Source organism: Dermacentor albipictus, chromosome 4, assembly GCF_038994185.2.
Source record: "Dermacentor albipictus isolate Rhodes 1998 colony chromosome 4, USDA_Dalb.pri_finalv2, whole genome shotgun sequence".
Lineage (NCBI taxonomy): Eukaryota > Metazoa > Arthropoda > Arachnida > Ixodida > Ixodidae > Dermacentor > Dermacentor albipictus.
In genome coordinates, this window is record NC_091824.1 from 155,091,880 (window position 1) to 155,163,968 (window position 72,089).

Genomic DNA, 72,089 nt, shown 5'->3' on the forward strand with positions numbered 1-72,089 from the left:
CTCTAAAATTATGTCAGGAAATTCTATGCCTAATCTCACCGAAAGCAGCCGAGGCTTCAATTCCTTTCCCTCCTTCTGAACAACGAACTTGAAACCATCGACTGACATAACGCCTGCATTAGCACGGCACTTAAGACAGTATCATCCTGACTCACTAACACCCTATTACGCTTGAACTGATATGTTTGAATTTTCTTTTTTTCCCCGAACTATAATGGACTGGAAAGATAGGTTACAGACACAGTGTGAATAAAACTTGTGTAAATTTGTACTTGCCTCTTCTGATCCGTTCACTATTGTATGTCGGTATTCTATTGCCACTCTGCTTAACACACACACACACACACACACACACACACACACACACACACACACACACACACACACACACACACACACACACACACACACACACACACACACACACACACACACACACACACACACACACACACACACACACACACACACACACACACACACACACACACACACACACACACACACACACACACACACACACACACACACACACACACACACACACACACACACACACACACACACACACACACACACACACACACACACACACACACACACACACACACACACACACACACACACACACACACACACACACACACACACACACACACACACACACACACACACACACACACACACACACACACACACACACACACACACACACACACACACACACACACACACACACACACACACACACACACACACACACACACACACACACACACACACACACACACACACACACACACACACACACACACACACACACACACACACACACACACACACACACACACACACACACACACACACACACACACACACACACACACACACACACACACACACACACACACACACACACACACACACACACACACACACACACACACACACACACACACACACACACACACACACACACACACACACACACACACACACACACACACACACACACACACACACACACACACACACACACACACACACACACACACACACACACACACACACACACACACACACACACACACACACACACACACACACACACACACACACACACACACACACACACACACACACACACACACACACACACACACACACACACACACACACACACACACACACACACACACACACACACACACACACACACACACACACACACACACACACACACACACACACACACACACACACACACACACACACACACACACACACACACACACACACACACACACACACACACACACACACACACACACACACACACACACACACACACACACACACACACACACACACACACACACACACACACACACACACACACACACACACACACACACACACACACACACACACACACACACACACACACACACACACACACACACACACACACACACACACACACACACAGCGTGGTTGTAATATCTTCAAGTCCTTTAATGGTTTCTAATCCTTGTAATTCCCATAATTATGCTAATTAACATTATCATTGTTTACTTTGCCGCACATATCTAAATCTACAAATCATAATAGGTGAGTTCGCAAGGCGTATCCACTTAGAACAAGTTCTCTGTACAACGCCAGTTCCAAGATAATAATTTTCAATGTCTCCGACAAAATGCATTGGCATTGCAGTTCGTTTTTAAGGAACCGCTGTTTTATGCATTGACGTACAAAAGTAAGCCGAACACCAATTCATTTCGACGGAAAACTTGAAAATTATTATCTCGGAACTGGCGCTGTCCAGAGAATTCGTTCCAAGTGGGTACGCCAAGCGAACTCAGCGACTATAAATTGTAGGATAAAGTATGTGGCGTAAAGTAATTATTAAAATGTATTTAGCGTAATTATCTTAATCATTTAACTCAATATCTTGATTTTTTGTAGAAGTAATGGCCACTTTATCGAGGTGAAGGGTTAGAATTGTGATATGTGCCATAGGCAATCATTCAAAAAAATTGGTGCGGCAAAAGGAAAACACCCCAGAGATACATATTTTGAAGGGGGAAATGTAAAGTCAAAAGGGACGGAGCTTTATGTAGATAGAACGGTTCTTTTTATTGCTCGTGACCTACTCCTGAGAGCGTACATTTCATTTTTCGTTATGTTGAGTGACGCGTGGCTAATGAGAAAACAAAGCTGTTTCTTGTATGACCGCACAGTTAACGCTCACTCAGCTGCACTCATGATATTGAGCTAGTCACGAAACCAAATTAAAACAAAGGAAGGGAAGCTAAATGATCTCCAACATCTGAAACAGAGACCCTCCGTTATATTGAACCGATGTTGCGCAAATGCCACTAAAAAAAGGTAAAGGTCGTCAGATGTTCTAATCTCTCACGCATATGCTGATTCCTATAGTGTACTGTCAACTTTTTATTGCAATTCAACGAATAAGCTTCAGTGTCCAACAAAATGAACTCAACCCGCCGTGGTTGGTTAGTGGCTATGGTGTTGGGCTACTAAGCACAAGGTCGCAGGATTAAATCCCGGCTACGGCGGCCGTATTTCGATGAGGGCGAAAAGCGAAAACACACGCGTACCGTTGATTTAAGTGCGGGTTAAAGAACCCCAGAAGAACGAAATTATTCCGCAGTCTCCAACTTCGGCGTGCCTCATAATCAGATCGTAGTTCTCGCACATAAAACCCCATGGCTTAATTTAATTATTTTAAATTTACCTCACTATAACACTAAAGCTGTATATTGTTAAAAGAAAAGCTAGGTTTCACCTATTTCATACACAAAAGTTTGAAGGCCTTTTCTTTTAACATAAGATTGTAAATATCAATAAGTCTAAAAAATTGTATCATGAAGCTTGCGACCCCGTAGCTCTGCCCAAAAATAGACATTTGAATTTTGTAAACTTCCTTTGTTAGAAAGTCTGAAGTGGACAACGTGATTCCTTAATTTGCAGGGCACCTAGAGTTATTACGGTGTTTACGGAGCGCTTGTAGAAGTCATACTTGCAAATTAATGATATATTTTATGGCGCTATATATTATATGAATTTCGCCCGCCTTTGGATGTAACAACAGCTACAGCTGACGAAATTGTGATATTGCTTCCGTTTGATCTTACAGAGCTGTAATTTTAATGATTCCTTCTTTTAGTTTTCGATATTCAACAACTTTTTGTAAAAAAATTTATTACCTAAATAACTATACTTCGAGCTGAATTCACACATATTTTCTTGCAAAACATTGTCTTATTGGCCAGCTCACTGCACTGGTAACGTGGTTCTTATGAGGAGTGGCTGGTGTCTTCCCTTAAAAATCAATGTGCATACAATGTGCACATTGTGCCCTTTGTGAATTCAGGTGTGGCTTTCTACCATTAGAAGATATGAACAATTTGCACAGATCTCGTCGACAGCGGTGAAACGAATGATGTGCAAGACCATTTATCCACTGCCCCCTACATATATGGGAGCTTCCGGGAAAAGCATCCCGTTAAGGCATGTGGCCGTAGACACTTGTTTATATTCGTAGATAAAAGGCACGTAGAGCCACTGGAGATTGTATAGTGTGAAAATAGGCCAGTTCTGGCGGCAATAGTGCCCAGAGAATTCACATTTGCACCTTCGGCCATATCTTTTTATGGTGGCATTACGCAATCTAGGGGCTACAACGCTGTCGATGAAGAAAACCGCCACGTGTGAATTCTTCATGTGGATAATACGGAAGCGCGTACGGTCCGAGCAGCGGCGTGTCAGTAACGCTCCTGGGACCAAAGTCCAGCCAGCGGCCGCTTCAAGTGAATGCCGTAGCCACCTGCAACGGTGACCTACACTTTCTTCAAAATGAACAGTACTACAATGAAAATGTTTCCTCGTTAACCCCCAGGAAGAGGCTTTTACACCATAGTTTGAAAGCTTCTTTTCTAAAATGCTCAACACACAATTGTGCCCACCTTTACGCCTCCGCCGTCGCTTCCAGTGTCCTGCAGCAGTCAGAGAGACGATAACAAAAACAAGTGCGACGACTGCCGTAACGAGAAAGCCCAAAACATGGCCTGGTAGCTTCACCGCGCTGGAGTCTGCAAAATAAAAAAGAATAGTGCAACCGAAAACAGAAATATAACAACTAAAACGCTGCCCGTAGGTTAAAACTTGTGAGAATACTGACATTTGATGGTGAACGTGTCATGTGCAGGAGCAACTAAAGCGTCCCTGGCTGCCTTGTTAGTGAGGCAGCTGCGGGCTCAATCGGCAGGAAAGTGTCGTCCGCAAGAGACATAACATAACGCAAACCTGGGTTTAAGTTTTGTTATGGTTTAAGCTTTGTTACTTGACGAAAGCAGATGCTGATTATCTTCATGTGAAGGTCATCAGAACTACTTAGTGTTTTGCACGGAGGAATTACCGGCCAACTTTAGGCAGCTCGTATGCTACTACAAGATCACAGACATGTTTGCAAAAACAAGAGTAGCGGATCAGGCAAACCTTTCTCCAATTAGTTTCTCCTGCGTGTGACAATAAAGCGCAGCATAAGTTGCCGTTAGATCAAAAGGCAGCATGACTTTAACCAAATGTCATAAAAGTCAGAGATGAAGAAAAGAACAAAAGTAGTGTTGGACGCGTTCATCTCCCGCAGTCGAGACAAACTTTCTTCACATGAGTAGAAGAAAAGGAAGACCGATAAGTGGAGCGGAATTCAAGGCAACGCTTCTTCTTTGTCGCACTTTTCTCTGCTCGAGTTTTTTCAGTAAGATGTGATTGCTAAAGCGCCTAATTACTTAGACTTTTCTTGTTTCTCACCGCCTAGAGCGTTGAGTTACTCGTAACCTTTCTTAACGCGCGCGTTAATGCAGCCGCACGTGGGGGCACAGATGGTGATGTCATGTCTATTTATATAGGCGAATAACACCTGTCAAGCTGCAGGGATTACGTGGACAGCTCTTTTTTAGGCGCTTCGTCGAACTCTTCGCAGGGCTATAGTTAGTGCCTTCGTTCGCCACGCAATCGCACAAACTAAGATGCAGCCTGCAGTACATCGATAGCTTTCCTTGTCTTTTTAAGCTATGTTTTACATGGTGTATTTAATCAATGATAAAACGCGCATTTCTTGCAAGACAACTTATCAAACACTTGCATGCGAGTTAGAATAGAGTAAGAAAGAAGGACTCTTGTAGTGATAGCCTATGGTCATTGTGTGAAAAATTGCTGTAATCCTGTCTAATGCACATGTCACAGCAGCTGTGCGCGCTTTGGCAATGTTTATGCCCGTTTCATCAGATATCTAGGCTGCATGGTCTTCGAGGTGTTTGCCAAGTGTTGTATCTTGACTGCTGTAGACGGCAGCGAAGATGACGCGTTCTCTTTTGTTCTTGTTTTGTCATTTTCTTTAAGAAAATATTATATTGGGCGGTTCATAGTGATAAAGTGGTTCATAGTTCCCAGTGATAAAGAGCAGATGTACCAGGAGGGTGAGCGATGCTCGCGGTCCACTGTAGTTCGTTTGTTATAAATTTCCTTTCCGAAGTGGGAACAAATCGTTATTGCTACATCTGTTTTACTATGAAAGTATGGTGAACGAGCCATTGTGGACACATCAATTCTTTAACTTCTGGCCGGTAAAGTCAAGTGCGCGTTACAATGGAAGGCACATTAGAATTGTGTAAATGTGGTATCCCGCCAACAGGAGGTATTAGGTTACATTTACAATACATTGTTTCCTTCGTTTCTTTCTTTCTTTTCTTTTTTTCATCCCGTATCTCTTATATGTCTGGACGGTTACGGTCAGCACAGCTGCACTCTTTTTACCTAGTTTGCTCGTTCCTAATAGTTATCTTCTGTTATTTTGGTTAAGAACCACTTAGAATTCGTTTTTTGCCCAAGGTGCTGGGTTGAAAGAGACGCTCTACTTAAAAAACTGGCAGACCTTGATTTTCCGGAAGAATCTGCAATAGCCCGCAAGGAAGCTTCACGCGTTCCTCTTACATTTCGAAGAGACAATGAACTGTCCGACGGATCGTGAATTCCACAGTGGCAATGTAAGAGACACTTAGGCGCTGCAATAACTGGCCTCGATCGCGAAGCTAAGCGCACCAGTAGCTGTAGTAGCAGTAGCTAAGCGCTTATACAAGCGTCGTCAACATCTCGTGACGACGATCGTATAAGCGAAACTCACCGATGGTGGTAGAGGGTTTGTGCAGTAGCGATAATCCGGCGGGAAGGTGCACCTCAGTCTGGGCGCTTCGGCCTTGCGAGTTGGCTGCGTAAACTCGGACCAGCAATGAGCCCTCCTTGGGCAACCCTGCGAAGTTGAACTCTGGCCGCCGGGAGTCGCTGGCGTTTTGCAACAGCGTAGGAGGCGACGTCGCCGCTCCTTCAATGAGCAGCTCGGCGAAGAAGGTCACCAGGAGACCGCCTGTGGGGCCTGGTGAACAGGTGACCGCCATGCCGTCTTGACTTTGAGCAGTCACCGTACAGTTGTGAGGACTTCCAGGAGGCGCTGTGCAAATCGCGACGAAGAAAGAAAGAAAGAAGGAAAGGAAAGAAGCAAGGAAGAAACGAAAGAAGCAAGCAAGAAAGAAATTGCATAAGGGATGGAGGAAGGAAAGGTGGTATGAGGGAAGGCAGCAAGGAAGGAATGAAAGAAAAAAGCAAGAAATATAAGCAATAAAATAAAGAAAGAAAAGGAAGTAAGGAAGCAGTAAAGGAAAGAAGCAAGAAATAAATGAAGGAAGGAAGGGAGAAAGAAAGGAAGAGGAAGCTAGGAAACACCTTCAAAAGCAGCAAATTCCTAAAAACAGCAGGCAATCAAAGTACGAATTAGATAGGCTTTAGGGCTGCTAAAGAGGATGCATGTGGGCACGACATTTCATTAAGTAAAAGGGCGATTCGAATCCTACAAAATTGGTACTTGATAAAGAGACACTGTAACGAATATCTGTGACATGTGTAAAACAGTGAAAATGGTTCCTATATATGCTTCCCCGTCGCTACGGGTAGGAATCGCAAATGAGCACAGGGAAACCCAGTTAGTCCGGCGCCATTGCACTGGCTAGTGCATGGCTAAAACGCCGCTGGCAAAAACGAAAGAAAGGAGAGCACACTCAGAAAGTGTTAATTCCAGCGTACTTGTTCACGTTTTCTTCTAACAGCCCAGACTGAATTTCGGCAATACTCAATCTTGCTTGAGCGCCGACACCCACCAGGCGGCACGATGCGGAAGATGCACGGATCCCGCTGCTTTCCCACGTTGTTTGATGCCCAGCAGAGCAGCAGGCCGTACTCCAGCTCCCTGCTGGCGACAGCCCGCGCGAGGGCCCGGGTTCCGTTCACCGCCAGGCTGTTGATGCGGCCCGCACGCTTCGTGGTGTTGGCCAGCCACTCGAAGTGCAGCTCGTCGCTTGGGTTGGCGCGAACCTCGCAAGCGACGCGGAGTTCGGGTGACGCCGCGTACTCTGCCCTTTGACCCTCGGCGCACTCGGGAGCGTCTGCTCGCGAGGTAAAGAGCGGGAGAAGAGGAACCGAACGGAAATGGAATAACACGAGGCGTAACTGAATAAATATTCTTTGTCATTTTAGCGGTGATTATCTGAAGCGTTTGTCGCCAGGCGTACCGCTTACAAAGACCTTAAAACACTAAACGAGTCTGCATTGGTGAAGTAGGTGGCATATCCGCCTATTAAGTATAGCTATTTCTTTACGCGCATGCAGTTAATGAACAAGAAAAACTTGAAGTAGACTACTGTTTCGGATCGAAAGGTCCTCAGAACGTTGGCAAAAATTCGTCGCTGTCGCATTAAATAGGGGGGCTCTAGAACTTCCTGAAGCTCAAAAGCGGAAACAAGAGAGTTATTAATGCCTCCTATTGAATATTTTTATGTCCGCTGTCACTCAGATTGGATGTATAAGCAATACCCGGGCCTTCTTTTTAAATTTCCGTTCTTCAGTACAGTTCCTCTAGCAAACTGAATGTGTTTCTGGCCAACATAATTTTCGCTCGAATTCTTTTTTATTATTTTGTCACGAAGAATTTTGAGCACTCTTCATTACCTGTTCTTACTTCAACTATAGACGCGGTTGTTACGAATATATTTGACCATGCATACGGCACTTACATTGCACGGAGAGCCGCAGTTGGTTGCTGAAACTTTCACCGAAACGGTTAGAGGCGAGACACTCATAGAGGCCGGAGTGAGCTCTGGTCACGTTGCTCAGGTGAAGCACTTCGTCTCGCCACTCCAGCAGCTGCCCGTCGCGACGCCACCAGACGGCGTTCACGGTGGGGTTGGCGCTCCAATCGCAGCGTAGCGTGGAGTTGTCACCCTCGTGCGGACGAAGGTCGGAAGCAGTGAGTGACAGCTGTGGTGGATCTGCAGCAAGCGACGGTAGAAACAATACGCCAGACTTCAGGCACTTATCGCAAAAGAAGAAGTCATGCTTTATCGACCGTTGCTCGGACTGGCCTTCACGAAATATTTCGGCTTTCGCATTTTAGGATAACCGACAACGCTACATGTTACGACTGTGGTTACGAGGAAACCCTAGAACGTGTTTTCTGTGAATGTCCTCGATGCAGTGCACACACAGAAAGAATTCCTGGCGATTGCGCTAGCTAAGGCTGGTCGCAGACCATTGTCAAAACAGATCGTTTTACCATGTGAACTACAAAAGCCATGGCTGAAGTGGGCAGCTAAGGCACTGCTTTCATTCTCGAGTGCTACAAACCTGCACAAATGTTTTCAGCCTCAAACGGTGCTTGTTGCGCTGCATGTGATCCTGTGCTGGGATTGCGTGTAGTGATCGAGACCAGCAGTTATCGTGCACTTGTTCTCCGTCTATCTGTATATTTTTGCTTCGTGTCTTTCTACTTACCCTCCTCTATTGTAGGGTCCAAAACTGAACTTACATCTGGCACGACGCGCTCTCTATCGCTTACACAACAGCTATGATAGGCAACCACTGAACTGTTCGTGACCATTACAAAGAAGATCGAATCGATATTGGGTAACTGATGTTCCTCTTGCATAACACCCGAGGAAAAACCAACCTTACAAAGCACTGCATTCATTCAGCTTAGTTGATATATTTTTGTGCGCTTGGCTGCTATTACAGATGGGCTGTGCTTCGCGCTTGCCGCACTTCCGCGCTAATTTGAAGGTGTTTTCCCGTGTCTCCCCGGGCGTATTTGCTTGTGCAGACGCAAATACATACCATACAAGTGCTTAAGTTAACTACCCTCCAACTCACTTTTGTCTTCATCTAACACTGTAAATGTTTCAATACTTGGGCACGTTACGTCACCGGCAAGTCCCACACTAACACTAACAGATCCACCTGCAGCCAACAATCTCTTGATGCTACGTCGCTTCTGCTGTTCGTTCTTTCGTATCGCTGTTATTTCAATAAATAACTAAATAAATAAATAAAAATTTATATATATATATATATATATATATATATATATATATATATAAAGAAGTAAGTAAATCTATAAATAAACACATAAATAAAGAATTCAGTAAATAAAACAAAACAAATAAATGAAACATGTGGTCGCATGATTAGTAAAACTATTTACGTCCATCGTTAACGTTTTTTACCAATGTGGGCGCCACAGTTTATGAGCCGCACATTGAGCACAACAGGTGCCTCGACATTGGAGTCTTAAATACTTCCTATAATATTAAGGATTGCACAATATGGCAAAGCTATAAATAATAAAACATATTTTTAAGTCGTATGACAGACCACGTCCTCGCTCTAAATACTCGCAGAGCTCATTGACTCGCTCTGAATTGAGGCAACACGCTCTCAATCCACAAATGCGTGGAACATAGTTCGACGCTGAGTTCATGTCAGCAAAATAGCATGAAGTAATTAAAGGATTCGTAATGAATAACCTATAATCAGTAACGGTCGGCATAGCTTTATACCATTTCTAGCGAAGGCAAAGTCGCTGGTTAACTACTAATAGCGCTTTTCTGTACTGTACTGTCTGCGAGGTTGGTTCTATATAGTAGCCGGAGAAACTTCTACAGGTCTCACAGCACACACAAAGATGTCAGTGTTGCACTAAGTTTCTTTGTTGTGTGGACATTTATATATGTATATACGATATCAAATATTCTGGAAACCTGTAGTATACTATTATTTTATAAGCAAATGATCGTGACGTGATCGCGGTGGCGGTGAGAAAAAGTACCTTTTACACATTATATTATTTGCCCTCTTCTCTCTCTTCCCAATTTTTGCCGCTATGATACATCACATAATAAAAGAGATGGCTTGTACAGAAGCTTAGTTCATCTACTTACACTGAACGTCAAGCACAAATGAATCGCTGATTTCGCTCCCTGGAAGGCTTGGGTTGTCTGCACGGCACGTAAGCTGCAAACCATGGTCCTGGGCGCGCACCACAAAGCTCACAGCGCTCAGCGTCAACCCTGGCTCGCGAGACAGCAGCCGGTCGTGCTGAAGCCGCTCGCTTCCCTTGAACCAGGCGACTTGCGCCACGGGCCGCGCGCCCCGCGCTTGGCAACGCGCCTCGGCCACCTCGCCGGCCACCAGGGTGGCGCCACCAGAAGGGGCCGAAAGTGCTGGCAACGACACCTTCACCTCCGTGGGTTTCACTGCTCCAGTGACATAGGACATAGACATGAAGGTTATCAATTGTGAGGCACTTGCAAAAGCGACATGACGTGAAAAGCCGCAGGACATGTATTAAAAGCATGTCTCTTCAAATGTTACTCTGACCGAGCAGGAAATAAATGTGTCGCCTCTTTCTGAATCTTGTCACTTGATAAGCACTATGAACTGAGATGGAAGATACGACCTGGAAAACATCGCCATTCAGCCTTGCTCAATAATCGATTGTCCTCAGATAAAGGGGAAATGAAGTTCCCATGCTTAGTTATGTGACCCTAAAAAGTTGATGTTTTGCTTGAACTGTAGATTTATGTGCCCATTAGCCAAAATGTGCGTTTCATTCTTCGCAGGAACCAGATAGCAACCTATTAAACTGTATGCATTTTGGGATACACCAGAAGCATATTTCGTAGCTTTTCTTTACGAACGTTTTATATACAGGATTGCCATACGCAGAGCTTCGCTTACATGAAAACAAATGTCATTTGCCGCTTTATGTCGTCACAGAGATCATACTGATACCATGCTGCTCATTATCATTAAATTGTGGCGTCCGAACGTCTACAAAAGAGGGAACAATTACATTACAGAAGCTTTATGAAAGTGGACCGCGTTGTCAATTTGATTACGTAAAAGGAGCCCTACGACGGCTTATAAAACTATCTTAGATATGGCAATCGTGTCTGTCAATTCAAACACATGACTGACCAGCTCGAGTGAAGAGATTCTGCCTTGTTGGTGCGATGTATTGCAAGTAGTAGCGCAAATGCAACATGGAGGAAAGAAGGAACGCGACACATGCGCTACGCGAGCACAACACGCGAGCTGACTCTGCAAACTCACGAGTGAGATCCAGCTTAAGCCGGGCTGTCAGCTCCTCCGTGAGGTTGTTATTCGAAGCAGTGCACTGAAGCGCGACGAGAAGATCTCGTCGTCGTAGCGGGCCCAGTCGCAGCTCGTTCCGCACGACCCCTTGCGGCCACAGCACAGAGAAGCTGGCGTCCAGCAATTCGTTGTCCTTATACCAAACAACTTCTGGTGGAGGATCCCCTGAAGTACAAGTTGAGAGCAGCTTGCAGAAATGTCACCGCGAATTCGTTCCTGTAGCCTTTCTTACTGGCAGATTTCTCTCTTTCCGTATAGAGGAATTTTTGCCGAATATTTATACGCTGATCGCACTTCTAATGTCAACAATGTTTGGAGACACCAATTTAAAGCCCTTTCAAGTAAGAATATAAAAACATACACACGCATGTGGACGCACGCACACACACACACCCATGCACCTAAGCGCTGTGCAAATAATCTCTATCGGTACATTAGCTCACACGTAAAACACAATGCCCTAATTTGCAGCAGAGCCATGTGGATTTGCATCTCTAGACACCAGCTAAAGTCAATGACAACAGTAGCAAAAAGTGAGTGATGCACGGCACACGTAGCACAGTTACAGCGTAAGCTGGAGGAGCGACTCCATAGGAGCTCCATTTTCGGCAGCACACGCTAGAGGGTCTTCATGGCGAGGTCTCTTTGCATCGTTTCCACGAGAACGACCTGAACTGTCTGCCTGGCGCTAACGGCGAGCTGCAACTTGTGCTGCTCTCTGCACAGCGGTCTGTTCAGTCAGACGTTGCCTGGTTGCAGCTGCGCGCGCAGCTCTATATTTGCTTCTTCGGCAGCGGTCCTTACGAGGAGGCACCAAAACGTGTACCGAAGAGTAAACACAGGTATCGATAACACGCGGCACACATGACACATCTCTTGACACGTAGCATGATACTATGCAACTGTTACATGTCATGACGCCTGGTGAAAGACCAACGCAACATCAATACCAGGGTTGGACGTATCGACGCTACGCGGCTCGTATCGCATGCAAAGTGGCACGATACAATGCTCTTGCTGCTACGGCTGATGATGATAATGATGATGATGTTGATTTTTTAGCATCCCCTTTGAAACGGAGCATTGACAGTCGCCTAACCTACTTGGTTTATTCAGCTATGCTATACATGTTTTTCATTCTAGCATTATTTCTATACATCTCCTTAATCTTCGTTTCCTTCCTCGAAACTTCTTTATCTACCTTGAGCCGCTATCTATGCGACTGCTACATGTTGTGAGGCCTGGCAGAATACAACGAAACTGCAGTGCAAAGCTTGCACGTTTCGGCGCTACGCGGCGCTTATCTCACATCGTGTGACTTCTCGCGCGCTAGGACGTGCGTACAGGGTGCTTCCGCAGGCGCTAGCAAGCGCTTGTGTTTGTTTGCCCTATTTCTGAGTTTTCATTGAACTGCATAGCATGTGTGCATGTGTTTCTCGTGTGCGTCTAACGTAACTAATGTTCGTGTAATATAACTAATTTTCGTATGACATTACTCATAATTCAATGCAAGAAAGAAGGAAATGTGCTGGCGTGTGGCGCAGTGGTAGAGTAACTGGTTCCCGCGGCGAGGGCCCGGGTACGATCCCGGCGGGAATTGGCCATCTTTTCTCATTCCTTGCGATAGCTGCGATGGAAACCAACAGCGGCTGCGGACAACGTCGCCAACAGCGCCTCCTTGAGAATTAACCCATAACAGCTTCCAATGTAAAAGCGGTAGGTAATGTAAAACTGGAAATGCGTTAGCGTTGTACAAAATTATTGATATTAACGACCTCACACAAAGATCAGGCTGCCGCCCTTGTTCGAAGTCAAGAAGATAGTGTTGGTCACGTAAAAAAAATTGCAAATACTGGCTCGCGATATTTTAATATGCGTGTCCACTTCATTCATGAAAAAAAGAAAAAAAAAGAAATTTCTGACAGAACTGAACAAACAGACATTTTTCTGTGAGCCAGCGCTCAGCCCATTCTATATCTTGAGTTGAACTAACGTCCATGACCTCAACTAGTCGTCAAGGTGGTGTGCAGGCGCTATTGATTGAGAAAATATTTTTTCAGTGGTTTGTACTAGCAAAAAGGACGCTGTGTCCGTGCAGAATCATGTACTAGATCGAGCCAGCTCTCTCTGTTCAATCTCGACAGGCATGGGGGCGTGATCTTTATTGAATGCGTTCGTCCCACGCTTTTCAAAGGGCCATACCTCTACGGGCAAAAAACAGTCTTTCAAGAGCTCTATACTTAGCTGAAAAAAGGGGGAAAATAGTTTGTCCTCCGTTTTATCCAGAATAAGCGAATATATTCGCCCAGTATAGCAGACGTTATACGAGTGTCTTGACACATTTATAAGGCTGCTAGATAACCGGTTCTCTGTATGTCCTCGGCATTGGTAAAATATGTAAAGAAATATATCTTAGAGTGGCCGTTCATGATTTTTCTTCCATGATCACGTGGAAAGAAACGGAAAATGTTGAAATGTTGCAATATCTTAAACAAAAGAGGCCTACCTTTCAACGTATCACATTGCATAATCTCTCTCTCCGCCTATTCAAACAGCGAGTCCTCGGGTACTAGCGACTCCGTGGAATTCATCGCTCGTTTCTTACGCCGACACCTTCTGAAGAACAAAGAGACGCCGCGGCGACATTCCGACGCCATCCTAGACTAGACACATGAATGCCATGAATAATATATCTAGACTCTATTGAGAACGTTTAGCACAGCCCATAAAAAGAAAAGATTGACGAATGAATTCGACCTCCATAATGACATCTCCACATGGTTGTACAGCACAAAGAGGACAGTCGCATTGCAAAAGAGGTGGAAGACATGATGCAGACACTCGTACAGTAACACTGTGTGTTGCAAGCCGAAGTATATTTATGGTTTATTCGTTCCATTGTCTCTCTCTGTCTCCCTCTCTTTCTGTTTTTTTATGGGTGACATACCGTCTACCATGCGAGCCCGTTTTTGTTCTATAGATCCAGACAGTAGGCGTCCCTGCCGTCGAATGCCCTTTCCCACTTACAGCATTCCAATAACTTTGTTTCGAGCGTAATTTGGTTATTGAAGTAAAATATTCTCCTTTTCGATGGAATGCCGGCACCAGAATGCTACTCACCTCTTTATTTTTTCTTCTTTCTTTCAAACTTTCTGTTGTTGCGCAAGCTAGAGCACCCTGGAAACTGCGCCAACCTTTCGAAAGACTGACACGAGCAAGAGTTGTTGCAAGAAGGCAAATTAGAAGACAGCCGCGATGATTGCACGCTTAGCCTTTATCTAGCACTCTCTTCTATTTTTCGTTTTTTGACGTAGGTGCCATGTCTGTAGTCATCCATTACAATGCATCCACAATCATTCATAAATTGGAATATGTGCCACAAAGTCCTGTTTGCTACCCTACACTGGGGATGGGAGACAAATTTTCTCAGATGTAGGATCCTGATACATAAAGATATGCGTGTCTTTTCAGCTGTAGGTACAACGTTTTTATGATATCTGCTGGACGAAGTTCACCAACACCTTCTACAATGCAGCATGCTGGCTGTTCTTTTGAGTTGAACTTATTTTAAGCCGTAGGTGCCATTCAGCACTGACCACCTTTATATTTCAAGTTTGACAGAGATAGGCGGAAAGCGCTAGCGAGCAGTAACTGGTCATATCAAGCAGATTCTTTGGCGTCTCACTACTACGTGACAATGCTTATAAATGGTGCGCTGGTACATTTAATGTAAGGTCCACTTTGAACTGCCTTGCAATCCTTCACACATTTTGTGGGTCCGTAGACATCTCGGGAAAACATTAGTCTCCCAATCGCAGCCCTCTAAATATAGTCACAATTTTTTTCGTGAGTATATATTGACTGTTCATTGCTGAGAAGTTATTTTTCTTTCTTTATTTATTATTTACGATGCAACTGATTTTTTTATACAAGTGACACTACCGAATGCAAAGGAAGAGGCCAAGAATTCAAGGGTACATGCGCTCACCTCCCTCCACTTCGCACACTAGAAGAACAGTGGCGCCCTCGTTGTATGGCCCAAGGACATCAACTTGTCTCTGGCCGTACTCGTCCAGAACTATCAGCTCCCTCGGAGGCACTGCAGATGTGTGTAAACCAGTGACAGCTGAACGCAACTTTGCGAGCATTACTAATGGCGTAAGAGGAAGAACCGAATTTCTCTTAAGATAAACTGTTGCTACTTGTTCAACTGTCCTCGTTATAATATATTGAACTTTTGGCACTTCCATGAAAGTTAGCGCCTTTCACTGATGTAATGTTCGTTGTGGACTACATAGGTTCGCTTTCATTTGCCGTCAAACTCACGTAAAGGGCTGCTTAGAAGTACTGTGCACCCCTTCTAAGAAAACTCCGTGAAACCGAAAGCACCAACCACGTATGGTATCTACAACAATTTTAGCTAGTAGGAAGTTTGCATCCTCTCTGGCAATTTTCGTTTTTTCTGCCAAGTTACGGTAAGTGATGTCTCACTTGCTACTGCGACAGATTTTTCGTTTAAGCTTTCTATTGGCCCTCACCTATGACGCGTAGAACGGAGAACGTGACTTCAGTGCGCGCCTGGCGGTAGTCCACGCGGCAGCGGTACACGCCGGCGTCCTCGGCTTGGACGCGGGTCACTCGCAGCAGCGCCGGCTGGTGGCCGGCCTCGAAGCTCATCCTGGCCGCCAGCTCCTCGTCCTCCTCGCTGGGAAAGTGCCGAGCTCCTTGGAGAAGGCTGCCCCAGCGAGCGTCAACCGTGTAGACGGGAGTCGAAGAGTTGTCCTTGTACCACAGGATCAGGGCGACGGGGCGCTCTTCGTTGCCGTCGGGGGTAATGTTGCACGGGAGCCAGGCGTCACCACCCACCACAGCTGTCACTTCCACAGGGGCATTGCTAGCTGCTGGGCAGGAAAAGCAGGAGGAGAAACTTCCCTTTAGTCGAATATGTAGAGCATAGCAGGACAAAGGTAAGAACTTCGGCACATATTATGCAAACGCAAGACTGCCGCAAAGATGCTAAAAACAATAATGCGATCCACAAAAAAAGTAACAAAGTATAGCTTAAGTGCTCCGCAAACATTGCACTGGGTACCTGTTTATATACTGGCACATTCATTCCATTATACGTTTATATTGTTTTTGTGGTGTGTGTCGGTTTCCCATTTGAAAAGGAGCAGCTGACAATATGTTTTAGTGCCACCCATTCCCCCTCCCCATCAGAAATCCTTAATTATTTAAATAATATAGTATCGCGTGCTTGCGAAGCAGTGACGCGATAGCCGGCGCAATGTTATTTGCAGTAAGTCTTAATAGAGTCTTAGAGGAAATATTTGCGTGTGCGCACGAACAATCTCATTTCGAGCCTCCTTTCGGTGGTGAAGTGGAGAGACACTTTCTTTCCTCCTCTTTCCTGTCCTGCCCATCGTTTCTTAACACTGGCTCCGTTTAATGTTGCTCCATCGGTGCAGGTTTATAAATAAGCAACAGAACAAGCGACATGCAATAATTTTTGCAAGCGTCCAAGAAACCAGGCACATTAGTATCTAGACACACTATTCTTCTTCGCCAAAGGATTCGCGGAGCAGCATAGAGAGAAGTGTAATTACTCTCAGCCACTCCGCAGCCATATAGGGTTGACGGTTTTCGTATGATTTAAACATGTTTGTATCGTGTGTGGTTGTATACTGTATAGTGCGACGTTCATGTCAGCTAATAAAGCAAAAAGAAAAACGGAGGAATTGAGAGAGTGAATTTTCCACTGGAAATTTGTGGTAAGAATATTGAATCCTCGGTGCAATCGTTGTGAAATTCCGTCGCAACTTGTTTATGAAACACCAGTGGACGCGAATGTCATAACTGCGAAAGGAAGGGAATCGGTATTAGCGATCGCAGTAAAAAGAAAGGCAATGCTCTGCGGAACTTCTTTATTACTATTATTATTATTATTATTATTATTATTATTATTATTATTATTATTATTATTATTATTATTATTATTATTATTATTATTATTATTATTACCTGATGACGGCGATGAGCCGGCAAGGTTTAGCGACATACCGACAAAGCAAAATACCATGGAAAGTTGGAGAATATGGTATTATTTTATTCGGCACTCTACAACTTCCGCGATTAGCGATTCAGTGGCGTCAGTGGCATTACGATGTAGGCTGATGCGTCACGGAACAAAAACTATAACCACCGGCAGCAAATGCAAGACAGAACTAAATACCTTTACAAAAAGTTACTGCATATTCGGGTGGTCATTTCAGAGCACTCCCGAGGTAGCTCTCTTGTTCGGCTGGTTGAAAAATGGCACTGCGACTGCATTTAATTGGCTCTTTCACATCGCTGAAGTTCGACTTGGAGCGCCCCTATATGTTTTCACCGACAACGCCGGAGCAATCGCAACGTCCGGCTTGTTTCAAGTCACACGAGCTCTGTATGTAGCGCGCTTTTACCGATGTCAGTGCGGCAGTTCAGACGGTTTCGTAATAGTGATGTCGTACTTTCCGTGCTTCACACTGGATGATAGTGAAGCGGGAACGTTTGAATTTGTCAGCGGCACCTTCACTTCTTTTTGAGTCGAGAGGCAAGCACGGACAGCATCTGGTCATAGTGCTGAAAACTAGCTCTGCCGGCGTCGGACTGACTTGCAAGCCACGACCACTGTGGCTGTCGCTTTCGTAGCCCACCACGTTCTGTCTGGCTTACGGCCTCGTACGCCGCGATGCAATATTGCTGTGTGATGCGGTGGCGTTGAGCCGGGCATTCCCGAAACCTTCCCTGGGTCATCGCTTCCTTCCCTATCCGGAATGTGACGCGCCTTCAGGGTGGTGGCGCGTGCTTTCTCTGAATCTGATCGCGAGCGTTTTGCAATCCGACTCGGTAAGCCGGATCGACCACCCGATTTCACAATAAGAAACGGTGCATCGCGCCTGACTGGCGATATTCTGCTGCAGTCACTTCCGCTGTAGCGGACATTAGACAGACACTTTGCATTCGCCGAAAAGAAAAGATGTCAGTGCCGACCTGTATGCATTGTTGTGTGAATCTCTTGCGGAACCGCTAGGGTTTTGAGACTACCCGGGGCGGCGGTATCCTCGAGCAATCCCTTTCGGGGACGCGATCATTCTCGCGAGATTTCGCGCGTACGCTTTCAAACATCTTTAAAAATTGCCTCTGGCAGATATCATAATTCTAGTTCATGAGCTGGTCTACTCGAAGGGGTGGACAAGCACAAAAATTTTATATGTATTATCGAATAATTCACAAAAATTAGCTACTTAAGTTTCTAACTAAGTATACCAGATATTGCAATTTACAAATCATAGCAGTTCAGATTGCAAGGAATATCTACATGAAAATATTTGTGTGGATGACACCGTTTACGAGATATGCACCGTCAAACTTTGCTGTCGTTCCACTTACTTTCTAACAAAACGCTGTTTTATGCCTTGAAGCACAAAAGTAACTGAAACGCAAATGCATTTCTGCGCAGTTTGGACCTAATACTTCGAAACTGGTGTCATCCTGGGAATTCATTCCAAGTGGATTCGCCTTGCAAACTCCCCGGCTAGAATGTGTAAATTGCAATGTGTGTCATATGGTGATTAGTTAAAAACTTAATTAGTGAGCTTTTGTTCATTACTCAATTATGCATGGAAATGTTTTTATGCAAGTAATGTCGACCTCTTTGAGTAGACCTGCTAGGGACTAGAATTGTGCTTTCTGCCATAGACAGTCTAAAAAAAAAAATAAGTTGAAAGTGTTCGCTGAAACACCCGGTATATACTTCCACCTGTTGTTATCACTGGATTTACTCAACAATAAAATATAACAAAAACATAGACGTTTCGCCACCTATATGCAGGTGGCATCGTCAGTACGCAAATGGCAACAAAGGAGAAAATACAACCTATTTATGTATTATACTGCGGCAAACATCCGGCAGGGGGCCACGGTTTCAATTGCACGCAGATTGGTTCCGACGGATAAACCACGATTACACAAATTTTCTTGGGCCCCATCGGTGTTCCTGTGCTAAGGGGCTACAGAACGGGAACACTGATAGGGCCCAAGAAAACTTGTGGAATCATGGTTTATCTCTCGCAATCAATCTGCATGCAATTGAAACCGTGGCCCCCTGTTGGATGTTTACGGCAGTATCATACGTAAATAGGATGTATTTTCTCATTTGTTGCCATTCGCGTACTGACGATGCCACCCGCATAGTTAGCGAAATGTCTATGTTTTTGTTACATTTTATTGTTGAGTAAAGCCAGTCATAACAGCACGTGGAAGTATGAGTTACCCTGGCTTTAGGAATTTTTAGGAAATATAGCCGACAGCATTCCTATAGCACTGTGCGAATACAGCCAGCTTCACACAAGGCCCTCTAGCAGCGCGCTCGGCCCTGTTTACAGACGCGTCCGGCACCGCGTCACACAAAATCTCACGAAAGTGATCGTGCCCCAGAAAGTGCTCGAGAATAACGCCCGTTTGCAACGCGCTCAACCAAGCAACAAAGAGGACGTAAAACATCCATTCAGGTAACGAACTATAAAAGGAATCGGTGCATAAAGTTCGATTGTATCAGTGTCCACTCTGGCTGCCCTGTGCACTGACAACGTGCTATCGCAAAACTTTTTTTACGCGCAACGAAAGGCTCAGCGAACTAGGCCGCTGATCAGCCAACACGAGTATTAACTTCCACTACACCGCACTGTTTTGATGAAACCGCTGTGGCTAGATGTGAACCAAAGAAGGCTCATTTGATTTACTTTCTGCGTGCGACCACGAATCTCCCCCAGGCAGTCCTGTACGGCGCAAGATCATTTCCAGCACACTGCGGAACAAGGCCCAGACCACGCACCTGGCTCTTATCGCGGGAAGCACAGCCGTGCGAAACAAACGACCGTTGTAATGAATGCGCCGTGTTAGCTTAAAGTAGATAAGCAACGGCGGCGACATAATGCAATATGGTGCACAATGTAGATAATTATGGTGCCTCTTACACTAGATCGTTCCGGGGGTCGTGATATAAGTGTAGGCACAATTAAAAAAATAAAAGCGGTGCGTACTTCGGAATTAGGCGCAAGCTGCGCAACACTGGCACTATCGTGTACAATGGAACAAAAAATGGAACATTCAAATCAAGGCAGCCAAACCGGAATGGTGTGCTTGTGGTTGGACGTATTTTTGGCTTTTTTGGAAGCTAGACGTCCTATACGCTGTTCTCTATGGGTGAAAATAAATAGTACCTTTATCAGATCTGTAAACAGAATTCGTGTGTGTGCGTGTGCGTGCGTGCGTGTGTGTGTGTGTGTGTGTGTGTGTGTGTGTGTTTGTGTGTGTTCGTCTTTCAAATGTCTTGTTCGTATTTCTGCACCCAATCAATAACTTGTATTGAGCCCACTGAGGCGACTATGCTCACAAAAATAGGTGGAAGAGATGTAATTTTATTTTATGTATACGACTAGGAGTCTTGCTAACACAGTAATACTGAAGTCTACTCAAGTAACTCTTAGTTGACTTTCAGTTTCAGTACTTCTAAGTGATTATCCGACGTGGTTGCATAGTGGCTTTGGTGTTGCGCTGCTAAGCACGATGATGTGGGCTCAAATTCCGGTGACGGCGGACGCATTCAGATAGGGGCGAAATGCAAAAACACCCGTGTACTTCGATTTAGGTACACTGAAATAATCCGAGGTGATCAAAATTGATGCGGAGCCCCCCACTAAGGCGTGCCTTACAATCAGATGGTGGTTTTGGCACGTAAGACTGCTGAAATATATTTTTTTGTTATTTCGAAGTGATTTATTTTTTTTATATCTGTGAGTTCAGTATTTATTCATCTGTATTGGAAAAGGAGTAGCGGCCGCCAATGAGAGGCGACATCTGCTAAGCACTATATAATAAAAAAAAAGTTTGGTAACAATGTCGAGTGCACAAAACATAAACGCCAGCTCAGTATATTAAACCAACGGTAATAGGCGGCGTTCTGCAAAAAACCACCTAATTTACTGCCGTAGCAAAAGCAGGGAAAGACACGTCACGTTCTCATATCAGAAACTGGAGGATAGTTTGCCCTTTTGATGCTACGCTGATAATTAAGTTTAAAGATTGCAGGCATGCACCCCTTAGCGTGCCCGCCACGTTATTAATGCGAGCTCTCAATCACTCGGTGTTTCAACTTTTTGCAATCAAGGGATAAAAAATAGGCAATATCAATTGACAAAGTTATACACAAAAATTTACAGTCTTTTTTTTTCTGCCATGTTCTTTACACACATTTGACTGATTGCTCTCAGTGTAAGGCATATTCCTAGCGTTTCTTCGAAAGGCACATGGACATTTACATTATCAGCATGGTACAGTCCCCACAGTTCTATAAAATGGAGAAAAATCTTCAACTGTCATTTATTTCTATGATAAAGCTAGCTTTTGCGGAAGGCACTTTGCCAAAGTAATGATGGCACAGCCAATTTTTGTTTTTGGTTCCCGTATTTGGTTCATTGAAATTCTATTTTACCTCGTTGCTGAAATTGAAGATTCTTTCTACCTATTTCTACCTAGTGCATGTTTTTTTTTGTTTTCCTCTCTGTCATCTTTCTAACCCCTATCTTCCATCCCCAGTGTAGGGTAGCAAACCGGAAACTGGTTTGCTACCCCACACAGTAAAGGCAGGTTAACCTCCCTGCCTTTCCTCTTCATCTCTCTCTCTCTCTCTTCTACCTATAAAGGGCTTCCCGGAAGTAAAGCGTCGTATACGTTTGCAAGAGAAAGTTATACCTTTCAATCGCACGCAGGATAGTTCCTCTCTTATTTTGTCGTTTATTACAATGAAGGATCACTTTTTGTATTTGAATGAATGAAAACTTTATACCTAACTAGAGAAAGGGGGGCAACGGGATAGAGGGTGGGCGAGGCACTGCTTGAGGTAGGCCTCCTCCATCTTCTCAGCCCACTCCAGGATGACCTTCTTAAGGTCGGACCTCGAGCTGCGCAAGGCAGCCTTCCACTGCTCCTCGCTAGACATTAATTGTTTGACGAAAGGGAGAAGGGGGTGCTTAGGGCATCCCTACATGATGTGGTTTAAGTCTTATTTGGGAGAGATGCAGAAATTACAAGAGAAAGAGAGGGAGAAATGTAAATGGAGGGGTGAACGCGGTGGAAGAAGAAAGGGGAGGGAAAGGTGCGAGTCTGCAGCTGTCGCCACAGGACTTCTGACCTGAGAGGAGATTTGCGCATGAGTGGCGGAAAGGTTAAATGCTCTAATCGATTATGTGTACAGATGTCATGGTAGGTAATATGCCGATCCAGTGTTGTAAACGGCGCCTCCTCCGTAGCAAGGTCCCACACATCTGATGCTTGAACTCGGACCGTTCGTGGGCTCGGACCCTTCGAACTCGGACGTGGGCTTGAACTCGGAACTCGGACCGTGATGCGGAGCTCGGGAACTGGCATGAGCCACCTCATTTCCGGCAAGGCCCGCATGCGTGGGAGTCCAGATTAATGCTACAGTTTGATGGAAAGGATGGGCCAAAAGGAGGGAGATGGCTGGCTTAGAGACTGTGCTCGCTGTTAAATTATGTATGGCTGTTTTGGAGTCGCTAATGATAATTCGTGAGTTTGGGATTGTGGGGGCCAGGGCTATGGCCGCCTCTTCCGAGGAACATCCTGGAATGGAGGTGGCCGCAGTGACCTGGCCGTGAGAGTTAATGACTGATACTGCATAATGATTTCTTTTCCCATATTCGGCGGCATCGACATAGAGCACGTCTTTTGAGGCGCACAGTTGTTTTTGGAGAGCCTTTGCTCGCTGCCTCCTGCGCTGTTTGTGGTGCACAGGGTGCATGTTTTTAAGCAATAGGGGATGTTGAAGTTCTCGTGTATGTGATGTGAAATGGTGTATTTAGTCTTGGTGATGGGTGCCGGAGTGATAGAAAATGTTTGGAGAATGTGTCAACCTGTTGCGGTATCAGAAAGTCTGCTATACTGGGATGTGGATGAACTTCTGTGAGTTTAGTAAGTGGGTTGAAGGTGACACTAAGCATCAGCCTTTCAGTGGAGGACCGTATGGGACCCCCAGAGCGAATTTATATATCTTGCGTAAAAGATTGTCGACCTTATCTCATTCTGATTTAAGAAAATCTAGATATGGTGTTGCGAATGTAATCTTATTAATAACGAAGGCCTGGACCAAGCGGAGAAGTTCGGCCTCCTTTAGTCTGCCATGTTTATTGGAGACTTGCCCTAGAAGGCACGCGTTGTGATCAACTGCAGTGTGGAGTGTAGTAGGGTATATATGTTGAGCCGGTTGCTTTGAATGCGTAAACGCGGCACCCGGAGACTGTACACTCTAGTAACAGGGATGCGTTTCAGGATGACCTGTATTTTATACATGTGCTTTTCAGCGCCCCGATCTGCTCTCTTCTTATCCCCCTTAACGTTACACCGATCATTCTTTTTTCCATAGCTCGTAGCGTCATCCTCAATTTAAGTAGAACCATTTTCATAAGCCTCCGGGTTCCTTTCATTTGTGGTGCGGTGGTAATCATGTAATGGTCGCTGCCGAGGTTAACTTGTGAGTTGGGCGATTTGGCGCGTTGAATTCTTGTATTTAAAACCTCTGTTCTCCAAGATATGGAAGTACACGCTACGATGGTTGTTAAAGTGTGCCTTATTCAGTGCCCAATATTTTTGGCCTGATATTCACGGACCCCGTATTTGTCTTCATTTTACCAGTCTCATCGTGAATGTGTGTGCGAAAAAAAAAGCTATGAATGGGCCAGTGATGCAAGCTTTTCAGCTGACACAGCAGAACACACCTCAACGTAACAAGAGGGTCAAAACGTCAATCCTTTAAGGTACAAATTAAAAAAAAAAGATAGGTAGCGTGTGACACTTCTGCAACACCTGGAAACGAACGTCTGATGAACACTTGGCAATGCACCGTCTTGCACCGCCGCCTTGATGCTTTCACAGTTCGGCTTCTTCGGCTCGTTTTCGGCGACTAACTGTGGTTTCGCGCACTCGTATAACGGGGTCAGGCTCACGTCAGCTACGCTTCTCTTCGAATTTACGTTGCATTTTCGCGTCAGGGGATTGAAACGTATGCTGTTCTGTGTGTTGTATTGGTTATGGCTATTATTCTATGCACTCTTCGTTTCACTTTGCTGAGCGCTTGTAGCCTCAGCCTTATGGGGGTATGAACCTTTGCATTCTTTTTCTATGCTAACGGAGGTATGAACCATTGAGAAAATCACGTTTTTTTTTTGTACCGCTCGGCTAGACGCTGCGTTTTTATACGTGGTGTGCGTGATTCCAACGAATGTATGCACTGCGCTTCTCTTTGTGCTTGTAGCTCCGCATTACGAAAGGGATGACCCGTTGGATTTTTTGCTTGCTTAGGTGGGTATGGGACATTGCTGATAGTTTTTGTACCATTGGGACGGTCGACACGTCTCTTAAGGGCCATCGGGGGTATGAGGCACTAAAGGCTTTTGCCTTTAGGAGGGGAGCCCGAATAGTTGCGGAGCATATTTAAGAATGGCTAGCATGCGACGAGGTAAGAAAAAGAAAAAAAAACACGTATACGTGCTCCTGGCGTTCGCAAAAGCCCCAGTTCTTTGAAACTCATTAAGCCGGTCCGAAAGAACCGTTGCGACTGATTTGCCAAACACTATGTAGAATATACTGAAAAGGTTTGAAGCGACGACGTATAACCAAGTGTAGAATACGGGAACAGTACCATATGGGATGTTAACGCTATATTGAAGTCCATGCGGGTGCGAGGAAACTTACTGGAGTACTACGCTCTCGAACACAGGCTATGCATCTGAACTGTTCTTTCTATTTCTTTCACTTGCGAAGCATTAAAATCCCACATATAGAGTTCAACATGTCGTAAACATAGTCGCGTTTTTGCTGGAGATCGTGGGCTCTCAGAGTAGCAAATATAAAATTCGATTTACTCCCACGAAGACCCCTGCAAGATGCAGTAATTTCAATGCAGCAAGTACCATCCAAGGGCACTCTTTATTGAAACTTGAGAAAATGAGTGAGAAAAAAATTTAGACGCAAACACGACGGAAACATGAGACACCATAACGCTGTGTACTAGCAAGTGACACATATTTGAAAAAAAAAAGAAAGCAATTGGATCAGCCCTCGAACACCACACCGCCGACGCATGCGCAATGCTCTTAGCGAGGTACAAAACTATCTAGATTGATGAACACATCATTTGGCCCTGTATTGGATAAAAGGACGGTGCATAACTGCTTCCGGCTACTCCGACACTCTGTATCAGCCCTGTCCACAACTTCTGGCGCTATAAGGCAAAGCTGTTTAAAACTTTTTTTATTCCAGTTGCACAATTAGCGCGCCACGATTAGTCTAAATATTTTCGGCCCACCCCGATATCACTTGTCTGTCACGCGACGTCAAGAAAATCGAGAAAACTCCTTATCTGATATGAAGTGTACACACTGATCATGCATGATTAGACCAAACGAAAATAATTATTTCCGATTCTGCGCCGTTTCAACCATCAGCCCTCCGTTATAGTTCAAAAAATATCGGGCTGCGCCCACTTCACCTGCCTATCATGTGACGCCACAAAACCGCGAGAACTCACCCGCTCAAAGTGACGTGTGTGTATCAAACATGCATTAATAGGCCCTGCAAAGAAGAATTTTTTTTTTTTTAGAAATAGCCAGAGACTGGCCCTTTCCGAAACGAATAGAAGATGGCTGCCTGTCGATCGCGCTAGCACAGGCTACGTGGAGCGGCAGGGGAGAATGGATTTATTGGCGTGTAATAACACTTCTTGCGGGGCTGTGTAACGTGGTCGAGCTCTTTCGGCACGTTTACGATATCGCTCTGCCAAATCTTCTGCGCTGAGGATCCGCTTTCGCTGCGTTGTTGCCGTTCCGTTGCCCGTCGCCACTGTTTTCTACCAGGCACCGAAAGCTAAGCAAGAAGAAGAGCGCCACTGGCAAACGCCTGCACCACACGCCCTATCGGGTTATCTACTTTCACTGCGCTGGCTCGGCCCCACCGAAATCCCCTTCAATTCGGCATGCTCCTTGCCTCTGATCAACCAGTAAGGGAATAATATTCGCTTTGAAAACAAACAAAAGTGACTTACAGACGACGAGAGCGTTTCATTGGCCTGTTCAAACAACGCTGCGAGTCACCGCTCAATGCATACGTCGGCGGTTACGTGACTTTGGCGTCAAGAGATTGAAATATAAACATATCGAAATAGTTTTCGGTTATAGGGCCTTTGAATGCAGAAACATTGAGAGAATTGTGTAAAGATGCCGGAAGATCAGTAGATTTGCCGCCGAAGAATGTGTGAAGGGTAATGTAAACGACAAGTACCTCTTTATAGATAACCGCTGTTGCATGCGGCGAAACATAGTTGAGCAACGGGCAGGAATTTAACACATGTCTGTGAAGTTGCAAAACACAGATTGACTGAAGCGACAAAGCTCCACTTTCCTAAAAGTATAGGTGACTGAATTCTGAAGCGCATAAAGACAGTACGCTCCTCGCGTGCGTGAACCAGATATTTAAGCACCCTGCTTAGCGACTGACATCAAAAGTCTCAGCCGCTAATGCCGTACGCGAGCGCCATTAGTTACGCCATCCGAAGAATGAGAAAAGCGCGAAAATTAATAACAAAAGGAACGCCGCCTGTCATAGCTTTTCTGTGCGCTATGAAGCATCTGAACACGACATGAGCAGTGCGGCATGCTTAGCTGGTAAATTTAGTCATTCTGTGAAACAGAATCTATGGAAATTCTGTCTTGAAGGATTACACTTCAAGCTTTGCTTCACGTTGGACCAATCGAATAGCTGAAGATGGAAATGAAGGTGTCTCATGGCGCGGGACCTCCTCATGACAAATAGCGTTTTCTTGTACTAACCGTTACCCCTCCGCCCCTTCCCAAACATTTACGGCCTCTAACAACCATGTTGCGCTGAAAACACCGGTCCTGCCCATCTAGCTAAAATGGAAGCTGGGGTTGGTTGGTATGGCATACTTCGAATTATAAAACAGCGCAGCAAGACGGGACACCAGTCTTCGTCTTTCTTCGTCTGGTGTCCAGTCTTGTCGCGCTCTTTTACAATTCCAAGTCGGCTCATGTAACTGAACCAAATAGCATTGTGCTTTATAAGATGCTATTAAAACAAATATGCAACAAAATATATCAACAAACGAATAAACAAGTGAAAAACATTAGCTCCACATCTTTCATATATGGTTTAATGGGTACTCATATACACACTTCTATGCTGTTATATGAATTGACGTGATCATAAGGTGTTACCTATTAGAATTGCGATATATACCTTCCTTATAATACCTGTCTTTGAGAAGGAGATCGCATGTAAATGCTTATTGCTGCTACCCTATAGCCTCTGCCGCTAGATACGGCAACAAACTTAAACTCGCAAAAATGGGACTAAACACGAACATTTTCTGACATTTGTATATTGCGATATCGAAATAGATTTTTTTAAGGTGAAAGGAAGGCAAAAGTGAAAGAGAAGGGGCTCGAATACTTACAACTTCTCCAAATGAAGGGCGCTCGGAAAAGGTGTGGCAACATATGTGGTAGCTTTTACCGAGAAATCAATCATACCTGCGTTATGTCTCACTCATTGCGAAAACGTATTACTCGGCTGACGTCTACCTTTATGTAAAAAGAATGCAAACGGCCAATGAAAAATTTGTTCCGGTGAGACATGGCTCATCCGTAATAGTTTGGGTACCTACAAAACGCTGTTTCAAATAAGATAAACTTGTAAGTAGGCGGGAGGGGGGAGAGGGTGACGGGGTGAGTAATGGACCATATTATGTGCAATGATTGTAATTTGCTTCCTACTTTCCTACTTTACATTGAAACGAGTAAACTTGAATACATTATTTTCAACGGTTTCAATGAAATACTTAGAGAAAAAGCCAAGAATAAGAACAACCAACGCCGTTCACTGGTGACCCTGAATTTTCATCATGTGTGTCACTGTCACGAACAGATATCGTTATAAAAAAAGGAAAAGAAGCAATGAATTTTTAGGCCCTGGTATTCTTGAAGATTACGTACACAGTATGCGGTCTCTTCGCAGTCAAAAACATTAATCCGAAATATTCATGTGACAAGAAGAGAGGTATTGAGATAACTTGCATGTACATATCAAGCACAGGCATGAAAAAATTGTGGCTGAAGTTTGAAACAAATGGCTCGAATAGCGTTTTCTTCAAGAAAAGAAACTACATTGCCGAAAAACAAGATCTACAAGTGTTGCGTCTGATTGTTTGGAATTGGCTGGAAATATTTTGTGTACCAATTAAGATATCAACAGTCGGAAGTAAGGTAGAAATATTACTAGCATATATCAAGGACGGTGATGTGCAGATAGCGAATGGTCAACATGTTGAAGTGCAAAACACGAATGGTTGTACCATCCACTTACTTAGCTTCTATCGGTGAAGCAGCCACAAATACACCAGTATCTTTGATCCCTTGTTTCCAGACAGACGAATCATTTAGTCGCGAATGAATGCGCCAGAAATATGGGTTGCTTTTTTATGTTTTAGCCGTGGTGTAGAGAACGGGCGTGCCTCTAAGAGTGGTAAGAAAGATTTTTCAACAACTCACCCACCCCCTTTATTTTACCGAGGAAATAAATATATTGACGCTGGCGTAGGGAATCACATTCATCTAGTCGGTGATAAATTATGCGAAAAACGAGCAACGAACGGAACCACGTGATCGTGTTGCAATCTGCACCACGAGGTAGAGAGAGAGACAACGTGCCTTTTGATCTGACACCGGCATTAGAAGTAGCCTGAGGGCTTCTTGTTATACTTAAGATACTTTATCTGAGAAGTCACTTAATGTTTACCCAGCGAAAGTCGAGGACTTCTTAACAAGAACTACTCGTATTCCGTTTTGCACAGTTACTTTATGTGCAGATGTGTTCTTGTTTTGAATTATTCCGGCTTTGCTTTGAGACACGTCCTTCTATAAGGTACCCATTGAGATATAATTACCTTTGGAGTGATTCGCTCATTGTGTGAGCTGTAGCGTCTCGTTGCGAAATTCTGGGTCAGGCAGCAGCCTGAGGCTGCAAGTTGATTTATTAGAATACATAATTTATTTCTAGCTTTGTCTATCTGTCTACCGTTGTTATTCTGAAAAAAAAAAAATGATTCAGGTACGCCGGATGGTTAAGGCTCGCGTGGGGTCTACTTGGCATGCTGGACCAAATGAGTATGGTTTCGTGTGAGAACTTCCTCACATTTGGCGGCACGCAAAACTATTTTAGAGCCAGTTAAAAAGACGGGTCTCCCCTCGCATTTGACGACGCAGAAAGTGACGTCACAGTAGCGCCGAAGCTCCTACGAAGTTTCCAATAGGTCTCAAGTGAGCGCAAGCTTCTTTGACCTTTCAAGTAACGGACTGTCAGTGTCTGCAACAGTGGTGTGCTGCGCGACGCCTCACTGTGTAACAACACAAGCGCAAACAGCACTTTCTTACAGTGCTGTTTGCGCCGGACAGAAGTGAAGCTCAGGGTCGGTGCCTCAGCTGTCTCTCATTGTCGGAAAAAATCCCACAGATGGTGCTTCAAGCATGAACTGCGCGGCGTCATTTTGGGCGATGAAGGCTGAATGGTTCAAGAAGATATCCGGTTAACGTTGCTTTCAATTCTCCTATCCTTCTCCACTGACGCAAGCTCAGCGAACCGTGAAATACAGGGGATTCGCGCCAAGACGGAACGTAAATTCTCGGAAGCTGCAAGACTGCTGGGATGCGTAGACAGGAAATTGCTTCGGTCCCTTAAGCTTGCCGTCTCGCCTTTTGGCCAGCGCCTGAGCAACGGCTCGCATGAGGCTAGTCACCCTAGTCATGCCATCACAATATGATACGCGCAAACACGCTCACCGAGGCGATAATGTGTGGGCGTGTGTGCGCGTGAAATCACGCTACAGGAAATAGAAAAGATAAACGGATCGCTCGGTGGAAGCACTGCCTGCTCAGGTGGTCCAGTGTAGCCCGCTTTTCTTTGGACCGGCAGTAAAGGTATAATGAAAATTTTGCTGACGCATACCCGAATTTGAGAATACACGTTGCGGGAGTTTTATTGAATCTAATGTTGAAGTTTAAGGTGCCAAAACCACGATTTCATTTTGAGGCATGCCGCAGAGGGGGAACTATGGATTAATTGTGACCACCAGGGGATCCTAACGTCCCCCAAGGCATGGGACGCGGGTGTTTTTGCATTTCGCCCGCATTGAAATGCAGCCGCCGCGGCTGGAATTTGATCCCCCGACCTCATGCTTAGCAGAGCAACATGATAGGCGCTAAGCCACCACGGCGGGTGTGTGGAAATTGAAGCAGATAGAAGACAAAGAAATCGGAGACACACATGGACAGCCGTGTCGCCTTGACCATCCGCTGGCCCTGCCCGCACCATATTGTAATTGCTTCGTTAGAGCTATTCTACATCGATCAAGTCAGTGCACTGCCAGACATGCGGCAGAATGGTTAATTGTTCTGCTCGTTATTTTGGGTTATCACTTGGTTAGCACTGCACTGCAACGTAATAGTTCCTGCGATTAGTGAACATAATGCGCTGAAGTATAGCATTAAAAGAATTAGACGTCAAAAATGTGACCTAATAGCATACCTTGATATCCAGAAGAATTTGTTTTCTGGCTCTCACTAACGGTATATGTAGTTGCTTATGGGTGCTTGGTAAGGGGCGATAAGTTGGATCAGTGAAAGGCGAGTTAAAAGAAATGCGAACGATCCAGACTGATCCGCTCTATCACCTCATGCAATTGCAAGATTTACGCTTTTGTTATTAAATGGTAAATCATTTATTGTAAGGTACACTGGGATACATCTGATCCCAATTATCAAGGTAAACAAGCTTAAATGTCACGCAGGGGCTAAACGCGTAAATGAAGTTCTCTCTGTAAGAAGGCATTCACTTAAGAGGAAGCTTTAGCTGGGGCGCTCCTATCTAACTACGTGGAAATGGAGGAATACTATTTTTCAGCAACCCGTGCACCAATTATTACGCGTTTTCTTGCAATTACAAGAAAAGAAATACAGACCAGTAAAAATTATTTCTTTTTTATTTAAGCTCACAGTTTTTCTAGAAAAATTATTGAAAAATGCAAAATTGAAATAAACATCCTTTCTAGTTCACAACCCTGTAACTCAGCCATGAAAAACCATACCACAATTATTTAAACTGCACCTAATAATACATTCCAAGCGAACTACATTATTGTATTATGCACTATTCTGAGATATTCTCCTAACTTGTGAACTGGTCAGTAGGGCTGTCGCAATACGTTCGGGAACATTTTAATAATTTCATGCATGCTGCAAATTAGTATACGACGTTTGTCTGCCTTAGATGTTCTACCATATGCCGTTTACAGAACATCGATATCTTTTTTTGTGTTGTAGAGGCAATTAAAAGAATTACATTCCCCAGCTAGGTCAGAATTCTGGTGCTCATACCGCCAGTAAATTTATATTTTCTCCCTGAAATGCAGTAAAATTTATTTCTCATCGTACTCGGGGTTTTCTGATGAAAGCATTTATGCGCGTACTTGAATAGGTAGCGTTAGAGTTGGCCCCCAGCTAAATCTTCATCTTAAAACTTTTTGTGCACAAGTTTCATGTCAGAAAAGAAGGCGGCTCCACCAACAGGCATAAACATCTCCTGAAATGGAGCGAGAAAAGGAATAAACGCAGCGCTCCAGTGTCATTAAGCTTATCTTGAAAATTTGTGCAGTAACTGATTTGGACGCATCCTAGCTGCAGTGCTAGCTAGTTTGACGCTTTGTTCAAGGAGCGAGAGAGAAGAAAAGTTGGGCCGAAAAGCAAGATCAGCACAACACCATGGCTGAAATGCGGCTAAATACACTTGCTGCAGCACAGTGCGGGTGGTGTAGCTGAGTGGCAAACAGGAAAGAACACCAAGGAACCGTATTCCACGACGTCCCTGTCGCTCCGGCCGAAGATGCGACACTTAAAAAGCGTGGCCCTTTATCGCCTAGAGAGCGACAGGCACGCCCCCCGGTTTTGTTTTGTTTCCTCGCAAAGCTTCAACGCATGCCGATAAGAGCGTAAATCGAGGCTTTCACTAAGTCAAAAAATAATGTTTGTTTTTTAGGCATCACAAAAATAAAAAAGCATGGAATTTTACGTGCCAGAACCACGATCTGATGATGAGGCACACCGTAGTGGGAAGCTCCGGAAATCTGGACCACCTGGGGTTCTTTAACGTGCACCTAATCCTAAGTCCACGGGTGTTTTCGCATTTCGCCCCCCTCGCAATGCCGCCGCCGTGGCCAGGATTCAATCTTGCGAACCTCGTGCTTAGGAGCCCAACAACATAGCAACTAAGGTTTCTTTAGGCATCACAGCTTACGCTATAGTTAACGCGCGGATTGACGTCCATGTTAAGGATCACAGCGTTTGACGCTTTCATTACAGGTGCCTGTTTTTATTCTGCATCGCTCTGAAGCGTGTACAGGTCGTTAGTTAGTCAACGGGGTATCTCAAATTCAGCTGTTTTCGTTTTCCAACATGTGTCTTTCCTCGCTGCCGCTATCTCGGTCAACATTCGTAATCCCGAAGAATGACATAAAAACTTTATAGTCTACCGCTTGAAACAAGTGGCCGTGAAGCGACGTGCACAAATATACACCTCCGCGTCAGAGCGGCGCAGAGCCTGGCCACACCTTGCATGTTCTCGTAGGCGCTATACTTCTCATAAATTTAACTCGAAAATATTCTTTTTTCCTTGCCTACTGTACAGCGAAGTTGTAGTATAGTTAGTTTTAGCATGCTAAATCAAATATTGCAGTCGCGAAATTTTGTTTTCCCATCACAGTACAGGTCGTTATCTGAGCACACTTGGCAACACTGCATGATAAGCATAGTAAAAAGTGCTGGCTCTCCCGTGATCGAGAGTAGATGTAAGCATGCAATGGCAACGCGCAAAGCAGACTGGTTGGAGATGATACTCCATAATCTTAAAATGAGTGTGATGTATGTTCGCAACGGCACACTCCACCACACTACACCGCACCATGCCTGACTGTGCACTGGTCAATGTGGACGCTGGCCAGCTAGGAAAAAAAACCGGCTCAAAGGCGGCACGACAGGCAACGAAAGAGGCCAGGGAGACCGAGCGCGCTGCCCAATTTGAAGAAGAAAAGCACCTGAAGGGGGCGCGACCAAACGTATCAGCAAATCTCGATTCTCGCTCCCTGATCTGGACGCAAGAGGTCACTCGCTGGGCCGCCACTGAGCTAAGGGCTCGCTTCAATGAGCGTTCGCTTGCCAAAGGCTGGCTGCTTGACGTAATGCTTCTCTGCTAAATCTCTCCTGTCTCCATCAAGGCACAGCAGCGCTTCCAGAAGCGTTCGGCGCCACACCACACGGCAGCTTGACGAGCAGTAGACCCACAGCAAATTCGATTTTGCAAAATTCAACCGTACGGTACCCTGTATCGGCCTTCTAAACGGCGCTATTGGAAATGACAAATAGAACTTCAGCGTACAAGAAGTTACGGCTTGAGTGATATTCTGAACAAACATTACTCGGAAGAAGAAAATATACTTTATTAAAAATAATGGTCCGGCAGTTTTCGAAGCAATATCTTTTGTAAATTGTTTGGGAATAACTAGTGTATGTAATGCAGCCCTGTACGAAGGGCGGGGGAATCTCATTCTGTTATCGCAACTTGCCCGGATGTTCTCGTTTTAGTGCCCGGATAACCGCTCTTGCGTTTTGCTCAAGGCCACTTGAAGATGGTCGACGACGGGAGCTAAAGGCATCTAATGCTTAAAATAAGAACATTACACTGGGCTGTGAAAATGCGAATAGCTTTTTTTTTCTGAGTGCTATTGTTGTTGTGCTTGCAGACAGGTAGTGGGAAGTCTTGGGGTCAAAAGAATCAGCCTAAACGCACGTTCGTCTAGCAGAACGCTTTCACTTGTTCGAACAACAGCACTCGGCTTTCATACACGTAAGGTTATCTCTTTCCAGTTCCCTCGCTTCATCAGGAAAAGCCGTGAACTCCGCCACGAAACCAGCCAATTATGGGGCCCAGGCATTGGCATGGCCCTTTCAAATGCAACCAGGCGTGCAACGACCAATTCGTTTCAACCTCGTTAAGCGTCGCCATCCACGCGATAATGGCGCTTGTCGATGGCTAGAGAGAAGAGATGTGCGCTCATTGCGTGGAGCATTGGGGGCAAATTAAATGAACGCTCTTCAGGAGATTGCCTTTTCGCATTCCTATGTCTACTCACTGAGAAAAACCATCGTCGCCGACGCGTGACCCTTTCACTGTACAAGAAATGTAATAATATAAGAAAATAAATGAAGTAGAAAAAAATAAGATGTCTATAAACGTTAGTCAGCGTGAATGCGTTTCGAACCTGCGACATCTTGATTCAAAGTCAGGTATCTTATACCAGTGTTACACGTACGCTTCTAATTAGGATTGCGGCTGATCCGGATCCGATTTCTTGATCGCAATCAACAATGGTCGCTGCTGCACGGTCCAACAATTCGGATTGAGCTATTTCCTGCTGATCGTCAACAACTCTCAGAACTGTACGATGTATTGGCTACAAATTCAGATTTGCAAGATATGGTTGAATTTGGACAATATTTCTATTTTAGAGCTTGTTATTGCAGGTAAGTGAGTGAAACAACTTTATTTGGTCCGCTATAGACGTAAGCAAACTCAACGTCACCTGGCTAGGCCCACTCGGGGACCATCAGGTGAAAAATGACGGCCCTTTCACGAGCCCTCTGGACTGCCAGGATTTGAGAGGTCTGATACTGGGCCTTAATTAGGCTCATCATTTCCTCTTGGGTGAAAGGGGGACCGGCAGAGGCGCAGCCCCACAGGACATAAAAAAAACTTTTAAACCTTTTTTATTCATCTCCCTTCGCTTCTTATTTTTAGCGTTTTCAGAATACTGCACTAGAGGGTGCAGACGTCAGCCTGCGATCGCGATCAAGGGGACGGGAGATTCATTTGAGAGATCGCCAGCCGTTGGGGCGCAGGCTCGAGTAAGAACGGGCGCGAGAGGGAAAGTCTGGGGGCTTTTGCTCTTTGAATATATGACTCTGTCTATGCACTACGGAGGAGGTTTCCTAGCGCGTCTTGTAGGCGTTTGTCCCTAGGCGTGCCGGCATAGCGGAGTGCTGCCGAGATTGTTTACGTTCGGACGCTGGCTGCCGACGTGGTAAAATAGGTGCGGTTGAACGCATGTGGCTGAAAGGCCGCCAATGACGATGACGATGACTGACAGCACCAGCGCCGCTGGTGCTGTTCTGACTGGTGTTGCAGAAGTCGCGGGGCGTGGTAGTGGTGAACTTAGAGTCACAAGCTGGCGGCTGGGCGTAATTATATTTATTCAATCGCGTTTTTGGTAACTGTAACAGCGTGTCATTATTTCATATTGTTGCGAAATAACAATAACATTGGCTGTCCGCTGTCGCGGAAAGCCAATGTTTTATTCCTATCAAGGAGACTGATCGCTATCCTTGAATTGCGATCGGCAATATCCGGATCCCGCAGGATCGCGATCGCAAATGACCGTGTAGCAACACCCGATGCAGATCAAGCTCGATCCGAATGAGCCCCGATCGCGATCAGAAGTGTACGTGTGATACCGGTATTAGTCACAGTGCTACCTGTCCGTTGCCACAAAGCGGCGTAAGACCACGTGTCTGTCGTGTTTCGCAACCGTAGCAAATATGCTGAGCGTCAGCGGCAGTATAGGTGACAACAGAAACAACTTAAGGCACGAACGGCCAGCAACAGCATTAAGAGCTAATGGGTGATGATGGCGACCAAGAGCTTCAGCAACAACAGAAGAAGAAAGAAGCTCATGCTGCCCAACAGTGACGCTAAGGGTAACATGACGCCGTCGTCTTCTGGTCTAATTAACATCGCGGCATGGCAACCGCGTTCTTCCGTTTCTTCATAAGAATTTTGCAATATTTCTCGCCATTGTACGAAACCCAGCAGCATAAGACGAGGAACAGCAGGCGATTAGAAGCAAATGCTTACCCATGTTTTAGATAACTCCCAGAGGGGATTCTGCTTGAGTTTTTCCTGAAAATCTTAATCCAATGATCATACCTCGGATTCTCTCAGAAAGGAGCCGCGCCAAGTGATTTCCCCGTGGGTAAAACGAAACTCAGTCGGCGCACTTTTGTGCGAGTAAAACGCTGAAAGGGCGTGCTCTGATCTCTGTGACACATTTAATGCAGGTGTTTGTGCGTAATAACGGTATTTGCACTGTACTGGCCAGCATGGAATAAAAGTATGGAATGAATAATAGCTAGTGGTTAGAAGTTTACATAGCGCCCTTCGTATGGCATTCTCGTTTAGATAAGCTGATATTGTTTTGGCGTCCACATGGATTCTGATATGCAAGCGAATAGTGACGGGGGACCCTGACTGATTTTTGTTCTCTGCATAAGCGCCAAAAAGAATATTGACCGAACTATAAAGAGCGTAGACGTTCTCGTGACTATCAAAGACGGATGACTCGTGAATATCATGGGTGACTTACTCGGTCTCGTCTATTGAATTTATTGCTTTGTTGCGTTACCTTCTTCAATTTTTATTCACATTTACTGTGTCATTGTGGTGTGATTGGCAATGAACTCACTGACAGTAAGGCAAGATTGGCCTTCTCTTCCTAGGGAACTATCCATAGGGAACTAGAGATGAAATTGCACCATTTCATCGTTCAATTCCCCCGTGGTACTTTACGGCAAGGCGGCGTAATACAAGTGCTTAAGTTTCAGACACAAATAAATTTCGCTTTTGGTTTATTAATTGATATCGATGTGCGGGGTTCGACATTGTGTTGTATCGTATTTTGTGAGAGCACAACTACTTCCGCCTTTCATTTCCGGCTACATAGGGAGAAAAGGTTACTCGGTACGCAAGGCTAAGTGACCGGAGCTTTTCGCTTGTATAATCAGATGACGCGTTCTTCTCATCTGAAAAGGGGCACGACAGCTTTCTTTCTTTTTGTGTACCCACGTAATTACGTATATAGAGACACGCCTGCAGAAGCTGTTTGGACTTATTGTATAGATGTTGTTTCTGTAATAATTACGGGAAACTTCCTGGAAATTAACAGAACCAACTATTCTCAGGAAGGGCTGTTATTAGTTCTCTACTCTCGTCAGTGTCCGCTGGAAGAGACGGTGAGATGTTTTGAAAGAAAGCCTGTCCCTTGTTAACGAAATAAGCAAACATTTCTATTCCCCGCGCTATATTTACCTATCTAGACGAAGTGGTGTCATCGATGCTCCAGTCTATGCTTAGTCTTTGAGTATGAACGTATTGCTCGAGCTTCCTGTGTATTGTTTCCGGTCTTGCATGTTCTATGTGTATGCTTACATAGACACACAAGTGCTCCTTCCGGTGGCACTTGCCAGCCTGCTCCTCGCTTTCCCTTTCTTGTTATATATGTGTTCAAAACAAATAATAATAATAATAATAATAATAATAATAATAATAATAATAATAATAATAATAATAATAATAATAATAATAATAATAATAATAATAATAATAATAATAATAATATCTATACGTCTCTCTTCATGAAATAATTTCTTATATTTAGGTGCAGATAATTAAAATTTCTGAACGCTTGCCTCCTAATAAGTACCAGAATAGAAAGAATTGGTGGCAAACTATAACTAACATGTACATTTCAACCACATCTAAATGACTCTCTATAAATAGTACATAATAACTCTGACCGTTTTATTCTCTCTAATTACTGTCGCAATGCAAGCTTAACTGCAATGAAATTAAGCTCAACCTTACCAACTCTCTCACGCCACGATTATATCTTCGTTCATAAGTTATCCATAAAATACATTATCCCCAGTGCCTGTGAAATTGTGGATATATTGGGATACATGAGCCTCCTTTTGTCACTGCTTCTGAAGAAGTGCCGAATAATGGGCCCTCTGAGTGCATCAAAGCTGCTTTTCTATGCCAAGCAGAATACTCGAGATCTGATGCCTCGTTATGAAACCAAAACTGTTTTACGTTTTCTTATTCCGGCCTTTGACCCGTTTGCCGCTGAAGGTAACTGAAGGATGTACGTTTAAGAACACATCGAAGAAGACATGAAAAAAAAAAGAAAACACCCTAAAAATTTTTCGGTAGTTATTATTCTCATCATCATGATTTAGTGACTATTTTATTAAAAATATAGTGCTTTGGGCAGCGACCCGGTGGCGTTGTCGAAAATATGTTACCAAAGTTATCCGGAACCCTCCACTATACATGGGCGTCCCTCATACTATATTGCAATGTTTCGAAATGTGGAAGCCGATAACCTAATGAAAATCCACTATTCCTTGTCTTTCTTCTGTTTACTTGTTTTGGTCTCTGCATGCGCATTATTAGCTTTAGCATGCGTGTTTGATGTTCTTACCTTTTTCAGCTTAGAACTCATCCTTTGATAATGTTACTAAAACTCTTGAGCAAGAGGATTTCATCTGAAGCGTTTAGAATATTCTTTTTCAGAATTAAATTGCTGCATTACTCGCGTTTCTTTTTTTCTTGATGGAACCTATTTTTTGTTCATAAGGCGTTCTCTTGCGCTTTTAGCTTCTGCTGTCTTTTGCGGCGAACAAACGAAAATTTAATTCAGAAAGCTTTCATCATTGACTGGTTCATTTTATTCTTCTCTTTTTCTAATGTTCTTGGTTTACAAGTTAATATTTTGCGAAGGTCCACCGGATTTTAAATAAATCTGAGCATGCGACGAACTCTCTGTGCTGAAGAGGTTTGATGCGGGTTGTCAGAATGCAATGTTAATGGCGCGTAAAAATGTTGCAGGAGCTTAATCATATCATTGTTTTATTAATCGCAATTTGTGAGCAGGTTCAAATCTTTGGTGTTAAGTTATACTAACAGGAGCCTATCGGAACGTTTGCTAAGCTGCGTTTAAGTTTTGTACAGCTACAGGCAAACGACGCGTAGGCTGATTTTATCCCACAATTATTTTTTTAAATCAAACCAATTTTATTTTGACATCAAAAGTTACAGATGTCGAGGGAGCAGGCTAAAAGCTCCAAGATTCGGCTTGATGGGGCCTGTACTCCCTAAGGTACAGGTACTTGCTACATAATATAAGTACAATGTGTAGCCAGAAACATACACATATCACAATACAGTCATTCAGGGTATATACTTGGAAGATAAATGTATGTACAATACGGCCAATATATATATATACATATATATATATATATATATATATATATATATATATATATATATATATATATATATATATATATATATATATATATATGTATATATATATATATATATATATATATATATATATATATATATATATTGTAAGCATTTATGCGGACTTCATCTTCATCTCTAGAAAGTCATCATCAATCATCGGCTCGTGTTCGTTTTTGCATCGACGCCATTTTTTCTTCTTGGAATAAAGCGTCGTCTCGACCGTGGTATTTCAAGTGGTGGAGGTGTGGGGTATACAACTCGCCATTGTGCTGGACGCGCTCAGACGGCCTCTTTTTCGCAACTTCCAAACGAACCGTGGGTGTGCCAAAAATCCGCCGTAGCTGCCCCCTGAAAGACGACCAATCATGAAAGTCCCTCTCGGTATTCAGGAACCATGTCTTGGCTACTTGAGAGACGTAAAATGGTACGTTGTCTAACCTCGATGTCTCGTTCCAGTTGTATTCGCTGACACGATCGTAGTTGTCGAGCCAGTCTTCAACGTCCTCACCACGCAAGATAGAGAAGCTTTCAGGATCGCGATACCGGTTGTTGGCAAGGCTTGGAGTTGGGGTGGCTGGCACTTGAACCGAGATGGTGGACGCTGCAGTCTGGTCTTGCGACATGGCGGCCTCTTGGCGCAAGCGGCGTCTCGAACGTAGCTCCAGGAGACATATTGAAGTGGACCGAGGACGAAGGGATCTTAAAGCGCCTCCACCATATATATATATATATATATATATATATATATATATATATATATATATATATATATATATATATATATATATATATATATATATATATATATATATATATATATATATATATATATATATATATATATATATATCAAATGCAATAGGAACACTTCGCATTGTCATAAATGAAAGAAAATCATTTCAAATATCAAGCACAAAAAAGTGATAGAAATTGGATTTTCTGGTTTCTGACTGTCCTATAAAAATAAAAATAAATCATACCCTTGTACTGGTAGCCAACGAGACGAATTTAAGTTGTAGTTCTTTCTCTTTGTTCCTTATTTTTTTGTTTGTGTTCTTGGACAGAAGAAAAGAGTGAGACCATTCACCTGCAAAGCACGCTGTTTTTCCCTAGATAGGAAGAAAATCGCTCCGCAACTTCTCTCTCGGCCAAGCGTTCGCAGTGGAAGGCTACGTGACGACCATGAGTGCAACCGCTAAGTAGATTCCAGCTGCGCGACGCACCGTATGGGAGCAGCGCCATCATTTCGAGGCTCGACGGCCTTTCTTCGCGTCACGCTGCCTTCCTTCGGCGCACTTCTAAATGGCGTCGGCTTCAACTAGGAGAAATTTAGGTCCGCTAACATCGTCACCCACCGCACTCAGCGGATTCTGAGATGACGTTGTGGGGGTAACGTCATTTCTTCGTCTGTAAGATAGGTCTTCTGGTTAGTTTACTTGGTTCACCAAAAGGAATTACATCCGTGCGGAATGCGGAATAGTCATGCGGAATATCTCTTCTCGCACACCCAGCCCCGTGATGATTATTTAGCTGCCCTATCTTCCGTCCGCAAAAGCGGCCAAGGTTTAACTACATGTATACTCCTTTCAAAGACGAGCTTCATAAATGTGCGGTTTGACTGAAGTTGAGTGCAAGATGAGAAATCACGACGCGATATTATTCACCTCTTGTAATGCATTCGTAATCATACCGCTTTAATTACGTTGCTAATGTTTGGTGGGACATTGATCGTAGCTCTGACATGCAACGTTAGTACCGAGGCTGACTTCAGGCCACAAAAGTTTTCGCGGCACTTAGGTTCGTACTCCACGTGCTGCAGTCATTCACCATGCCTCCAAGATAATGCGCATATTTTTGAGAATAAGCTATCCAACTCTCAGTTTGTCATGACTCTAGGCCCGAGTGGCTTTCAAGGTATAATGCGCATTGCAGTGGTCATGCTAGAGCGTAGTGGCACTGCAGACATTGATGAGCTCGAGGGTCTGAAGAGATCTCGTCTGGTCACCAGGAATCATGGCGAGAACAGGAAAAAGACGCCAACCAAGGCCATTTTCTTTTTTCAACTGACATTTCGGCCCCCACACGGGAGTCTTGTTCGCAATAAATCAATCGATTTTGAGCAAGGCATCCGTAGAAGGGGGGGGGGGCGAAGCTAAACGTCAGTTAAGATAAAAAATTCACCTTGATGGCGTCCGTTTGCGGTTCTTGCCACAACAGACATTGAATGACCCAAACAGTATTTCATTTTTTCTTCCACACACCTCCGTCAGACAACATTTATTGACGTGAAGCGCCGTTAAGATCCGCCAGAAAGGGTCGCTTGCTAAAACCACTTGTAACAAAATCATGTTATAGCCCTATCGCCTATATCAGCCGTACTACCCACACCCCTTACTTTGATATAGTCGTGTAGAGGAGCCAAGCTATTACTCGATCATGCATGTGTAGCGGCCACAAATGGCGCTGTTGTGCCACGCATTGGCTCAATGGGAGCTAAAGTGAGCCTCACTCGCAGCGCTCAGATAGCCTTAGCTCGGCAGTACATTTGGCAACTAGAGCAGGAATCGTCGCGTTTCGGAGAGCTCACTAGGTCATAGTGGGTATAATTTACCCAACTGAAACCCCCCCAAAAAGTGTGCAGTTTGTGTCAGCAACCTCATGCTTGTTTAACCCTTCTCCTACTCCCCCTGTGTATGATACCTAAAGTGCGGAAATGGCTTGAATGGACTCGGGCAGCATGACAGAGGGATATCCAATCTATTTACACAGTACAGCAGAGCATGTTCGCCTCCATAGGTTGCGCAAACTATAACGCAAGTTGAAGAAGTGCTCTGAACATTTACGAGCGCGGCGGGCTCGAGCGATTCGGGGCAATCTAGGACGCAGCTAGTTGGATGGGCATTTCTGTACTATAGTTCCTCAAACGCTCTTTGTAAAATAAACATGTCCATTACGAACAGGTATAGATCACGATTGGAAAAATTAGGATGTAAGTTAACGACTACCTATAAAATGGGTTAGGTACGTACGCTTTCTAATGGGCACGATGTGTATTTGTTTACGCCATTTTTCTATACTCCCGTGGCAATACGGCCTCCCTAGCACAAACAAGACCTTTCACCTATACCCCACTGTGGCTAATGTACAATTACGTTAGGCTCTTTCAATTTAGTTCCTCAAGGCCAGTATATTTCTACCGGAAATATAATTAACATGAAACAATTCAGCCAGTGCATTATGTGCAAGCTATTACAATGTGGCCAGCATGTCTACTGTGAAACCGACTTAATAGTTACTCGCGCTCTCCTGGAATCGCGAACCATGCAGCTCTGGAGGTTTCCTTCATGAATTATTTTTTTAAAGAATACCCTTCGTGATAAGCTCTTCTCTGCGCCTCTCATTTATCATTGCGCTAAGACGCACGTACGGTTCGTTTAATCTACTTAACAAAAAAGAGCATTTCTACAGAAGTAAAATAATTCGAGCCACCATCCTCTCTCCGCCACCAGTATTTGTAGCACTAATCTGTTTAAATTTGCAGTACATAATATAATTGCACAACTGAACCAATGATGGCTGTTTTGCTGTATTCGTTATTGTCATATCATAAGAATCGTAATAAACCAAACAGTGCAAAAAAAATATGAGTTGAAATATCAAGTCTCCATTGGGCAAGCTTGAGTCAAGAGGGACGACGAATAATCGAATGCCCACGTTAGCGCCGAGTACGGGTTAGACCGTCGAATCTAATCCGACGTCAGCTCGAACTTGTCCGTACTTATGCGTGCCTCATTGTAGATTCCAGATTAGCCGCTGGTGCTGGCGTATATTCGAGAATGGGCAACAGTATTCTCGACTCGCGCACAAGCTGATTACACACAGCTCCTTTGCTGCGGAATCGGTGACACATTTCGATAAATTGAGAATACGCTCTGTGTCGTCCACCGATTGACGGCTATCTGATAATAGGGATAATTCCATGAAACCTAACGCCGGCAGGAAGTGGAAAATCAACGCGTGGCACTGTTTCGAAATTCAAGTGCTCGCACTTGACACTATAGTGTAATTCTCGCAGGAAATTCGACTGCTGATTTGTTTTACAGTGCAAATGCCTTGGTAAAAGTGCTAGAAGTGTCATCAGACGCCAGTTCAATCTCCGCGGATGCCACCCATATAAAAAAGCATATTTTTGAGACATAAAAAAAGTAGAAATGTGAAGAAGTTATCTCCTTACCTTTTAAGTATGAAACAATACAATTAGTTGGGTCATCCAAGTCCCCTGGCGTCATACTTTCCGAAAATATAACACATAATCAGCACATGAGCCATGCAGCACTAAAAATATTGATGCCATAGAGACGCTCTCCCGTGCAAAGCGAAAGTAATTTTGTACAACTCTCTATTTCGCACGTATCTAAACTAATGCGCACTTGTACGGAATACAACCACAGTGTCCAATTTACAGAAGTTATCTGTTCCAGAAAATAACATCCTTTGCATTATTTACGATGTTCCATATAAGCGCCTAACCACGCATTCACTTATAGATCGTGAAATTATTAATGCGCATAACTTAAATTTCTATTGTTTAATGCGGTGTTACAAGACTGGCTGAACTAAATAAACTAATGCAATCACAAGTACGGCGTCTCCGAGTCTATGAATCCCTATATCCGCATCACTATGCACAACACTAGGCATTACCCCCTGTGAGGACTAAATATGGTGGCCAAATGCTGCTGTTAAAACTGCCACTCATCTTGAACACTGCCGTTGATGTCAGTGTTAGCCTACACAATATCAGTTATTCATCTATTCCGAACTACTTTAGATCCATACAAATTGATATTTTCTAACCGTGCCCTACTACCTATTTGTCATTTTTTTTTTACCTTTACTTGATCGATTTTTGTTCTATTCTTTTCTTTCTTTTTCTGCGGCGTCGTAAGTTGTAAATACGCTTTGTATTTATGTGCATACGTATTCGTGTAATGGCGCTTTGTGCTCTATTAGTTTATTTATGTGTTTCGTATACGGCCAAGAGGGCCTTCGTAGTTTATTGCCACCGCAGTAGTTTTCGGCGCATGTGTTGCGATCGTGATTGCAACTGCGGCGAGTAATGCGGTTAGCATTGAATGCCTACTTCAGCCGTTTTGAGCCTATTTATCTATCCGTCCGTCCATCCGTCCGTCCGTCCGTCCGTCCGTCCGTCCGTCCGTCCGTCCGTCCGTCCGTCCGTCCGTCCGTCCGTCCGTCCGTCCGTCCGTCCATCCATCCATCCATCCATCCATCCATCCATCCATCCATCCATCCATCCATCCATCCATCCATCCATCCATGCATCCGTCCGTCCATATTACCGACTCAGTGGCCCAAGTTTTCTAATAGCTTGGGCCACTAGGTATGTCCTCGTGGTCTTGATGCCGTCAGGGTCTTTACATCATTGTCATTCCACGTTCCTCAGCCGGCTCACGTCACGCCTTCGTCGTCATGCAGTCGTCATCCATTCATTTTGACATTATTACTTCTGGAAACAGAAAGGTGGTGGCGCCCTTATCAATTTCACAGCGCAATATAATGTGTCCGCCGCTTGGATATTGAGTGCGACCATGAGGCTGTTTAGACAGACATTTGTGGTTCAGGTAGTGAACGCTTGTCGTTTGGAGCATCTTACGTAGCACCTAACGTAACTCCTGCTGCGTTTCGTCTTCTCCTGGCAGCAAGTGAAACCGCTGTAATTTTGCATATTAAGCACAAAGTGTTAATATCGGAGTTTTAAGGGCTTGTAGCGCAGCTCAGAACGAGCAAAAAAAGGAAGGTGGAAGGGGTAATTAATAGGAATGGAGAACAAAGTGAGCGCTAACATTCAACTGATGGTTTATTTCGTCAGGCTATACTTATACACTCAGCGAACCATGTGACGTGAAGAGACAAGAACACAAAACCAAGCAACAAAAGCAAAAGGAACTATGTAAAAAACATATTCAGACAGCCTGTGGCGGCAGCCCGAGATACGCCAATTCATTGTTTGATAACGATCATGAAGCCGAGCTTACACATGCATGACCAAGGCTTATGATAGCTTTTGCTTCAATGATTTCTCTTGTGAGCTGATTATGAGTACGACCAATAATGACGACCAATAAGAACGCTAAGATTCTCTCCGCATGATAAATATGCGAATCAACGTTCGCTTTGCTCTCTTGCTATTGTTTGCCGTGTATCACATGGCTTCCCCTCCCCTGTTACCTTTCTGTTATTTTATTGTACTCTGTGCCCTCCACTATTAGAGTATGCCTCTGTAGTTTGGGGTGGAACGTTCAAAGCTAATTCTGACCTCATTTAACGTATCCACAATAAATTAATATCTATTTTCAAGCACCGCTTTTGCCATTCTGGCGACCATAGTCTATCCTTTTCAATTATACCTCAATTCACATCCTAAAATCAAATACTAAATCAGACATTTTCTTTCCTTTTTAAGGTGGTCCATGGAATTATACGTTGGCCAAAGTTCCTTGTCCATGTACAATTTTCCATGCCGCAAAAGTACCCGCCGTGGTTGCTCAGTGGCTATGGTGTTGGGCTGCTGAGCACGAGGTCGCGGGATCGAATCCCGGCCACGGCGGCCGCATTTCGATGGGGCGAAATGCGAAAACACCCGTGTGCTTAGATTTAGGTGCACGTTAAAGAACCCCAGGTGGTCAAAATTTCCGGAGTCCTCCACTACGGCGTGCCTCATAATCAGAAAGTGGTTTTGGCACGTAAAACCCCAAATATTATTATGCCGCAAAAGTGTACCAAGCAACATTCCACATTTTCTGTCTGGCCTTGATGCATTAAAGACTGCCCTATGGCTTTACTCGAAAAACATGTAATAAGTAATGTGCCTGTATTGACATATTTCAGAGTTCATTTTCTGTGTTTTGTATAAATGTAGATAATCACGTTGTATGATTAACTGCATTTTACGCCCACCTCCTAGTTTTCTGCTAGCCGATTTGTTTCTCCGTCTCGCGTTGTTTAGCCTATACCGAACACGTCCTTGCACATTTCTTTTCTTTTTCGTACTATTAGGTGCGCCAGTACGAAGGCACTGCAGCTGTTCCTGGGCACTATAGCATACATTTCATTGAATGATTGAGGGATTATTATTATTATTATTATTATTATTATTATTATTATTATTATTATTATTATTATTATTATTATTATTATTATTATTATTATTATTATTATTATTATTATTATTACTCTACTGTAAGGCTACTGCTATGACTGCTGTAGTAATGTAATGTCCTGCACTTAAGAATACTATAATTAACATACCTATCTAATTACATGAGTCGAACATGTAACTTGTACATGGGCGCCTATTCCATACGTGGTTTGTGTGAAAAATCTCGTAATATCTTTCCATAGTATCTCATCGTGGCAACATCACTTATCGCTTATTTGTTCTAAACTTAAGTCCGACGCTTAGCTCTTGTTGAATATAAAGAGTATTCCACTCTTGTCTGTAAAAAAAAAAAGATTATTGTACATGCACTTGGTTTCAGCGTGTTGAGATACGGCATTACAGTCTTCAGCTTCTGTTCGGATCGTTGAATATGCAGGGTAGCCAGGATTATAAAAAATATTCCTAAGATGTTACCTACCATTCCCTAATATTAACAGCTGCAAATATCTTCCGTGAACTTGGTCTACCGAATTTTCAAGCATTGCTTATCGAAACAGTTGTCGTCAAACGTTTTTGGATTTCCACATTCAAACAAAAAAGTGCCGCCACAAGAGAACTTTGAAAACACGTTCGTTATGTAGTTCCTCGTTCAGCCACAAGGTATATGTGCAGGGTATCTTTAAGTTACCAGATGAAATATTTAACGCTACATGAGAAAGTACGCTGAAAGAATTATTAAAGGAGCTATGGTGAAATTAACCTCCAGAACATTTTTGCATCATAATATTTACTTCTTGAGTTTCCTTTGTTTTAAGTAGAACAACCAAATGTTATCTTTTTTATTTCAATTTTTGTGTTATTCATTTTTTTTCTTTATTCTTCATGTCTCATCAATATATGTCTTTTTTTCGCCATGTGTTTCATATTCATAGGCACGGTCCTACGGTCTGTTTGTGTTGTTTTGCATTTTTGCTGGCAGTAAACATTCTTTCTAGAAAGACTGGCCACCCTATATACACAATGCCGCATAACCTCGAGCGTGCCAGAATATTGGAAGAACGCTAACATAATCCTAATCCATAAGAAAGCGGACGCCAAAGACTTGCAAAATTATAGATTGAACAGCTTACTGTCCGTTTCCTACAAAGTATTTACTATGGTAATCGCAAATATAATCAGGAACACCTTAGACTTCTGTCAACCAAAGGACCATGCAGGATTCCGTAAAGGCTACTCAACAATAGACAATATTCACACTATCAATCAGGTGATATAGAAATGTTCGGAACATAACCAACCCTTATATATACCTTTCATTGATTACGAAAATGTTTGATTCAGTCGAAACCTCAGCAGTCATGGATGCATTACGGAATCAGGGTGTAGATGAGCCATATGTAAAACTACTGAAAGATATCTATAACGGCTCCACAGCCACCGTAGTCCTCCGTAAAGAGGGCAACAAAATCCCGATAAAGAAAGGCATCAGGCAGGGAGGTATCTCTCCAATGCTATCCACAGGGTGTTTACAGGAGGTATTCGGAGACCTGAATTGGGAAGAATCAGCGATAAGAGTTAATGGAGAATACCTTAGTAACTTGCGATTCGCTGATGATATTGCCTTGCTTAGTAACTCAGGGGACCAATTGCAATGCATGCTCACTGACCTGGAGAGGCAAAGCAGAAGGGTGGGTCCAAAAATTGTTCTGCAGAAAACTAAAGTAATCTTTAACAGTCTCTGAAGAGAACAGCAGTTTACGATAGGTAGCGAGGCACTGGAAGTGGTAAGGGAATACATCTACTTAGGGCAGGTAGTGACCGCGGACCCGGATCATGAGACTGAAATAATCAGAAGAATAAGAATGGGCTGGGGTGCGTTTGGCAGGCCGTCTCAGATCATGAACAGCAGGTTGCCACTATCCCTCAAGAGAAAAGTGTAGAACAGCTGTATCCTACCAGTACTCACGTATGGGGCAGAAACCTGGAGGCTGACGAAAAGAGTTCTGCTTAAATTGAGGACGAGGCAACGAGCAATGGAAAGAAGAATGATGGGTGTAACGTTATGGGATAAGAAAAGAGCAGATTGGGTGAGGGAACAAACTCGGGTTAATGACATCTTAGTTGAAATCAAGAAAAAGAAATGGGCATGGGCAGAACATGTAATGAGGAAGGAAGATAACCGATGGTCATTAAGGGTTACGGACTGGATTCCAAGGGAAGGGAAGCGTAGCAGGGGGCGGCAGAAAGTTAAGTGGGCGGAGGACGTTAAGAAGTTTGCAGGGACAACATGGCCACAATTAGTGCATGACCGGGGTAGTTGGAGAAGTATGGGAGGCGCCTTTGCCCTGCAGTGGGCGCAACCAGGCTGATGATGATGATGATGAAACATCCTTCTTCATCTTTATTATTATTATTATTATTATTATTATTATTATTATTATTATTATTATTATTATTATTATTATTATTATTATTATTATTATTATTATTATTATTATTATTATTATTATTATTATTATTATTTAGAATGTGCAACGGAATGTGCCTGGGCGGAGATTTTTGGGGCTGCTAGGGATGTTGGTATTAGCAAGGAATTTCTATGTTGCTCCTGATATAAATATTGAGATGTACATGACGATTCTAGCTACTATTGAAAACGTTATACCGGCCCATGCTAACCATAAGATACTCATTATTGGCGATTTTAGTACGCCTGGCATTTCCTGGCAGACTGGTGAAATTTCAACCCATTCTTTTTACTTATCTGTCAAGTGCAACTCGTTACCTGATCTTATATAGTTTACATCTCTGCGCCAATTTAACAATATTCTCATTTCTTGTGGGTATCTACTGAACCAACGCCTTAGTAACGCAGGAGCTGTGATTATGTCCTGTGGCGAATTTCCCATTGTTAAGCCAGATAAATGTCATCTCCCGCTTCTTATTTCATTGCAAATCAGGAACGCTGGCATATAGATATTTAAATGCACAGGGCACTTTCTAAACGTCTTTACAAGCGTTATCATTCTATCTATATAATACATGTGGAAGCTAGGACTTCCAAAAAGCCAGTCTTTTGCAGACCCATTCGTGAACAGTCATCCAACAATACGAAACAAGATATCTCTCTACTTAGTGGCGATGGCCAACCTGTCCCAGATATCGCCGGCGCCTTCGCCCTGCACTTCGGGTCTTTGTGCGGTGAAGGATACAGTGACGGAGTTAGTGAGTTTTACAAGGACCCTTGCCTGGATTCAAATCCATCGGTCTCAGAGGAACTTGTCTTTAAGATAATGAAACGCTTGAAACCATCTTTTTCATGTGGTCCTGATAATATTCCACCTGCTTTGATTAAGACGTATGGTTCCTTGCTTGTTCCGGTGCTTACTTGTATATTTAATTCTGCTTTAAGACGAACACATTCCCAAAGGCTTGGTAACAGCACGGGTCGTTCCCGTCTTTAAGTCAGAGGTAGAAACTCCTGTGAGGAACTACAGGCCTATTTCTCTCCTATGCGCAGCATCTAAACTATTCTAATCAGATCTGCACTCAATAATTTAATCCTCTATTAAGAATACTATCATTCCTCAGCAGCATGGATTCATATCGGGAATCCATGCTGCTGAACAACTCCACAACTACTATCCTCGTTAGCTTCATGATGCACGCCTTTCAAGCAGTGTATAAGAAAGGGCAGCTGGATATCATTTATTTTGACCTCAGTAAGGCATTTGATGTCGAATGCCACAAAAGACTCCTTAAAAAGTTGACACAACTTGAACTGCATCACTCTGCCACAGCGCTGATAAGAAGCTACCTACGCGACCGGTACTGCTACGTTAGCGTAAATGGTCAATCAACAGAGCTTTATACGGTTACAAGTGGAGTTCCTCAAGGGTCTGTCCTGGGCCCTCTTCTTTTCTCGCCGTTTATTAACGACGTCTCGACACTAATTCAAAACTCTTCAATTTCGTTATGTGCTGATGACGCAAAACATTTCAATATGGTAAAAGAAATGTTAATGATTGCGCCGCTTTTAAGAAAGACATTGCAAATTTTGCGCCATGGTGAGCTGAAAACAAAATGGTCATAAATTCATCAAAAACGAAAGTTGTAAGCTTCACGCGGAAGACTAGCAGGGCTATAGGTTGTTCCTGGGCGCTTTAATAAACAGTACCGCACTAGTGCACGAGTCACTTTTCGAGCCAGTGACGGTTGTATCTTTAACAGACCATTTATACTGTCCTTGTGTATGGTGCCCCTCCCACACGTACTCAGTACCTACTCTCTCCCTTTCTTCCTCTTTCTATTCCCCTTTCCCCCACCCCCAGTGTAGGGTAGCAAACCGGATGCTGTTCTGGTTGACCGCCCTGCCTTTCCTACCCTTGTTTTCTCTCTCTCTCTCTTTAATAAACAGCTTTGATTGATTGCTTGCTTGATTGATTGATTGATTGATTGCTTGATTGCTTGATTGCTTGATTGATTGATTGATATTATTCTTACCAGCTTTTCTGAATTCTATGTGAATTGAGTGCATACTCTCTATTTCTTGCCACTGCCTGCCTAGTGTTCAGCTTTGAGCGTCTGTAAAGCAAATAGAGAATAATAAGATTTTTTTTTCTTTGATAGTTGTAGTCTACGACGTTCGTCTAGATAAAGCCCCCTCAGGGGTAGTACGATTGCCAAAGCAGCCTCTGCGCTGCAGACAATGTGGTCCTATACTCAGTGCTCATTACGACCTACCCTTATTTGTTTTCTGCAGACAGAACTCAGTGAGCCACAGTAGTTACGACGTGCACTGCTGAACGAAGTGACATCGTCACGGCTTTCTCCATGTCCTGCTTTTTATGCCGTAACGCCTTTTCCAATGCATAGGGTAGAAACCGGACGCGCGTGGCAGTTTTCTTGCCTTTCTTTTATTTTTCTCTCTCTCTCTCTCTATTTCTCTCTCTATTACTTTCTGCACTCCTGTTGTCCTTTGGCCAAAGGATCTTGCGCCGTTTACCGCTTGTCTCTAGTAAATTCTGGATGTGAGCTACAAATGTTTGTCTAGGGGCCACCAACGACGAAAAGAACTCTGCCAGGCAAAAAAAGAAAAAAGGAAAAAACGAACAGAACAAAAATAACTACAAGTCAAAAGTAGCCACAAAAATCAAGTGGACGCGCCAGACTGGTATGTGGGCAGTGTGATGACGTCAGAAATGAAAACACTGTAGCTATCCTGAACGAGAAGAAAAAGGGTTAACCGAGGGGCCCGATTTTTATCTCAATTTTACGCTCAATTGGTAGAGCATCGCACGCGAAATGCGAAGGCTGTGGGTTCGGTTCCCACCAGCGGCAAGTTGTTTTTTCATCCACTTTAATTTGCATTAATTTATCCTTTCTTTAGTTCATTTATTAGGCACAAGTAATTTCCGCTATGTTGTCCTTGGTGTCAGTGCTTGTTGGCTTCTCATGATATAGCTATCCTGAATGGCACAGTACCTGTGCGTAGTTAAGAAGAACGCAGGTACAAGAAAAGGTGACTGGTGCATAAAACCCTGCAAGGTGTGCTTCCGCAGAACTCTGTCCCTGCGCTTCGATGTCATTAATTCGGCCTCGCTCTGCAACCTGGGAGACTCATGCGTAGTTCACATGGCAGACAGACTGCCATGGAAAGCCGTTGGTTCAAGTTCGATCCCGCAACAAGAGTTACTTAATTTTTTTCTAATACGAAGCTTTTTTTCTGCGAGTCCTGTATATGTTTTTTTTTTTTTTGTAGAGTCGTGCTACTGTCGAGAGGATGACAGTTGCTCTTGAACCGAGTTTCCCCTTTACAAATATACACACATGCATGGATATATATATATATATATATATATATATATATATATATATATATATATATATATATATATATATAGAGAGAGAGAGAGAGAGAGAGAGAGAGAGAGAGAGAGAGAGAGAGATGAGAAGCACAACTAAGCGGTTATCTACGGTCTATTTGCCCAACAGTGTTGGTCCGTGGATCTACCTTTATTCAAGGGCTACAGTATATATACAAAGAGAGAAAAAAGTTAGGAGGACGCATTTATGTTAGACTTGCATGAAATTAGCTTATGAAAGCCTGCAAAACTCGCTGTATTTCGGACAAAACATTCTGCAGTTTGTACTGCCACATATATGGTTCAGCTTAGTCGTTTTAGTTTCAATTATGTCTTGCACTGCCTTCCTGATTGTATTGTTTCAATAAAATTCAAAAATGTTTTGATCTACAGTTACCTAGAACAGTTTCGGTAGTTTGTCAACAGAAGAAGATGGTGAAATTAAGAAAAACTTACATCGACTTGTCAAAAACCTTGAGCGCTATTTTCACGCTATTTTCAATAATCATATACAATTGGTAGCAACATGTGGCAAATGCAAAAAAATTCTCAGCACAGTACGTTCGCTCTTGCAAGGATTAATCGCGTTATGGCTCATAACGATATCTCGAAGAATGTTGGTCTTTAAATTTTATAGTGAACATCAGAGGTTTATATCGAATGACACAGTCTAGTGATACTGTAAAGGTTGCGACGTAAGGTTATCGAGACCAGTAACTACAGGCTCTGTCTAGAAATCATGTCCAGAGTGCAAGTGGTCACCTGCGCTTTCCTCTGTTTCATTAAAGATCAGCTGTCCCCAAACTACCTGAAACACACGGCTCATAAAATAGTCTCTAACTAGCACTAAGAAGAGGGCGAACGTACTAGGCAAACACACAAAAAAATACTAATCATAATAATACCGGCACGTACGGACAGTGATACAACAGCCTGTAGTATGGTTTGTGGCGAATATCATTTTTGAGCAAAGCATTATTACTATCTACTTCGAATGTGCAATTCACATGGCAGACTACATTTGTTATCTTCGATAAAATCAATGTAGCACCTTTTGTGCACTGTCATTTCTTATAAAGCTCACGCAGTGCAAAATATCGCCGGAAATGTTCAGCTAAAGTAATGTTATCGTAACGAAAGATCTCAGCGCTTTCATCTTTCGATTGAGGAAAGAAGTACTTCTTGCATAGCAAGTAAGCCGAAAATATGAATGCGAACAAGCTGTTTCATTTACTGTTTAGACTATACATTTAGATGAGGAATAAGCTGTTTGTCTTTGTTATCAGAAACAACAAAGGGATTGTTTCGGCAGCACTATCAACTAGTAGAAAAGCGTTAAGAAATACCGTCTGAAAAAAATTACATAAAGCTTCTCGGTCCTTATAATGGAGGCCCAACTGGGAGAAATTGTTCAAAATTTACACGAGCAAAAGAGCAGCCGTGCTACAAGCAAAAAACAAATATTTCAGTGGCGTGATGTAGAATCTGATTTCTGTGTCGTCTCGGCGTCCCAAGTCCAACGCCTCTTTATAGTTCAGACAGCCAGAAAAGTTGGCTGTAACTGCAATCTTTTGCCATGAATACAAATGGTGCACTTAAAGCACAGAATTCCGACACCAATACGGGCTGCCGAGGTTTTGCGCAGCATGGCGAAAGATCAAAGGACGGCGCTCTCATTAAATAACGAGGAAACCTTTTGTGGGCTGAGAGGAAGCGGTGTAATCAAATTCGGAAAAGCTGAAATCACGGCTTTCCTTTCGCGCCCGCTCGACGCCGCGTACTCGGCGAGCGCACGCCACTAATTGGCGTAGAGTGACTTCTCCGTTTGGGATGTAAAATTTTTGAGCACCACCGTATGGCTTGGCCGAATTAGATTAAAAGCGCTGCTCGTATATTGCGGGGCTTTTCTTCTTTGTACATCCAGAGCCTATCCAGGCCGCCTGTGGTTTTAGAGAGAGAGATGATATTGAATACAAGACGCACGAAGCATCTAGCGAGCTGAAACGAAATAAATTTCATTATTAAACCGAAACAATATATTTATGCGTGAAACGGCTATTCTACACAAATTAAGGATTTCAACCAAGGATTTCACAAATGCATCTCTTGCGTGAGGATTGGTCTAAAAGAAGCTTGTCTACCACTAACATATGGGGACCTTGTTTCAAGTGAATTTTTTTTCAAAAACCTTCGTGAATAATGTCGCTGTGTCCTATACTGTTTTGTGATAACTTTATGCAAGCATTTATTTGTATCATCATTTTTTATCTTGTATAAATATTCGAGTCAAAAGAAGTAGCCATTGCAAATAAACGGCTACTCTTGTATTTATTTGTTGCTCAGTTCCCAAAGCAAAAAAAAAGCGTATCTGTTCGATTACCACTAAATGGTTTAACCTTCTCTTGTCAGTGTAATTAACACCTGCATTTTTAATTACAGTTGAACGATTTGTATTGTAGTGCGAGAAGTTACATAGATTTCCTGTATAATTTTTCATGGCTTTGCATGAACCTATTTGATAACTTTTAAAGTTGACTAACATCTCTGTTCACATGCTGGGTTGGTAACCAGACTGGATGTAATGAAATGGATTTTAATTTTCAGCGTTGCTTGCCCGTTAGGGGTCTGTAGTACGTGGAGACTGCAACTCAGACAAGCTACGATTGCGAAGACTTACAGCCGATGTACACATTGCCAGGAGTCATGCAGAGCAGACTTGCAACACCTCATTTGGAGCTGTGCAGCTTTTTCACAAGGGAGATACAACATTGAGCATCTACTACACGGAGATATTAGAACACTAGGAATTGCAATATAAACTAACCCTGAAACACAGAAAGCCATTGCGACATATGGCAGACAAAGTGGCCTGTTTCGAGTAGTGTAGAAGGGGTCGATCAGCCCATGTGAGAGCGGCGGAACTGAACATGCACCTGAGCCTGCATAAAGCGGAAGATCCCAGACTGAGATGAAGAAGTGTTTCAGCCAACAGTCTGGGTACCCACATTCCCTTCCCTCCTAATCCCCATCAGCGGCCTAGAGCCGTCCCCTTCCTTAAAATAAAGGCTTTATTCATTCATTCATTTACAGCATACATGCGCTTTCGTAGACTAGCACCAGTGGCCCCAATTCTCCACCTCAACAACCTCGCGGGTTGTCTGTTGCACTCAGCCGGATGGAACATGCATGAGCGCCAGCTTGGCTGTTGCAGGATGCCGCCTTTCAAGCATACAATCGGTATATTCTCAGCGATGACCAGCAGGAAATGTGAACACAGCGTGCGCAGCTATTAGCCGTGCGGACGCAGGTATTGGCTTAGTTACTTACGGAAGAGATATTTGGGGCTCAGCGTATTACCGTTATCCATTGTTCTTTTAGCGGTTGTTCCGTTTGACGCCTTCGGCTCAAGGAAATATGTTGCTTGTGTAATAAAAGTGTAAAAATGTTTGTACTGTATGTTGCTTTAGCTCAAAAGCACAAATTCCGCCACCATAGCCTGTGCTCCTAATTAGTAAGTGGTTTCCGTAGACGGGATCAAGCTGTGGCTCCTAGAAGTTATTAAAATGTCTATCAGTAGCGATGGGTCACGTTGAAGAAGGGGTAACGAGAAAGCGAACAGCTGACACTGGCTTTATCAGTGCCCATTGTATTTCCAGATTATAGCCCACGCACGGAAATTAAAACAAAGCGTAATATAATTATATCGCCCAACATTTCGTGAAGTTCTACTTCCTAGTGTTTCTTTCTCTTTTTTTTCCAGTATTAGGTTATTGGCCAGCGCTGGCTGAAAACTCGTGCAATGCGCACCTTTGCAGCACGCACCCGTAGAAATGTGTAGTTACTAAAGACAGTTTGATTCATGTTTGTTGTCTACTACTTTGCCATATTTGTCGAAGCTTGCGCAATATACACGTACACACGTTCACCACTGTAAGAAGCATCAGTGCCTTGTGAGTCGTTTTCCTTAAACTGACTACTCAGGTTTACAAATAAGTTCGGCCGCTAATGAGTGACTATTCCTAAACTGATTGTAATTGTAGTTTTTTTACCGATAACGCGGCTTTCTTGGACCCCCAAGAACACATTGTCTTCATTTCAGCGTTACTCTTTCATCCCGGCATGCAAATATGTTAGCGTAATGAGAGTTGCGATGAAACGGGGTAGAAAGCTCACAATAGAAAATCCGACCGCATATTTTTTCGGTGTTTTATTATTTGGAGCATTCAATTTCATGTGCAACATATGTAATACAAGCCATAAGCTACAGATTAAGACTAACAATCTTCTCAATTAAAGAACATGGAATCCAAATACCAGCTAAAAGTTATGCTAAATTAGCATCCCTACATGAAACAGCATTTATTCATTGAGAATAATTGTCATATCGAAAGTTGAAGATGTCGTCACTATGCTGCATAGATATAGATGTATGTGCTTGGCGCTTCTGGAAAAAAAAATTGCGTTACTGAACCTGTAGAGAATGGTTCGTTCCGCGAAACATTCTTCGCTTTTGCTGCACTTGTGCGGCGCAAAACAAAGAAGTACTTTTCAAAGCAAGGTGGTATTCGTCGTGACATCTTGTTAAGTCGCATATGACCAACATTTGGAAACTAAATATTTGAGCTTGTTATCGTAATTTCGCTTAAAGGTAAGCTCAGCATTCCCTATTTACAGCGGTATTTTGGAGGGAAGAAAGTCGTCATCGTCAATAGTGCACTTTATTTATTGGATAAAAAGATGTCGCATGCGTGTTCGCGTCGCAAAGGTGTCGGAAAAAAAAAACTAGCTTTATAAGTTATTATTTGTTGTATACGTGCACACGTTTAGAAAAAAAAAAGGAAAACGCTATGAACCGGTGACACCACTGTCAGAAAAGTATTCTCACCTTCTACGTCCACGGGGCACGCAACCAGCAGAAGAGTGCATATCAGCGCAACGGGCCAAAGGCAATCCCGCGTAAGAGTAATCCAAGTAACTCTTGGTTTCGCTGCCGCTTGATTCTGTGACCTCGACATTGTTCCAAATATTCCCAGTCCACGATGTTTCCGGGAATCACCGAACTCCGCACCGCACGTCACCATTGCACAAGAGCTGTCTAGTGGTAGCCGACTACGAGTTGCGGCGTTTGGTGCCTTGAAAAAAGGAAAAAAAGTTAAGCACTGTCTAGCTTATCCACTCGCCGGAGGACCTCGGTTGGAGTCCCTAGCAGAGGCAGGACTCAACAAACGCCGAACGAACGCGCTATATAATTTTGAAGATATAATTATTCAAGCACCCGCTTTCCTCCAGGGCGTAAAACAAAGGCACTATAAAGTTGAAAACTGCTTTTGGTGCGGCTAAATTTATCACAGAGCTTAATTTCGTTGCGTAATCAGGAGTAAAAGTCTATGTACCGAAACATGCATTCAGAGGAGCTAACTCAGCGAATGAAAGCCAGTCCAAGGCGGGGGAAGAGCGCTGTTGCCGGATCCCGAAGTCGTCACAGCGTGAAACCAGAACCGAAGCGAATGCGGCGAGTGACTGCGAGTTCTCCTTCAGCGGGCGCGCAGGACAGAAGGGGGGCGCGAGGGGCCTGTTGGGGAAGAGAGAGAAGGGTAAGAGACGACTGGAGCGCTTCCCGAATCGATGATAGCAGCCCCATCTGGCGGCCGCGGCGGTAGGTGGCCGCGGCCTCCACCGAATCCACCCGCAGCCAGGCCGTGCGTGGGCATAAATCCACGGCTAGCTGGAGGCCAGTCCGAAAGAGAGAAATAAGAAAAAAAAATATCTGGTGCGCTAAAGAGTGAGGGAAGAACAAAAATGTAAAGGCAAGTAGGGAATGCGCATCTAGGCGCGACCACGTTCCTGTGCAGCCAGGCGTGCTTCGAAAACGGTTCCTGACAAGTTGCGCTTGGAGTTCAGAGACGCCTTGGGCTGCTGGCTTGTTGCTCTTTTACCTTATTCGGTTTTTTATCAAAAATTGACCATGTGACTTTGCGTTCGCTTTTTTCTGCATTGATAGCTTTGCCGAAGCCGCATTAAGGGTCGAAATACTTAAACAGCCTACCTTCAGAAGTTTTAAAGCTTCCAGCTGTTTGCATACTTTGACGGTAAAGAATGTATTCTTTTGTGTTTGCATGCACCTTCTGCTAAAACATTTATAGGTCACTGTGCGCTAAAGTATTGTTAACAACAGAGCTTTTCATATTAAGGGAAATTGACCTGATCACTTTGCTAATCGATAAATCAATTATAGAAGTAGAAATAATCTGTCTCAAGGTCTGTTTAAAGTTTCTGCGCCTCTAATAGTGGCTACAAACATTTTTTTTTTAAACACCGGACGGGACACGCTTATAACGCCATAACTGCGGAACTATTAGACTCAGAACTATAATCTCATGTATGCTAATTGCTTTGTATTGTAATTGCATGCATGTTAATCTTTGGGAAATGTATTTTTTCATCACCTCGATTTGAAACATCGTACTGTACCATCACTTGAGATCGCTGTGAGGGCAGAACACCGTGTCCACTGAGCAGGGGCCAGTAAATATGCTATCTTCGTGATCCTAGTGCTGCCATCACATATTAAAAGATCTAAACATTGAGTTCAACGTGGCCTTCCAATATCGCTGTTATTTTAAAATGTATCCAAGTAATACTTAAAAAAGGCATGTGTGTGCTTTTGCTAGTAGGGAATGTTTTATCTTGTGCGTTCTTTTCATTTCCCGCTTGCGAAGTGTGTTTGAAACATATCTCTTCATATTACTGAATCAATTTTCTTGTTGGCGTCGGTGCTCAATTTTGGATGCATACATTTTAATAACGTGCTCCCAGTGACGAGAATGTCGTGACGCAAACGCAACTTTTCTCGGACCCACATGAACGTCGCTAATCGTATAGTGACTGTCTCACACTAATATTCTTTGAACATAAAGAACAACTGCTGACAGGACGAGTGGAAGTGTACACTCAAAATGGAATAGCTTAACGTTTACACAATGGTGGAAAGGATTTAATAGTAGGTTTGTAATGTGACGACCATGGCAGTACTTTGGTACCATTAAAGGTAGAAAGTTAATAGAGGCTGTTGCAAAGACTCGTGTTTATGGCCCATATACTTTTTAGAAAAAGATATGGCTAGACTGTAAAAATATAGAACGCATCGCATATGCCAACCGTAAAACTGTGACAAAAGTATACAAAGCTTCGGCTAAACAGTCATCTTTCGCCGTGGGACATTAGGGTGACTGCAGGAGTGCTTGCTAAGAGTTGTTTACTTGCTCTATCTGTATGCGAGAGATACTGCGCAAAGCCGCACGTGTGAGCGTAAATCACACGCAAGAGGAAGCAATATCCCGGCGAAATATATACACCTTAACGTACTGCCCTAGAAGAGTGCTTGCCACTTGTATTAAATATCCATATGATTTTGCAGCTATTACTTGGTAAGCCACTGTGTGCCATCAAAGATGCGTGTGCTCATACCATTACATGCCACTCTACAGAGTGGAAAAAATGCCTTTATCTCTTCGCTTGCCAGAAATCCACCTGCGTCGATCATCGCCTGCGCTTCTCTTTCATCAAGGAAACGATAAAAACAAAGCAAAATCTCAAAATGTACTTGAAGGTCGTGCAAATCGATAAGAGAACGGTGAGTCATACGCGCATGGTACTGCAGCCGAACGCCTTTATAACGAAGTTCTTGGGACCTGCGAAATCACTCGTTATACACACCACTTGGTTGCAAAGCTCGCGCACCACACAGCTAACACCAGAACCAGAAAATAATTAATACTTCTTTGTACAGATGTGGGAGCCAAATTTATCAAGCTGTCAGCCATCTCCGTTTCCCCAGCAATCGGTTGCGAGAGCCATCATCGCCTGAGGCAAGAAGCCCTGCCGAGTTCAGCCTGCTCAAAAGCTGGGAAAGAAAACAGAAAAAAGACGATGTGCACCGAAAGATGGACATCTAAGCAATTTTCAAGGTTTGTGAATGCGAAAGCGTTAATGTCCAATTGAACGGCGCTGAGCGGTCCCGCGAGTTATGAACTCCTCGAGGGCAAGAGTGCGCGTTGAGACGTTTGGCGCGTTTTGATTTGGCCATGCTGAGGCACAGTTAAAACGCAGGCGAGATCTTCCGCGGACCAGGTGAAAGCCACCTAGGTGGCTTTGACCGGGTACGCGTGGATAATTCCGGCTTCCGAGAGAGAGAGCGAGGGTGACGTGGAGTCGCGGCGCGGCCCTCTCCCCTCGCGTAACACCTGGCACGCTATCGCAGCAGCAGGTGTTTCCTTTCGCCCGTTCTGCTTCGCCGAGGCGCTGTCGTGACGTCGCCTCGCAGCCAAAGGGAAATTAGGTGCCGTTTCACTTCTGCAGACGACAGACGCGGGTTTTTTCGCTCAGCAGGCCATTTGACGCATCCGCATCAAAATACAACAAGCGCAGTAGCTACTGCACCATATTCCTCTGTTACGGCACAATACTAAGGGAAGGTCTCCGAAGTACCTATCATTATGCCATCGCGGAAAGACTCAGGTTAAAATTCTGTCTACGCAGTAGACAGAATTTCTCTGTCTGTACATTTTCCAAACTTTGCAGTCTTCTAACCGTCTTGGCGCCTCGGCTATAACAAACTGTTAATCGCAAATTCTTCGTCTTGCACGAATAATATCTTTGATCACTATGTAAAAATGGGCAACTGACACTGTACTTCTTTTATTTTCATTCCCGAGAACAATGAAAATGAATGCATTAAAAAGGCGCATAAGATTAGTGCGGCGAGAGTATGATAACATGCTAAGGCTGAAGACTGGGCGTGTTGGTATAGCATACGAGATGTTGGATTGCAAAACATTTTGACGGGACACACAGAAAAGAAACACACACAACGGAGTGCTACTAGCAATTATCGATTTGTTTCCTTGTCGCGGAATAAATGCAAGACGTTAGTCAACGGGGAAGAACAAAAAATACAAAACACATTTTACAAAAGAGAACATCCACCAATACGAAGCCGGCTTTGCCACATGATCATTAGGGTGCGCTAGACATCGCGATAAAAAGGAACAACGACGGTAAAGAATTTCTTTGAGATTAGGGCGTGAGGAAATCAATATCTCTTGCACTAAGGTAAACAGACGGCATGTTTAGGCACATACTTGTCACGCTCGCAATCTCGACGACTTCAATAATCTCTCCCGTCATTTGGCTACCATCCTTGCTCACAATCATGCAGTTCTCAAAGAGTGGCTGTCATCCGCAATCTCTACAATGAATCCCAAGCTGTAGAGCGACTGCGCTTCAAGCAGTCATGCTCCTATAATCTTTCGTTCACACAGCGCCCGGTCTGTCCGATAGGCTTTCTGCCACACGAAAGTGGAACAGACTTTACGGCTCAAGTAGACGTGAAAAAATAGTGGGGATGTCGTACATTCATTCACTCGCACACCGCATAAAGAAAATTGGTGAAAGGCACGGTGTTAAAATGCTTTTTTTTTTTTTAGGGGGCGGGGGTGACGGTAAAATTGCTGATCCTGTGTGCGAAGGTAAATCCAGGCGCCACACAAAAACTAGGCTGTGAAAAAAAAAAACTTAAATGTTCGTCGGGTGTACTGAGGGAGCCGTATATGCTGTACCACTTCCGGACAGAATGCGCTCTACCTGAACGAAAGATTAAAGGAGCACGAAAAGAATGGTTCGAGCGCAGCCGGCCTGAAACCTTGGGATTCATTGCAGGGATTCCGGATGTCAGCCAAACTTTTTGAGAACTGCTCGATTGTGAGAAAAGATGTCAGCCAAACGACGCGAGAAATAATCGAAGCCTCTTAGTTTGCGCGCATGGAAAGTATGTGCTTAAGAATGCCGTCTGTTTACTTTAGTGCAAAAAAAATTGATTTTTCACGCCCGAAACTGAAAGAAATGTTGTGCCCTCGTTGCTTTTTTTTATTGCGATGTCGAGTGCACCCTAATGATCATGTGACAAAGCGGGCTTCGCATTCGTGGATGCTTCCTCTTGTAAAATTATTTTGTGTTATTCGTTCTTCCCCTTTGAGTATCTTGCATTTATTCCGCTAACAAGGGAATAACTTGATAGTGGCAAGTAGCGCGCCGTTGTGGGTGCTTCTCTTGTGTGTTCTGTCAAAATGCGGCGCAATACAACATCATATAATAGCAGACATATTTCACCTTACTTCATGTAAACGTTGCAAGATGTTCTCCCTTTAATTTTGTTCTTAGTTTGACTCTACCTCTTCCTTTTTTCAATACCGGATTTTTTTATGAACTTTCTCACCTTTATTCCCCAGACCTTGTTTTCTTTGCCAATTAATTATGGCTTCGAACTACTTTAGTATTCTTCTTCCCTGCTGAAGTTAAGCTTGTACGAAAAGGTGATGGAGATTAAAAAACAGCCCGCAGTACAATTCGAACTGTATTTCACTCTGGTGGACAACTAAAGATTAAAACACCAATACTCTTTATGACGTTTATCTCCAAAGAGAATTGAGCGTCGAAAAACTTTCATGGGGGTGCAACATGATGTATTCGTTTTCAACTTCTTTGGTGTAAAGAGGTTTAGTTATTGTGTGCCTCGGCTACTTCACTGCGTATACCCGTTATAACAAATAAGTGGTGAAAAAACCTAGGCATTAAACGGATGCCACACTGTATTGTCCCTTGTCATTGCAATGCCATTGTATGACATTGTAATGAACTTGTAGCAACGACATCAAGCTGGCTGAACGACCAACTGTAATTTGGGACTTGAAGTAACAGAAGCGGCCAGTGGAATCAAGTAAGCCAGTTTATACAACAAATCTCAGCAACTTGTTGAAACAGTCTGCTAGTTCAACTGATAGCCGTGTTGAGATGCCCTACGAAGAGAGTAGATTATAAAGGCAAACCCTCTGAAGATTCCATAATTCCTAATGTAAGGACTCGGAAGAAAAATCGAGGAGTGGCTGTGGGCATGCAAGCTGAAGCGCTCAGAAACTATCTTGGCCTACCGCGATGTGCTTCAAAAGCAGCAACAATTACCATCGCCATGGAACACCCCATCAGTACGTATATCGCCGCAGACACGCTTAGAACTCATCTTCGACACCTTTCCCGACTTCAGTCACAGCGCCTCTACTTTTGGAATGTAGACCGGATGCTGATATTTAGGACAGTGTAGCCTCCTATTGACCGATCTTTTCTTCCATCCGACTTCACGCCTGCAGCAAGATCACCATGTCCATTGTGCTTTCTCTATTACCCTCAAGAGTGGCTCTCCATTCCTGGAGCTGGAGAGTAGTCCGACTTGCCAACCTGTGCCCTGAATCAAGCCGCTAATCATCTACTGCTCGATTCATACTCTCTACATAACCTGATTTACAAGTGCGGTAGTTATTTCGTCGACGGTAACCTGCAAGCAGTTCAAGATCAGCCACGTCTCAATATCGACAGGGTCCGAGCTTGCTGCCCTCTCTAGCGCAGTGATGTATGTGCAGTGATACTTACAAAATCACTGGGCCATATTCTGCGACTCTCCAATCACTCCTACCAGCTCTGTGCCGCAGGCCACATGAACAGCCGGTGGCAGAGATACGATTGCGCTACTATCAAGCGGCGGACGGAAGACACGGCATAATATTTCATTGGCGGCCTGGGCACCATAATATTATTGGCGATGAAAGTGGCAACAAAGCATGCCTGTGAGGCACATGGAGAATTTGAAAGGACCTGGATACCATTGATGAGAACGGATGCAGCAGGTCACCTCAAAGATCTTACCCATATTATTACTCTAAGAAAATGGAGTACACCAGAGTTCACCAACCGCTGCCCCGATGCCTTGGACCCACATATGAGATTACAACTTTTAACCGGTTTTACTCGATGGCGAAAAAAACGTTACTGTGCCACTTCCAACTAGAAGTTCCTTTCACGAACGCCTACTCATTTGTGGTATCGAACAAACGATCAAACTTTTTCTGTGTAATTGCCCAACGTACGAAGATAAGCGTATTGCCATTCGTACAGCTTTAGGGCACTTCTATGACAGGTTTTTCACAGAAGAGAAGACCTTGGGGCCGTGGCCTCGAGCGTCTACCATGTACAAAGCCACAAAAGCACTGCTCTATTTCTTGAAATGCGCCAGCCTATACGACGGCTTGGGATTGATTCAGCGATTAACGTTTATTGTGCGTGTACAAGTGCAAACTGTCAAATCCTTTCTTCCGTCTCTTTTTTCAATGCATTCCCCCTTTCTTCAGTGAAGGGTAGCGTATTGCAGGCTATTAGGCATATCTTGGTTATCTTCCTTGGCTTTTACTTATGACTTCTATTTCGGTCTCTCTAATGTATATATTAGCATCAAAAGATCAAACTTACACGCCCGGAAATGTGAGAACTCCAGCCTAGAAGATATGCAAGTGACTAAGTTATTCTTGGCATTATAGGGTTGTTTCAGCAAGAACAGACGCCAGTGGAAGTTAAAGGAACGGACAGGACAATGCTGCAGCAATGTTGGTGCAGCCATGCACCAAATGGTCCAGCAAACCACGCTATTATTCTTGAATAACATTTCAAAACAAGGAAAGGCATTTAAATAAGTCGGAAAGCAACACTTGTATGGTGGGAACAGCATGTATGCAGGGCATGCGGAGAGAGCTTAGTAAATTAAAATTTAATTCGAGCTAACTTGAACAAGTAAAACTTGAAGCAGCGCGAAGAAGACGAGGACTGCAATCGTTTTAGTCAAGATGAATCAACCCGCCCAAATCAAGTTGCTAAGCGGGAACAGCGAAGTGATGTAGGCGGTCAACAACTGTTTGGTGCTGCGAGCTCGCTCTAGGGCAGTTAGATTATTTATGCTTCAAATCTCGCTGAGCGTTCGAATTGGAGGGGGAGGGAGGGGGCTGTGCTTGTGACGGGTGCTGAAAGCGACAATTTTTCACTTCCGACAAGAAAGCAAAATACTACTTTTCTTTTTACAACGTTTTCTCAATTTTGTGGCATATCATAAATATGCTAACCATCGCTTCTAAGCCGTTTTGTCGTCGCACCGAAGTCCATTACGGCAGAAATGTGTCATGCGTTATACGCGAAATGATAAGACTATGCATTTTTTTTCGTGTATACCTAAACGGGAACAGCAGGCACGCCCACTAAGACAGATGATTCAAACAGCTTGGATCTACTGTAATCTTTCCGGAATCATAATCCAGATGATTTGTTACGGTGAAGGACATTGGGGGGGGACTTGGTCTTTTCGCCACCATCAATCTGAACATTTTATGCCGAAAACATGTCAAAGACACATTTTTTTCATATTCTACTTTGTATATAGAAAAATTCAGGCTCAATTATTGAAGAATGAAGTCAAAGGAAACTGTTCTTGACATTAGCAAGGGAAAGCTTTTACCCCGATGGTGTACATTGCAACTTGGGTGCTGCCGAAGAACTAAATTTTGTCCGAGCGGCGCGTATCATCCAATTCCTTTTCTCTTTATAGCGTTAACGCTTATTTTGTCACGACAGACCATTCAATCTTTTAGTAAGAAAGTCCAAAATGTTAGGTTGTTCAGAACTTCGCCTAATCTAGAAGCATGTACGCTAGATGGCTGATATTGAGCCCTCGCAGAGAACGGTTGTTGTCCTCCTAAATACTTATGTATGAGCAAGTAGTAATCACTTTATTTTAGAAAGGTAATAAAAAGGCCTACCTTATGAACTATTTTCACCAGAAGACGAAAGAATGTTGAGAGTTGCAAAGTAGCACGCTATGGACACATAGCAAAAAGAACATTCAAAATAACATAATCCGTGAAATATATAATAGCAATTACATCGGCATGAATCCTATACCAACTGAAGTTGCACAAGTTCGCCTTTTTACAAACTTTATCCTAGTGTTGCGAAGGTTTTCAAAACTGCACGATATTGTGCCCCTCATGAAAATGCATTCACTCGCGCTCGTTTGTGAATTCCCTCGGATATTTGTATAGGCAGTGCTGGGTAGTACTGAAGATATATGCATCTTAGATACTATCTTAGATACTGTTTGGGTATTTCGTATCTCTGTCATGATACGTCTGAGAAGACGTGTATCAGTATCTGTATTTCCGATACATGAAAGAATGTATCACGCATCTTAAAATACAAGGCCCTGCTTACGCAACAACAGCCTGCGAATCTATAACATTGGCTGAGCATTGCGTTTCATGATGATACTGCTGCCACTAAATGACCTGAGTAAAACTACTAAAGGCAGCGACATTCGTTCAGCTTTCCGCCAGAGTCCTCCAGCGAGGGCAGGCGATGAGCTCTGCGCATCCGCATTGGTGGAGCAGAGTCACGTGGTAGCGCTCGCACCGTCTGTGCAAAAACAAGCACGAACGTCTGCGCACAGCCAACCTTTTATTTTTTCAATGTTTTATTTTAGTTGCGTTGGTGCAATGACGCTGCTCGTAGCCACCGTACTTTGCTGCGTACGCCAATGCGCGCGGCATCAATGTGTCGCTGACGAACGCGTTACGCCGGCATATAAGTGGAATATGAAAGGTCATTGCAGCATTATGTGCTTTCTGTATACACGATCCATTGCAAAAAAAAAAAAAGATGTCGCTACCAGCGTTGTTGCTGATGTACACCTTTCCGGCGATCGGGTAGCGCGTAAAGCGCAGCACGTTTACAAACAAGGTATTGCGGTAATTGTGGCATCGTGCTGAAGCTTATCGATGCGCTTGTAATTAGATGGCGATACGCCAGCTGGTCGGCAAGCAGAGCAACAGCTTCCATTAATTCCAAAAGCGACGAGCAAGTACCTCTGACAGTGCAGCGTATAAAGAGCTTTGATGCTAAGCAACTAAAGCTACCCCCAAAATTTTTTTTCGCAATGAAAGTATACTTTGTGCAAAATCGCAACAAGGTTTAAATAATAACAGACTAAAACACATGTCATTAAAATGAAACAAGGTTGGTCGGAGTTATGAAATTTCCAAGCATGCATTTTTGCGCATACGCATTTGCTGCTGTGTTAACTCTAAATAAGAAATTTGTGCATGTATCGAAGTATCTACAGATACAAATGGAAAGTACCGTATCGGATACAATAATTGCGGTCGTATCTTGTATCTGTACCTCAAATACTTGTTGCCCGAGTATGTTGTATCGCATCTCGATACAATTGCATTGTATTTTCGTCCAGCCCTGTGCATAGGTAGATAACGATAAGTAGAGTTTATCTGGACAAGTTGAAGTAAAATGACTTCTACCAGACCACTTCACATAATAATTTGCCAAAATAAAGTCAATGATCGAAAATAGAGAAAGGACAGTGTAGCACAGGCCAAGACTAAATAGACAAAGAAACAATAACGAATGCGAGTCACTATGGATAAATAACCTGGGGTATCTTTAGCGCATGTCTGTATTAGTGAAGTAGCCTTTCAATGAAGTGAAAGCCGTCTTTTCAAGGCCACGTACCAGCCTCGGTGCAAGAAAACAATAGATGGTGGTCCAGTGCCCCAAGTTTGTTATGGCTTTTGCTGGGCGTATATATATATATATATATAAATTTATAGCCTTTGCTGGGCATATATACATAGATGGAGCAGTATAACAACACTTGGGCTATGTCCTCGACTGGCGCTCACCACGCTCAGGACACGAGCTTGCAGGATGGATTTTAAAGAGAAAGAACATCGTGTAGGCCACACTAAGGAGAAAACGGTGTAACGAGGTTCTGGTCACCTTACTGGTCGGAACTGTTCAAGACGTCGGCCGACTCAAAAAGAGACCTTCCGTATCGGAGGCCGAGAGGTGCTGCGCCACCCGTCGCCTCACAAGGTGCTAGGAGGACCCAAGCTGTCACCGACGAGCACTCCACCCTGACCTCTCAAGCGGTGACACCGGGTCAGAAACGCCAGCTGGTTTCTACAAGCCAGCCTGACTGCAAGCGACGAGACACTGGGGAATCCGAGGACGAGTTAACAATCATCGGACACCAGGATGAGCCGAACCTTTCATACGTAGGTATGGACGAGGCTGACTTCCGAATCGTGCGCCATTGTAAAGACAGGATGGTGGGTATTCCTGAGTTAATCACGGCAGCGCCAGAAAGAGTTGATTTAAGGCAAGTGAACCCTATTGTTCTATATTCTGAGATTGAAGCGATTCTCGATGGAGCCCCAGTCAAGAGCGATTTAATAGCTCAGAGAGCATTGCACGTGGATGTAGAGACAGAAGGATAAGCTAACGTCTTTCTAGAGACCAAGAATATCGGTGGCATAGCCATATCTGCCCGTGTCCCACAGTTATATGAAAACACGTGCATTGTTAGGGGAGTCTCTAAATGGTACTCGGATGAAGAGCTGCTCACTTACCAGAGACCTCAGGGAGCTCCATGCGAGAAGAATCATCCATCGGGTCCAAACCTCGTCATCTGCATGGGAGTCAAGGTGCACTGACTCTGTCGTTCTCCCATTTGCTCCAAATTCTGAGCGCTCGGAGAATATACACCTTGATTTTACAAGACACGAGCTGGCCGACTACGTGGAGACAACACCGTTCTGTTTTAAGTGCCAGCGCTTTGGACATGTAGCTAAGTACTGGCGTAGGAAGCAGAGATGTGGGAGCATCATGACTTTAAGACGGGTGCAATTAAAGACGTTTTTGCGTGTGCAAACTGCGGCGACGACCACCCAGCTAGCTACGGCCGATGTCCTGCAAGGCTATCGGCTCAGCGAAGGAATCGGATGTTTTTTCTTGGGTACAAAGGATGCAAGCGCACCTTCGTACAAGAAGAAGACGTCCAGCGCGTGACAATGAAGTGGTTTGGAAACAGAATACGCATCTAATTTCCCGTGTCTCACGCCGACAAAAGAACTTATTGAGCCAACACAACTGGTCAACGCCGCCGGAGAACACTTTCCAAAAGAGTCCGAAAAGCGGACCTATGCAGCCAGAGTGAATGGACCTCAAGTACCAGTTGGAAGCACTCAGCAAAAAAAGCTGCCAACATGTGATACGCGCTTTGTTCACAGCACTACGCTTACACGTCGCGAAGATGTTTGCGAGTTCAACGTAGGATAAGCTGGAAGCAGTGCTGGTTCTTGATTCACAACTACTCTGCTCTACTTCCGCATACACTTAGTAGCATAATGGCCATTTCGCGCCTACCTGGTTCCTTCCACCCTTCAAAAGTGCCCTTAATAAGGCAATGGAACTGTGCCGGTATTCCACAGCGCCTGTGCAAATTTACTCTTTTCCTTAGAGACAGTCCTATACCAATTCTAGCCCTTTCGGAGGCTGGTTTCCCAAATGAAAGGACGATACCAGGGTACATCAGACACGCAATCCGAGTACACTTTCATTTGAAAATGGAAGTGCAATAATGTACATCAGGTGCCACATACCTCACTTCACCTTACCAGGTCAAGACCTTTGTTCTACCTCCTTGGAAGTCGCCGCTGTGGAAGTTTGCTTAGGAAACTGAAAACTCAGTGTGGTGTCGGTGTATGTAAGTCCACGAAAGAATCTCTCCATGGAGGTGTTTCTTTGCATTCGTTGCGAGATAAGATTGTAGATTTGCGCGACAAAAAACTTGTCTCTGCCGCGGATGCTGCTGACTGCCGGTGACCGGATGCTGCTGCCGTAGGAGCGGACGTCTAAGACCTGCGCTCTAAAATGCGTTATTAAATTAGATGTTAAAGCATCATTTTAGTCGTCTTAGTCTTATTAAATCCCGTCGAAATGTTTTTTTGTTCTTGGTGAACGTTTTAATGCTGCTAGATAGACATCGGACAATGAAACGGGGATGGCGCTTGCTTCCTTCTTGTTTTTTTGTCTTTTTTCCGCTGCAAGGCGCGCAACATGACTGAAAGCCTACTATCTTGCAAGCAGGCAATTACCAAGTACTTTATATTCGGCAACAGCTGCGGACATTCCTCCAAGTGAACTGGACCAACTAAACATAACCCGCTTTTTGGGTAGCCGTCGTGTAAATGTGGACTCACCTGTCCTTTCTTTAGCGTAAATTTCGCATTCTTTAAAAGGGAAAATCATTAAAGCAACAAGAGGTATACACTTCTTGACATTGTGCTTATTATAGCACCCGAACTTCACTGCTATGAGTTAGGTTGCAGATTTGCAGATACTTTGCTTTTACTTTGCAGATTCTTTGCGTACTCAGACAGAAAGCCTTCAATTTCACGTTTACTCACTCGTTCTCAAGAGCGTAGTGTAAGCTGGCTACAGCAGTGCTTGTTATACAGCGGAATTTCTATTTTTTTTAGATATTTGCAAGTAAATTTCACAAAGCGCCAGCTTTTTATATATGGTACATCTTTAAAACAACTTCTTTGGGGAATTTTTCTGCATGGGCATAAATAAAAGGGCATGCAAATAATCGTTATTTCGAGTGCAAATTCGTTGCTTATTTTCCGAATCAAAGTATTTGCTTCGACACTCCGGTATGTAAATACCCGAGTATTCATTGATATTCACATATATGATTTGACTATGCGCAGTGTAGCCTATACCTTCCTGCTATAAGAAAGACAACTTTTGCCGTTGGAGTGCCCGTTTTAAGTGAACCAGAAAATTCCCTGACTCTTCCTTTCTTCTTTACTTAAAAGAAGCCGAGTTGAATTGAGTTCAAATGGCATTGCAGGCAATCAATAAACTAATGATTTTTTGCTCAATTGCATCTGTGTGTTTCTGTCTCTGTACTATAAATGAAAAAAAAAATTACCGACGATTACGTTACTTCCTAATGCGAAATTTGAGCGCAGCAAATAAGCTGTTTCACCTTTTCGATAGATTGAGGCAAAGAAATCGAGCAACACATGTACGCGCTATCACAGAATTTTTTTTTATTTTTCACACGTATTCCTTTAACAAAGACTCCACTAACAGTTCTTGACAGTCATGAAGGAAGCTTTGTGGTCGGAGAAATAGACTGATATATGTTTGACTTGGTACACCAATGCTTGATTCTCAAAGACGAGATCTATACAAGTGCCTCGCGAGGTTGTCACAGCCGTGGGACGCGTTACGAGCGAGAGGAACGGGATGTTCTCCCGCATAAGTGTTAGGAAATTGCTGTTTGTCTTTATGTCAACATTAAAGTCCCCCACTAC

At 43.7% G+C, this 72,089-nt stretch overlaps 1 protein-coding gene across 1 annotated transcript; it reads right to left on the reverse strand.

The window, feature by feature from the left end:
• Window positions 1–3,788: 3,788 nt before the first annotated feature.
• On the reverse strand, window positions 3,789–40,562 carry LOC135903808 (Schwann cell myelin protein-like). Its single transcript, XM_065434227.1, has 11 exons — window positions 40,378–40,562; window positions 22,474–22,595; window positions 16,101–16,463; window positions 15,551–15,661; window positions 11,521–11,727; window positions 10,347–10,661; window positions 8,148–8,402; window positions 7,236–7,520; window positions 6,209–6,532; window positions 3,990–4,115; window positions 3,789–3,850 (listed from the first exon to the last, which is right to left on the reverse strand). The coding sequence occupies exons 1-11, from the start codon at window positions 40,560–40,562 to the stop codon at window positions 3,789–3,791; spliced, it is 2,355 nt and encodes a 784-aa protein (XP_065290299.1).
• Window positions 40,563–72,089: the final 31,527 nt, after the last annotated feature.

Bases quoted from the DNA above. Each gene is read 5' to 3' on its own strand.
- LOC135903808 (XM_065434227.1), bottom strand. From the start codon at position 40,562: ATGTCGCAAGACCAGACTGCAGCGTCCACCATCTCGGTTCAAGTGCCA. The intron at 15,662-16,100 runs GTGAGGGCCAAT...ACACATCTGCAG, and splicing joins CTCCGTTCTACGCGTCATAG to TGCCTCCGAGGGAGCTGATA. The intron at 4,116-6,208 runs GTGAGTTTCGCT...TTTATTTTGCAG, and splicing joins CAAACCCTCTACCACCATCG to ACTCCAGCGCGGTGAAGCTA.